Below are 72,089 nucleotides of genomic sequence, written 5' to 3'. Positions count from 1 at the left end.
GAACCATGGTGACACAAGTTGTTCCCCTGCAGCCCATGGAGGACCATGGTGGAGCAGATGTCCGTGCTGCAGTCCGCGGAGAGGAGCCCATGGGGCTCCTCTGGGGGACCCACGCTGGAGCAGTCTGTTCCTGAAGGACTGTACCCCATGGAAAGGACCCACGCTGGAGCAGTCTGTTCCTGAAGGACTGCACCCCACGGAAAGGACCCACACTGGAGCAACTCTTGAAGAACTGCAGCCTGTGGGAAGGACCCACATTGGAGCAGTCTGTGAAGGACTGTATCCCGTGGGAGGGAACCCGCACTGGAGCACGGGAGCGGCATGAGGAAAGACCAGCAGAGACAACATGCGATGAACTGACCGCAACCCCCATTCCCCGTGCCCCTGTGCTGCCCAGGGGGGTGGGAGTGTAGAAGAGTCAGGAGGAAGGAATGAGATTGAGCCTGGGAAGAGGGGGGGGCGGGGGGGTTAGTTTTGTCTTTGTTTTTCACCATTTTACTCTATTTTTAATAGGTTAACCTACCACAGAGGCATTATTTTGGTGTCCTGGCAAAATCAAAATAGAGAAATGTCATTGTTTCTGCCACAGATATTTCCAAAGTTTCAGATAGATATGATCTTCTTTTCCTCCATTTTGTCATTAGGCATGAGGATCTCCATTTCAGCAGTAAATTAAGTGATTCATCATACTTCACGTTTTAATGGTTAGTATATACAAGAATTTCAAACATTGTTTAAACACAGGTGAAGCAAGCCTCACAATACTTCTTTTATACTATGGAAATATAATAATTACCTATAAGAGATTAAAGATAGATCCTACGTGTCACTAAGTAACCTTAATTCACAGTGATGGCAACAAATATTCAGAGTTATTCAGACTGCAGATGGATGCAAGGTCAGGCTTTAAATAGTGCAGTGGAGCAATGGAGAAGGCTGCCTCAGTCACTGAGTCTTTCAAACATATATGCTATACATACGTGTGTGCAGATAAATACATACACACACACATGCTATAACCCGAGTCTTACTACAAGCTTCCTGCTCTGCCATACTGTTGTGTGCCCACCTCAGATGACTGAATCTGTTGGAGCTATATCAATCTTCTCTGAAGCGCTTCACATACATCTGAGCACTAAAACACACTAATAAATAATCACTTTAATAAACAGAGACAGGCTCTTTTCAAACTCTTTCCATTATAGCTATATAAAATACATGTTGTACAGTAAATGTCACATAGTGTGAGGTATGTTCTGTAGGAAACTCAGACTTCAGCAGTTCCTAGCTATTCTGTGCATCTCCAGTCTCAACACCAAGCTGAGTGTCTCGAGCTGGAGCACCAAGCTCACCAAGATGTCAAATGCTTCCTCAGTAACTCTTATTCTGTTGATGACCACCGTCAGGACATAAGAACACTGGAGTAGCAAGATAGCCATTGTGTTAAAGATTATCCTCTTCCAGGGAGTGAATTTTTTCAGTGCATCAAAGGCACCCTGGACTGGAAGACTGTGTTTGTTTGTGTGCATATGTTTATTTGTGTGAAGGCATGACATTGCAAAAAGAGAGTAAGTACAATAAACAGAACACAAGTATCTCAAGTAAGGAAATAGAACAGCTTGAGTAAAAGAATACAGAATTTCTTTGAAGCAAAAGCATTGAGAAGGGAACAAGATGTTTTTAAGAAACACATGGAAAAAATATGCCAAGAGATCAACCTATTAAAATTCTCTCTCACTGTAACTCTCAAAAATGGAAAAGAAAAGATGTCATAAAATGAGGCTGTCACTTTTGTTACAATATATTGTCATGTGTTCAGGCAATGCAATCCCTCTCTAAAACTTAAAATCCACTGAGTGAAAGAACACCACAAGAGTCGTTTGTGGTTTCTACTGTATATAAAACAAACTGAAGTCATCACTCTGGAAATGAATGGAAACACTATCTGAAGGTTTTTTTAACTTTATTTTTATTGTTTTCATTTTCTAGTAATGAATGTCTGTACCACTGAAATACTTGCATTTCACATTACGCCATTCAGAGATGAGGGAACTCATGCTCCTTGGGGTAAAAGTCTGTCATCAGTAGACTAAATAGGGGTTTTGCTGTTGAGTACAATGAGAATAGCAGCAAATTCTCTGTTTGGCTAAGAGCATGTTTATTCTGCAATGACTGCAACTGATACCAAACATAACAACACTTCATTTGACTGCTAATGTCACAAACCCAAAGAAGCTGCGTGAATAATTATGTGGTTAATCTCTGCTGAGAGTCTTGCTGCTGCAGTTCCATTTTCAACAATACAGCCAAGCTAACTAGTGTAAAGCTATCCTGATCATAGGCAATGTTACTTAAAGACTGCTCGGACCTAAATTATGTCCACCTGGCTAAAATACTAAGTCATGTTTTCTGCTACGGCTGCCCCACTCTGTCCATTCAGGGTTCACACTCACGTACACTCATACACAAGCTCTCATCTGGCTTCAGATGAAGCAGAAACAGGCCCTGTGTTCCAGCATGATCAACCAGAAGGGGCATTAATAGTCAATGTGTATAACACCAGCCAACAAATGTGATGACACATGTTAGGCAGCAAAAATGATCAATTACATGCTCACCCTTGGAAGTATTTTATTCGCTAACCGTCAGATGTCCTGCCTTTCATCACAGAGACGTCTCAACCATTGCAACCTTTTTAGTAGTCCAAGGCTTGCTGCCTTCACGCCCAGCTGCTTTATGCAAGGTAAGCATCTGAGGAAGGGATGGGCCATACAGAAGCCAGACATTAGTGGTATTTCTAATAGTATTTTGTAATAGTATTTTAATAGTATTTTTGTGGGGGATTGTCGTGGTTTAACCCCAGTCAGCAACTAAGCACCACACAGCCGCTTCCCCCTCCCCCCTCCCCCCTCCTAGTGGGGTGAGGAGGAAAGGAAAAAAAAGTAAAACTCATGGGTTGAGATAAGAACAGTTTAATAACTAAAGTAAAATATAATACTAACAATAGTAATAATGAAATATAATAATAATAATAGTAATGAAAAGGAATCTAACAAAAAAAGGAAGGGAGAGGGAAGGAAAAAAAAAAAAACAGTGATGCACAATGCAATTGCTCACCACCCGCTGAACGACGCCAGAGCTGCGATCCGCGCCTCCCGGCCAACTCCCCCTGTTTATATACTGGGCATGATGTTCCATGGTATGGAATATCCCTTTGGCTAGTTCGGGTCAGCTGCCCTGGCTGTGCTCCCTCCCAGCTTCTTGCACACCTGCTTGCTGGCAGAGCATGGGAAACTGAAAAGTCCTTGGCTTAAGATAAGCGCTACTTAGCAACAACTAAAACATCAGAGCGTTATCAACATCATTCTCACACTAAATCCAAAACACAGCACTGTACCAGCTACTAAAAAGAAAGTTAACTCTGTCCCAGCCGAAACCAGGACAGGGATGAACAGTTGGGTTGATGTGTGTGAAAAATTCTGACCAACAGAAATGCTTTATATGTATCTCACAAAATGCCTCAAACTCTGCAGTAGCTATGTCCTACCATTTTAGACTGTCTTGCCCATGGATAGGTGCTCCGTTGGTAGTAGACTTTACAATAACATTAGACTTTGACTCATGGCAAGCTTTGACTCAGGATGACCAACTGCATGCTGTAGAATTTGGACATTAGGTGACTTAGACTTTGATTTTTCGTGGCATTCATCAGTTCTCACCAACGTCAGTTTTAGCCTTCACTTCTTTCGCAGTTAGCCTTTAGAAGCTAAATCTTCAAAGATATTGGGATGATACTCCTGAAAGAAAGATACATTCGGGAAAGTGTTAAGAAACATGGCAAAATTAATTTGTATTCTTACAACCACAGAGTTCTCTCCTGTATTTTCTGTTGTGCCCTTCTGACTCGGGAGTCCCAGCCTTCTCTCTCCAATGCACCATTTGTCTTCCCCAGCTCCTCCAGAATAGGTATCTTTCATCATCACCATCTCTTACTTCCTCGAGGACTGCTCCATGGTTTCAACAGCCCTATGGAGGCTGGTTTCTAGGGAACTTGTACTATTATCTGTTGTCAGTCCTGACATAAGATACCTTTAATGTCAGTACCTTTCCTATCTCTAGATCACCTGTTTTATTATTCAGTAGTATTACTGGCAAGACAGAGGTACACAGACAGTGAAAAGGAAAAAATGACAATGGTCTGAATAGTAATTGCCTCTGATGTGCGCAAGTATCAGGGATGAATTGCCCAAATACAGCTGAGAGAAATCTGGTGTTATTTACAGGTCCAGGGGGGAAAAAACGCAAACGAACCCACACCTGCCAGTACATTACTGGTTGATGAACTCTCCTGAAACAAGACAACTAACAAAACAAGTATGATATTTTGTTCTTAGAGAAAATTGCTTTGAGGAAGAAACGCTTGTCTTCCTGACTGCTCTTGCTAAGAAGCATGTAATTTTTGGAGGCTGTTTGGGAAACTGTAGCAGTTGACTGCCTGCCTTAGAAACGGTCAACATGGAGGTAGGCTGTTTGTACCTTTACGAAGGTACAATGGCATCCCACATAAATCATAGCTGTGCAATGCAAGAAACCGTAATTTCCCATTTGTGGGCTCTGCCAGCAAATTTAGATTTTTTTTAAAGACAATGTCCGTCTGCTGTAGCCAGAAGTTTTCACAGAAAGACACAGTGTTTCTAAAACTTCCCTCTTTTCAGGAGGGAACTTCCACTTCAAGCAGTAGGGCCAGCAATGTGCAAAGTTTCCCTGGAACAAGGGACACCCAGGTAAATCAGTGCCCTGGGAGATGGTCTTAATCCCCCCCATCACAGATTAGAACCAGGGTAGATTTCTATCTTCAGGTCAAATATTTGTGTGAAAAGCTTCAAAGCCATCAGTGTTAGGTGGGAAGATGGTCGAAAATGCTAAGAACAGCTGCTCAGCCCTAAAAAGGATTAATTTTGTTCTCCTTTGTGACTAACAGAACTGTCTTAAAAGGATGAGATGGATTGGCACGTCACTTCCACCTGGCAGCTCCCTGTGCTCCACTTGCACATGCAGTGATTCACCAGCAGTGGGTGGTGAATAATGCAGAAGCGGTCGAAAGAAGATGGGACGCAATCTTCCTCACCATCCTGAGCTCATTTGCTGAAGATTAAGGTTAATTGTTCCTTGATCACTTACCCTAAAATGAGTATTTTTTAACCTAAGTTAAATAAGGAACCTAACTGGACTTTCCAAAAGTTATTTTACAATATGGTTGATCCAGCTGTTTTGTCTTTGCGTGGTACAGTCTTTCACAGGCTAATTATACTGACAGCTCTTCTGCAGTGCTGTGTTAATATTAACTGTCGAAGAAGTGCCTTGGCAAATGGAAAAGTCATTACATTTTCATGTCAGATTCTGCCACTTGTGCTCCCAGAGACCTGCACGTCACTCAGTTCTCCAGTAGCCCTGTAATTGGACTATGATCAATGACTCTTCTTGTGCTAGAAGATAGCAGCTGGTGAGAACAGCAGAATTTGTCTTTTCATGCTTTGTGCTATGACATACCCACCAGTTTTCACGCTTTAAAATATTGCTCACTTAAAAAAATGCCCTGCCTTCCCACTGATGGCCCAGATAAAATTAAAACCACCCTTCAGATATTTGCCTCTGTAAGAACTGAGTTACTCAACTCAGCAAGGAAAACTGTTTGGGGGAAATCCATCACCTCACACCTGTTCTAAAATAGTGGTAAAAATTAAAGGCTTTTCGAGCAGCATGGATAAATACCACCACAGCTCCGCTCCAGCCAAAGTGAGGGGAACTAGAGAGCGCTCAGGTCAGTGCTCTGCGATTGCCCGGCCACGCTCACGCTTCCCGATGTCCAGCGGCACGTAGAGCATTGCACCTTTGCAAAACGCCGTGTCTTGAATTCAGGGCGAGAAATTGAGAGCATCCCTTAAATACTGGCGAGCGCGGGGTTTGTTTACACCCTCACTGCATTTCCATGGAAACTCTAATTGTCACACCGTGGAAGGCTGAAATAACGGGCTCCAGATACCGCCCGGAACAGCCTCCCGAAATGCGCCCGCCCGGCGGCTCCAGCCCTGACCGCGCCAGCGGCCGGGCGAGCAGCGGGCACGGCGCCCGGCACCGGCAGCGGCGGCGTCCCGCCCCGGGGCCCGGCCCTCGGCCGCAGGAGAGCCCCGGCGCCTCCGCAGCGCCCGCGTAAGATGCGCCGCCAGGCAGCCTGGGGGATGCGCGCTTCCCCTAGCTCGCGGGGAGCCGCGCTCTCCCCACCGCGGCCCGGGCCGCAGCGATGAGCGCCGCCCGCGGCTGCCCGCCTCGCCCCGCGCTACGCACCCGCGCTACACACCGCGGCCCTCTCCGCCTGCCGCCGCCGCCGCCGCGAAACGCCAAGGCGCCCGCGGGATCCGGGAGAGGCGCGCAGGTAACGCTCCGCGGGGCGCGGAGCCGGCGCGCAGGGAGCTCCGCGGCCGCGGCGGGGCTCAGCTCCCCTCGCGGGGCGGCCGCGCAGGTTTGCGCGGGGCAGCGCCCTGCCAGCAAGTGCGCGGAAATCGTGGGCTTTCGCTTCAGCCGCGGCGGGTTTTGGCTGCCGCGTCCCCGGCGAGGGCCGGCCCCGTCCCGTCCCGTCCCGTCCCGTCCTGTCCCCGCCGCCCTCAGCCCGAGCCGCGGCGGCTGCAAGGGATCCCGGGGCTCCGGGCTAAGGACGGGTGCGCGCTTTCGGACGCAGGGCGGTGCGGGGCGCACAGTGCAAAGTGATTCCCTAGCGAGGTGGAGAAGGGCAAAAATAACAGTCTTGCCCGGTTTGGCTTGGGTTGGGTTGGGTTGGGGTTTTTTGCCTTTGCAAGGCAGGAGCTGCTGGGCTCCCTGGCATAAAATGTGGTCATGCATTTCAAGTTTTCTGTTGTGGCCAACAAATACCCCATTACATTGCATAACATTTCCTTGGAGCTGGAGAAATAATCTTATTGGTTGGCTTTTGCTTATTTTGGGAAGCTGTATTCCTGTTTTCCAGGATAATGTTGCAATTCTTCTTTTAGTTAGGCACATAAAGAGGCGTACCATTAACATGCACGAAAATCCGTTTTTCTGGGCTTCTGAAGTAATCTCAATCTTTTGAATTCTCCCAGGTTCTCAAACTAGTTTTTGCTGTTGCATGTAATGAACAAGAACATTTGAAGCAGCAGGATTTCATCTTCAGCTTGTGTTGTGAATGTGACTCTTCAGTGGTTTAAATTTTTGGCTCGGACATTATCTCAGTCCTTAATGATGTGAGGGCAGCTTTTTTCAAGGAGTAACAACATAGCTCACTGCTTCCCTTAAGCTTAGGTGGTCAGGCAGTTACAGCCTGTCATATTAACTATTTACAACTGTGTAGAAGTTTAATGACTTTCTCTGACTTTATTTTCTGCACAGTCCTGCTACCACTCCAGTATTATGTGGGCGGAAAGGTTGTATTTCTTAGGAAATTTTCACATTTTCCTTCCTGCTTATATGCGTTAATCTTTATTTGTTTTTCAGGTAAAAAAAAGATTTCCTAAGACTGTAAATTGTTCACAGCTGTAAAAATTAATTGTCCTGTTACACAGATTGAACTGACTAGACTGTACAGGAACCAGTCAGTCAGAGTTAACGTAATAGGTCTTAATATTGTAGGATATAAGCTCTTATCCATGAATAAACCTTAATATAAGTATCTCATCTAATAGAAGGAATATTTTCTGAAAGAACAATTGCCTTCAGAGGAGGATGGTTGCCTGCCTAATTTTTGTGTTCTTGAAAATTTCCCTTTAAATATGTAGAGAAAGAGAAATATCTAGCCTATTCACTCTCCTAAATTATGATTTATGGATTTTTCATTTTAAATGATAGCTTTAAGTGAAATAATGAGATTAATTATAAGATTTTAAACATATTAAACTAACATATTTTAGGTTATGTGATACCTCTGACTCCGCTAAACCTAAATAATGGTTTAAGTTCTCCCTGTCACTCTCAGGCCTTAGACCATCTGCAACTGAAAAATCCTCTGAAGCATGATTTTGATGAAAATAACAATCATAGTAATCAGAGAGTCACAGTGACGTGTATCACAAATGAATGTGATTTAAGGAGGTGTTACTTGAAATCTTTCAAGATCATGATACGTCAGCTGTCATAAAATACATTTTACTGTAAAAGGTAACCACAAATACTCCTTCTATTTAATGTTAACTGCATTCGTTTGATTCTTACAGTAAATATTCAAATCCACCCTGGATCCTGCCACGAAACTGCAGTCCCTCCTGCCTTGTGCAGCCTAGCCTCCTGTCTCGAGCATCCCATTGAAACTAAAGAAGACCTAAGCAAACCCACTTAAATCTCACAGGGTGTGAGCTCCTACAGGTGTAGCTGAGCACAGTCTTGGGGAGTGTAGGCAGACCAGGAATACAGAAAGGGGACCTCATTTGCTTGACTGATTGACGTAGGAGATGAAAGTGATCCAACTTCTGGAGCTGACAGCTAGAAAATCTCCATCAGGTACCTTCAGATTGATTAAATTTTATCTTGAAAACAGGCGTGAGAGCACCCTGGCACATTCAGTTTAGAAACACACTTCAGATGTGAGGAGAACAGTTTCAAAAGAGGCTGTATGATTTAATTCTATTTCCCACAGTGGGATTTTCAGGAATCTTCATTTCCCTGAAAGCTACGGCTACGTGCCGCACTGGGATTGACCAACCGACAAGAGGGAGAGTGAGCAAATACCCAAAAATAGAAGCAGCTGTTAAAACAAAACAGGAAGATAGATGCCAATAAGTGCACACAGCCCTGTGAAATCAGTGGTATGCTAATATGAGTTTGGGGACTGAAGATCGATGATACGGGAGGAACACTTTTGTTTGCATCTTTACTGCCAGTGGCACTCAAGCTGAGAGAGCAACTGAGTCCTTTTGAGCAGGAGAGGAAGCTCGGAGAGCAAGAGATCCACTTGGCGATTTTTGAAATTTGGGGGGAAAAGTCTGCTTTCATTTCACACATCCAAAATGAAGACACAATTCTCTTCGGGCATTTTGCAAAGGGAACTTCTGTCAGCACAGCAGTTCTCTGTTGAAAACAGCAGATTATAGTCTTATTCCCTCCATCTCTGTCTTTCTGTCAGTCTGAAACTCTGACTATGGGGAGATGGTGCAGAAGTGGCTGCAGTGCACCGCAGACTCCTGTGGTGTCCCGAGTGTCCAGCCAGGGCCTGACCAGAGCATGTCGTGGCTTCTTCCAGTGCTCCTTCCTCATGGAAATCAGGACATGTGTTAGGGGAGATGGCACCTTCTCAGCTCTCACCCAAGGCAGAAGGCAGCCATAGCACAGGGGGGATGGAGCTGGAGAGCCCATGCTGGACTTCAGAGGCACTCCTGCTAAGCTTCTTCAATATTCATGTGTCTCAACAAAATATGTCTACTTCGGCAGAACCAGGATATTCACTTTTTGTTTTTAAAGAATTTTGTTAAAAACACGATGAACAACTCCACTAAAGCCATACTGCAAGAGCTTTACTTGAAGGTGTAGAAATCTACAGAAGCTGGCAACAAGCTTTCAATTAAATTTTTAAGAAGAACTCAGTAAACATTCATTTAATAAACATGTTCCAGTATAGCAACTCATAAAATTTTGTTCCTTGGCCCTACTTTTAGCATTACCTGTATGGAATATAAATTTCTAGAAGAGAAAATAATTATGGTGCATCTGACTTGAGAGTCTCTTCCTTTTCACTTTTAGTCACCCAAATCTGAAAGTGGCAGTAGGAAATAACAGTGACACCACCAGATTTTTTTCAATTCTCTTCATAGAATCCACTGATTAAAACTAAGCAAAATTGAGTGAAAATATACAGATTTCTCTTTGGACCATAGCACATAATTGAAATGGAATAGACTAACTAGATAGAGAGCCTTTTTTACCAGTAGGGATGCCCACTTTTTCTCCACGCTCTGATGAACCTATGGCCTAAGATCAACCTTTTTAATGACAGCCAACATCACCAAACAGTCTAGGGAGGAAGCTGCAGTTTTGGTACATGGGTCAACAAAACTTTCACGCATGCATAGCTGCTATTATAACTTAGGCATCAGTGTGCATTGTTACTACTCAGTATGACCTTCAGACAGATATGACTATGTGTGGGAGTTTAACTATTACTGAAAATACTTGTAGATACTCTAAAAGCAACCCTAATCTCCAGGTTTCTGAGAGAGAAACAACATCTGCAGTTTGTTTCTCCTTTACAGTTAGTCCTTCAACCTAGTGTCAGTTAAAATAGAAGACTGCACAGAATGATCCCTCTTAGCACACAGTTACTTATGTAGGCACACATAATAAATGAAAAGCTCATTCCTTCAGAGTCATCACCACTTTGAGAGCATTGTAAGAGTTTTTGAGGCTTTTTTAATCTCAAGATGGTACTGGATTTCCTTCTGTCTTTCTTATTAGTCCTCCTATTCTCAGTCAATGGCTGGTTGGTTAGTAACCAAGATTTGGACAGATCTAGCTCTTGAGTAAAGTTTCATTTCCCTTTCTCTAATAACTGCAGATTGGTTTCAAACCTGCTATCAGGCAATGTGATGCTCAACTTGTAACACTCTCTTAATCTGTGCAAGGTATAAACTGGAAAAGGAAGTTGTCCAAGCAAAAAGAAAATTGTCCAGAATTACAATAATGGTTTTTTCATTATTAACTCCTCAGTTATATGCAAGGGTTTTTCCTACACACTTCTCACCCAAGATGAATGTGGTAGTGCAAAGATAATAGAATGTTCACCCTGAAAATATTAGGCAGATAATATTTCATATTGAAACGCAATGTACAGTTGAAATGGCTTTCATGAATCAAAAGAGAGTCTGCAGATAACAGATGCGTGCACACACTGAAATCTGCGAAAGCATCAGTCATGGCAAAACCCATCATTCCTCCATGCTGAACAAAGGGGAAAAATGATACAGGTATGACATAACAGGGACATAATTCCATAAGCTTGCGGTAGGGGAATGTATTTTATCCAGGGCAGAGCCCTGCTGTGGTTTTCTCAGACAAAAATTATGTTGAGTCACATTTAGAGAATAGAAAGAAATTTCAGCTGATTTTGGAAGTCATTGTGGTCTGCAGATCATACTGTTTTCAGATGATTATTAGCAACTCAGAGAAATTAACTCCGAAAAATTAAGTAAAAACCTATTTACTTCTTTAGCTAATAGTTGTATAAAGAGAAGCCCACCAAAAGGAAAACTTCTGATAATATCAATATAGAAATAGAGAGATTGGATCACTTACAGAATCTTTAGTCTGCTCCTTTAAAGTTGGTCTAGAGGCAAGAGTAGTCTCAGACAGATAGTGTTGTTTGTCTATTATATGGTTTTCCACCATTTCACTAGAGACTGGGAAAAACTAAACAGAAATAATTTGCATTAATGCCGCCCTGCTCGTAAGCACACAATTATAATATTTAGATTATCTAAACTCATGTCTCCAATTCTTACTTCTATTTTAGCTATTAAAAAGCACTTTAACTCAACATTGCGAGAAGTTGGCAAGGCTTAGGTCTTTTCACCTCTCCCCAACACATTACTTGCAAGACACAAAAAATTGCAGTATCTTTTTTTTTTTTTAAATAAGTATTTCTAATCTTACATGAGCGACCTTCCCATCACAACACACTGTCAGTGAATATTCTTAGAGTGTTTTATGATTTGAGCTTCTCTTTGGCACCTGACAGTAGGAACGCACATGTTGTAATGTGAAGGAAGGAGCACATCTTCATGTGTAGAGGAAACCAAATAATATTAATTGCACTTTGACGAAGTCAGCACGATACAGCTCACTGAGGATAGCTACATTCTTGAAGAGTCCTGCCTGTTTTAGTTGTCAGGTTTAGCCTTCTGCTCAATTTATGTATGTTTTGGGTTTGTTTAGATCTTTTTGTTTTGACTTGCTTAAGATTTCTAAACATTAAGCAATTTTGTACAAGACATTGGCACTCTGGGGAATTTTGCCTTTGAAACTTTAGTACATGCAGGTGTTTAAGGTAAACTGGAGTTTAAACTGAATTCTCTTGTCTTTCTGTTTCTTCTAAAACTAAGACTAATACATGAAGATTCTGTAGGCAGAACAACTTTGTGCTGAGCTAGGTTTTAATGTTAGATGTTTCTGTGCTGAATAATGAGCAGTTCCCTGAATTTTCAAATGGCTGTGTGGGTTTGCTTCCAGTTAACACTGTCCTCTCTGTATTACATCCAGTTACTTTGGATGTTTTGTAAGCAGTTTTCCCTTCTCCTTGAGCAACAGTTAAAAATGTATTCAACATTTAATAGAAGATGGTTTGTATACGCACCACATTAGGAATTCCATCTTGGATCACTGACAGTGGATCTCCTTATAAACTGATCCTTTTTGAAAGCTCGCACCTATTTTGTGTTAGTTTTCTACTAGCAAGGTAAGAAATACTACTGCAGTTGTTAACATATGTCAAAACATCATATATTTTCAGGTGCTCTCATTATAATTTGCTGTCATGTAATGATTAGGCACATGCCCAGATGGTGATTGTAATTTCCTTACTCATATCAATGAGCTGTTATTCACATGAGTAATCTCGCCGACTCTAAATGGATTGCTTTTGTAGCTAACTGCTCCCTCATGGAAAGGCTGACAATATGGTCTACAGCAAAGCATAGTTAAAAGCCAGCGTCATAATGCAGAACCTTAAATTGTCATCGTCCCATGTGAGCAGCCAGGTAGAAGGCTTAGGTATGCTGAATGCCCCATGATAAAACCTACGAAACTAATTTGTGTTGACCTGAAGTTATACAGGATCTTCCTCACAGTAGAATAACACTACTATTAATTTATTTGCATTAAGGTGGTACAAGGTAAATTTATGTTCCTTTACGTTCTGATTAACACCAGAATCTTCCTTCAGATGCTAATTAATGCCCTTCTTGTTCTAAGCAGGACTGTAAAATGGATTTAGGATTCAAAGACCATAACAACAGGACACCTACCAAGAACACCTCTGCTACTACAAAGAATTTTTCTGCCTGGGAAGATTATAAGAGTAGTGTTGACGACATACAGTACTTTCTTATTGGGCTGTACACACTTATAAGTCTGGCCGGCTTTATGGGAAATCTGCTTATACTAACGGCTCTACTAAAGCGCAAGCAGAAGACAATAATAAACATTCTTATTGGTAACTTGGCCTTTTCTGACATCTTAGTTGTGCTGTTTTGTTCACCTTTCACACTGACGTCCGTCCTGCTTGACCAATGGATGTTTGGCACTATCATGTGCCATGTAATGCCCTTCCTCCAGTGCGCATCAGTTCTAGTTTCAACTTTAATGTTAGTATCTATTGCTGCAGTCAGGTACCGTATGATAAAATATCCCCTTTCTAGCAATTTAACAGCAAAACAAGGCTGTTTCTTAGCGGTGACCATTTGGGCCCTTGGCTTTGCCATTTGCTCCCCTCTGCCAGTTTTCCACAAAATTGTGGACCTCAGCAAAACTCTGAATTTAGAGGCACTGGAGAACAGGCTCTTGTGTATTGAGTCATGGCCTTCCGATTCCTACAGAATTGCCTTTACAATAGCCTTATTGTTCATGCAGTATATATTGCCGCTGGTGTGTTTAACTGCTAGTCACACCAGCGTCTGCAGGAGCATAGGTTCCAGACTGTCAAACAAGGAAAACAAGTTTGAAGAAAAGGAGATGATAAACCTAACACTTCATCCATCTAAGAGTACCGGCACGCAGGTGCAGCCCTCCAGCCATTCCAGATGGAGCTGCGCCTTTGGTAGAAAGCACCACAGAAGATACAGTAAAAAGACTTCAAGTGTGATGCCAGCTATTTCAAGGCATCATCCGGATACTCATTCCAGAGACCTCCCAGAAACCTCTGGCACAGAAAAAAGCCAGCTCTCTTCCTCCAGTAAATTCATCCCTGGGATACCTATCTGTTTTGAGATGAAACCAGAAGAAAATAAAGAGATCCAGGACATGATTACGGTATCCCGATCCATCATCAGAATTAAGACAAGATCTAGGAGAGTTTTTTGCAGACTGACAGTGCTAATCCTAGTTTTTGGTTTCAGTTGGATGCCTCTTCACCTTTTCCACATTGTGACAGATTTTAATGCCACTCTCATTTCTAACAGACATTTTAAATTAGTATATTGCATATGCCATTTACTGGGTATGATGTCCTGCTGCTTGAATCCCATCCTCTACGGGTTCCTTAACAACAGCATAAAAGCCAATTTAATGTCCCTTATTCCATGCTGCCAAATACCATGATTTTATGCGCCCCAAGATAAAATAAAACAAACAAGTTTGGCTTTCAAGCATACTGATGTGTATAGCTGTGAAAGCTAAATTAGTTTAGTTTAGTTTAGTTAGTCTGACTTGGTTGTGATTAGTAGCATTTCGTGCAAACAGATAGTTCTACGGCTGCATGTATTTCTTGCATTGAGCAGAAATATATACATACACTATAATATTCTTCTATCTGTTACACAGAGGAAATCATGTCCAGTGTACGAAACCAGAATACCATTTTCATTACCTGAAATATTGGCAATCTGTACTTTGGAATTATACAGAATATATAATAAGTAATAAATGTAAGACTAAGACATATCAGTATTAACTGTCATAAAACTGTAATAAGATACATACCGTTTACTAAATAACTATTGTTGAGACTATTTCAGTGCCAACTTTGACTGTTTTCTAAGATAATTAAACATCTGTTTCTGGATATGATTAGAAAAATATTTTTCCTTAGCTCTTTGACTCATACTTTGCAGTATCTTTGCAAGATGCTTTGCTGCTGGTTCCCAGATTGCCTTCTTCCCTAGAATGGGTTGTGGGTAGTTGTTCTTGTCTAGATTGTTTCCATCTCACTGTGTTTACCCAGTACAACCTATCTCTGATTTCCTTAGCCAATTTTTACTCTGCCTTGTCATTTTATGTAATTTTCAGCCAGGCCTGAACTTATCTATAGTTATGCCTTTGTTCTTACAGTGATGACTCCCCTGAACATACAACATGCTTCTGATCAGAGTAAGCCTTCATTTCCTAAGTAAGTGATAGTGGAAAGAAAAAGAAAATGGAAAGACAGCAGGATTTTTTCTTTTCCTTTACCAAAAAGCAAAAGCTTCCTGCACTTCATTATAGGTGACCCACTTGCTTTGGAGAGCTGCAACAGCTTTTAAATGAACATGCGCATGTGTGCATGTGCACACACACGCGTGCACACAGACATATGCAGACACACACATGCAGACACACACACACACACACAAACACACTCTTACACTTGCATCTCCTTCCTCTCTCTCCTTTTCTCCTTTTTAACCAGACCAATACTTTTCCTTCCAAATTTAAATCACATGCATCTTCCCTAAGGAGGTCATATTACATTTCACAGCACAAATGCAAAGGGTGTAAATATATATATTCTTTCCCCCCCCCCAGATTACTCTAACTTAATAACCCATCTCTGCCCTCAGGATTCAGTAAATGTACAAAGCCTCTGCCCTGAGTTTTAAGCTGTAAAACCTCTCCCTAGGTCTAGCTGGTGATTATTTCCTTTTCTCCACTAAGATTTCTAATCCAATAGGCTTTTTTACATAGCCTTTCCAGGCTGAGAAATAAAGTTATTATTTTTATAAATGGGTGGATGGGAATGGTCATTGTGCATTTTTTGCCTTGAGACACTTCCCTTCCAGTTAGTCTTTAAAAGTGAAAGCAGTTCTTTTATTGTGAGGAATCGTCGAATTATTTTCATCACTATGTTACAATTCTGAGACCTTTTCTCCCCAAGCCATCATCTGCTAAGGAGCTTATTACATACCAGTGGGTAATCTCCTTGCTTCTATCATTAAGGTATTTCCCTGAAGTCTAGTTCCCAGTAACCCATTGTTCTTTGTTTTTGCTAGTGATATACTTTAGTAGTTTCTTTCTGGATGCTGACTATTGCATTTTGCAGATTATTATCTCCTAAAAACTTATAGTATGTCATTTTATAGAGTACAAATGATACAGAATATTGGAACAACAGATTTTAAAGTAGCTTTTACAAAGTTTTAAATGGTTTAATTTAAAAATATTTATAGCTAATATTGGTATATAAACTTCAGAAAAAATTAACTAGATCCACAGCCAGAACACAATGATGTAGTTCTACAGAAGTTACAGCAGTTTATGCCCTGTTTATGTCTACATATTTTCATGTCATTGTAATATATCATTTAACCTTATTTATACCATGTGATGTAACCAAATAGTATAAGAGAATAAGAGAGCAGTCACATTTTTTCAGGTTGAAGTATTGCTTCTACCTTTATTTTTTTCAGTTTACGGTTATCTTCCTTTCTACTTGCTATTTATTTTCCATTCCTCCCTTTCTTTATATACATTCAGAATTTCAGCCATTTTTAACTCCTACACTTAGGAGTATTATTAAAAGATAAAATAACTGTTTATTCAGTAATTACTCTTTTCAGCTCAAATTCTACTCACTTTTACCGTATATGACACACAGAATCATGCTAGGACTTGAATAAGGCCTTCCTCTAGTTTCTGAGGTGCACAAAGATTAGTCTGTACACTCGTGATTTTATATGAGCCCTATCCATTTTCCTGGATGAAGTCAGTAACTGTGCTCCCTACTCTTTACACTGATCAAACCACAACAAATTGTAATTTGGCAATAGAGAATTAAGTCAAGACAGCTACTGAACTTCTTTAGTCCTGTGCCATCTAAATCTGTCATCATCTCTTTTCTAAGATGATAAATGGTGGGAGAATGTGTATTTTCTTTTTGTTTATAGAGCAATCATCAGCATTATATTTTGACATCTCCAAAATGTCACTGTCTTTCCTCTGAAATGTTAAATAAAAATAAAATAACTTTTCCACCTTCCACCTTCCTTCAACAGCCAGTGTAACTTGGTTGCAGTGTCAGCAAGGAATACATAAGAAGCAGACAGAAGCAGTAGCAAATGAAATCAGGCAGAAGGCAATTCCCAAAAGAGTAACTTCTGTGAGTGGGAGAGGAAACAACTGAACCATCCATTTAACGTTTTCCCAGTCTGGAGCATTAAAAAGATAAAATAAAATAAAAATTCAAAACACAAGGATCCCTCCGGCCCATGCTTGTTGAGTAGGCCTCATCTAGTTTGAGCTGCAGTAGATGCTCCTATGGGCTTCATGCACAACAGTGACTAGCTGTGTGGTGTTGTCTCCATTATGTATGTCAATATGTCTTGGGAAGAAGTGTCTCACCACAATATCCAATGACATTTTATCATTCTCATATGTATATAGGTATACGTACAGGTACAAATATAGATATATACACTTCCTAGAAAACAAAGCACATTAAAATGGGTTTTCAAATAGCACATTTAATCAAGTCCCTAGGCCAGCTAAACTACTATGGGTCAATTCCCTCTGTAATTAAAAATCTAAATAAAGGGGACGGTAGGAGTTTTGTTTTGATAGCATCCGCTAAATGCAATCAGGAAATGCCAGCTGCAGAGCCATCTATCCATTGGAGTTAGAAGAATGAAGGATTGTAATGGTACAGTGATCCCTCTCTATTAATAAAAAAAAAAAGATTGGAAAAAACTCCTCTCAGACAGCTGGTCTTTGTGTATGATGAATGTTAAAACTCTTACAACGACTCACATGAGGAAAATAAATGTTTTTTTCAGTTCTACAAAATAATATCATTGACAAAATTGACTTTTTGTAAATGTCAAAGATTAAGTGTTGTTAATAGCTGGTCTTTGTCCCTCCTCTTTCAGCGGAGAAGAAACAGATGTCCATTAAGAAGTGCTGGCGTGGCCGGGTCACTCCTGAGCCAGCCAGGCCAGTGGGGCCAAGGATGCCAGGAGCTCAGCGTGGGCTAACACTGGAGTGTATTTATTTAGGTTGTGGGGAAGAGGTTGGAGCCTCTGTGGTTCTCCATAGTGCCATGGCAACAGTGGCTGAGACAGATGCATATGGCTCCCATAGGTCTAGAGTAGCTGTAATCAGAGCAGGCAGTGCAGAGTCCCTGCCCATCGTGGGGCAGCCAGGGGCACTGCATCCCAGGCAGATGCCTGGTGGCTGGTGGGGGACAGCCAGCCCTGGGCAGGGCTGTGGGCACAGGAGAGCAGGCAGGGACACAGCAGGATAGGAAAACCACATTGCTGCTGTATTTGCTGGTGGTTGCAGCCTTTCCAGGCACGTAGCCCTGTTCCTGGACCCTGGAAGCTCTTGTCACAAAATGTTTCCTTCTCAGCAGTGTGAACACCTGAGGAAAGGGAAAAAAATAAAACCATCAATCTGAAGATGTGCGAGAACCAAGAAGAGGAGCACAGTCAGGAAGAAAAGTGTCCGCTCTCAATCATGCTGAGATAGGCTCCAGCTCTCCTTTTGAGAAGTATAGGACAGGTGGCATGGAAAAAAACCCTTCTGTAATCCACAGGGGTCTGTCAACTATCATTGCACTTTTGAAAAAAAAATCAATAGTTTTCTCACAGTAGTCCCAATATCTGTCCGTGCAGCATACAAGATAAACAGCATTAAATGTCATAGTCTCCTGAAACACATCCTTCATAAATACTGTTGGGTCCAGGAATTTAGCCTTTGATTTTGATGAAAGCCAAATTATGCCTATACTATTTATAATAAAAAGTCCTAGCCAGAAAATATATTGGTACAGTCTGAAAGTCCAGAATTTTTAAGCCTGAGAACTGTCTTAGGGCAGGGACAGGACTCTGGTCCTAGACAAGTCTCTTCTTTTTCACCCCACATGACTGAAATAATGGTATAAAATCATGATCCTCATGGAGGACCTTTATAAAGACTATTAGGTAAATTTTTGAACACTTTTTGACCATGATATATGGTTTATAATCTCTGAGGACAGGTTTCTTGTTCTTCCATTTCACATCTTTCTATATACTGTTGAATCCAAAAACCCCTTTTTTTCTAAGGCATGTTACATGTAGTATGTAATGAAGACTCCTGAAGCTGCTTGGGTTTGATCCAACAGTATATATTTTTATTGGACGTATATTTAATTAGGTTGAAAGTTGCCTTTCCACTGAAGGGAGGTAGAGCTGCAGTTATTGTTCATATTCAGTTGAAGTGACAGGAAGAGAAAAAAAAGACAGAAAGAGAAATAAAAGCATACTCACACTAACACTAGCTAGCCACATTGTGCCAGTGATAAAGGAACCTGTCAGAGCCAGACCTTTCTCAAGTATCTGCCAGGGACAATGAGCTTGCGACAGTACCATTGAACTTTGCTAATCCCACGTGTGGCCAGGAAGCCTATTGCAAATTTTTGAATCTTAGGAAGTAAGAGCTAATAAATGATCATGGATACACATGCCCTTACCCCTCTCAAAATGTTTCTTTAAAGCAAAAGCATTTTCTTTCCAACCATTTGATAATGACATTTTTGCCTGTGATCACTGTGCTGGTTTTGGCTGAGGTAGAGTTAATTTTCTTCATAGTAGCGAGCATGGGGCTATGTTTTGGATTTGTGCTGAAAACAGTGTTGATAACACAGGGATGTTTTCGTTATTGCTGAGCAGTGCTTACACAGAGTCAAGGCCTTTTCTGCTCCTCACCCCACCCCACCAGCGAGGAGGCTGGGGGTGCACAAGAAGTTGGGAGGGGACACAGCTGGGACAGCTGACCCCAACTGACCAAAGGGGTATTCCATACCATATGACGTCATGCTCAGCATATACAGCTGGGGGAAGAAGAAGGAAGGGGGGGACGTTCGGAGTGATGGCATTTGTCTTCCCAAGTAACCGTTACACGTGATGGAGCCCTGCTTTGCTGGAGATGGCTGAACACCTGCCTGCCGATGGGAAGGGGTGAATGAATTCCTTGGTTTGCTTTGCTTTGCTTGCGTGCGCGGCTTTTGCTTTATGTATTAAACTGTCTTTATCTCAAGCCAGAAGTTTTCTCACTTTTACTCTTGCATGATGCTTAGTTGCAGGCTGGGGTTAAACCACGACAGTCACTCATAATGCATCATTCTGGGGCCATTAAGTCAATCTGTGTCATCATACTATGTATGATGCTATCCACATGCCAGTGAGTCTTACCACAGCACCTGTTTTGAAATCTCTGCAAGCTCAGAGACACTAGTGACATCTGCTCTATGCCAAAGGTTACCATGATCTCCTGGCCTCCTTATTAAACTTTGTCTCATTATATATAGTAAAAAAAAAAGAAGCGTAATACAGCATGTCCTTGGTAAAAATAGTCTTATTGATTCTGACACATACTTTGTCAAAAACCTGATTTCCCCAGAAAGAATATCATTACAGAGAAGAAGATGTGGTCACAGTGTATTTCAAAAAGCTGAGCTGTGCATTAAGGGTACAACTAGCATCATTAAATACAGTATAACTATACAAGTGAGATTTTTATTAATGTTGTTTACTTTTGAAAAGAAAATATTGCAAAATATTTGAAAGTTATGAAAATACTTCATTACATACTAATATTAGGAAATACTGTCACAATCCAAATTCAGTTCTTTTGAACAAATATGAATGCTTCATTTTGCCCTTGTAGTCACATTAAGATGATGCTTTTAATAATAAGGCTTAAAAATACTCCTCTGGGAAATTATCAGAATAGTGATTTGACATTCAAGACTAAAGTATGTTGGCCTTGCTCTTACATCCAGTTAAACAAATGTTTGCTTTGTCTTAGCAGGAGAAGGCTCATGTCTATATCACTTGAATGCCACATTAATTGGACATTTTTGAGCAGGAAACATTTATTACTGTCCCTGTGAACAAAATAATGTACAAAAGGATTTTAAAGGCACTTCTGGTGCAAAATTTCTCCAGAGGAGTAACTTGGTGATAAGCAAACAGTTGTTCATCTCTTCAGACTCAGTAGGAACCACAAAGACACAAAACCCATTTAATGACAGACCACAAGACCATTAATTATAACTATAAATCTGCATTATTTAATTCTTTTTTGGAATGGAGAGAAAAACAGCTAAGCAAAGAGATAAATAAACCCATCCTTACTACAAGTAATCTTCGTGCCTCTTTGTACCTTACATCCAGATTTACTTATGTTGAACAAGATGATAGTCTTACTTTGTTTTAACTCCTAGTAATTCCCTTGGCTTTATGAGGCTGTCCACCAAATTAGGGTTCCTTTAGTATTCATAATGATTTTGGCCTCTTGGCCTAAGGATTAAGGAGCTGCGCAAGAGGTCAGAATACAATCTAAATCTTTACTTTCTGCTGGTTTTGGTTTTGTGGTGTTAGCACAACTGGAAAAAGTGCAAGCTGTTTACTGCAGGAAAATTAAACTCATTTTTATGTAACTACTGGGACCCAGTACAGGCGAAACAATTACATATTTTTTAAGACTCCGTCAGTTCCACACACATCTCATAAAGGTAATTGTCTGAAACCTCAATGATACATTCTCTCAATTAATATCTTAGAGTATGAGAGTACATTTCAGATAGCATAGCCTCATCTGATCCTCACTGCAAATCATGACGGGTGAAATTCAGAACCTCATTCCTACTGCAGAACCAAATTGCAATATGCTCTACTTGAGATTGCTCTTTAAGATCATTCGGGGACTGAAGCTCATTCAGGGCGCAGTTGATCTTTTACTGGTTTTGTGGGAGTCCATTCTTCAGAAAAGCTGCTCCAAGGCCATTTATGTCAGACAAATTACAGTTAGTTCCCAGGAGTTCTCAGGGGCACGTAACACCAATCTCCCCCTTGCACATCATCACACACAGTCAGCAGGGGCCCTCAAGTGCTACTCCTTTCACAGAAGAGAGGAGATGGCTGAAAAAAGCAGTGAATGAGACTGCAAACTCTATGGTACTTGTTTTCCCTCTCAATCTGAAACAGTCTAAAATTGGAGACCTTCCAGAAAGTTGTGGAAGGCACCTGTGCGAGACTTTTTGGAGAGGGAATGAAGAATCATTTCCCAGGATGAAGTGGAATGAAGAAACCTGTCAGTGCAGGACTAGCTGATTAATTCAATACATCCAGGATCCTAGGGCCTTAGTAATAGTATCACAAAAAACTGTAGATAGTTGGATATGCAGTTTTGTTTATTTTCTTTAAGATAAATTTATTTTAAGTCATTGGAAGTAGACTCTGGTATGTGCTCTGACCCAAGCAACTTCACGTTGTAATACAGCTCCAACACCAAACTACCCTTTGCTATTAAGGTATTCCCTCAATCTTTATTGGTCCATTACATGGCACAATAGGTCTGATCCTGATAAAAGATTTTGTTGAATTACTACCATGAAAATGATTAAAGAGAGTAGCACCAGAAAAAAGGAGCACTTCCGTCAAAATGAGACGTTGACTAGATCAAGCTATCCCTAAAAAGCTGTGAGAACACTGCATCATTTCATTGACACTTGTTCAAATACATGAAAGGTAAAGGTTTCTTTTCCACAGTTTGGCAGTTGTTTTTGCTGAAATAGAACTTCCAACCTGTCCGTTTAATTATGAACATCTGTAAAAGACATGACTATACTAAGAATTTTATGACCAACAACAAAAACAGGCTAGAAAAAGCTTTTATTTAAAGAACACACCATAAATTAATAATGGTTTATTTTCTTTACTTATAGTACTGACTGCATGCACTGTAGTAAACTGATTTCTACTTTCCGTGCATGAATTTCATGGGATAATGCTCACAGTAGACTGTAAGCAGAACTAAACCTGTAATTTACAATGATAAACAAGAACTAAAAAGCAGAGCTTATTTAACCATTGTTAGAAACACAAATAACCTTGCTTTCTTTTGTTTAAAGCAGAAATGAAGACAGCATCTGTTACACTATTTATGCAATAGCATTCATATAAAGATCTTACTGCATTTATTTTTAAGAAATAAGAGGTGTAATAAGAGGTGGTACAGCCAGGCTGATTCTGTGTTTGTATCACGATATAAATTTATCCTTCATGATACATAAGGTTATTCGAAGGACCGCAAAAAGTCATAAACAATATGCAAAAAAAATTCCTGTTTCCTATCTGAAACATTAATTTCTAGTCCCCTAATGGTGATTAAACCATATTAAGCACCCCAAAATGAAGGGACTTCATAAGTCTCTGGAATTTCCGTGGCAAAGCCAAGCACAGTAGTGTTAATCTGCACGTTGGTGGTGGTGCTGTTTACAAAGTTGGTTTCTATAATATCATTTAAATGCTGTTTAACAAAATTTAACAAGAGCCTTATAAAGGAAGAAATTGAGCCAAGTTGCAACAGCATCCTTATTTTCACTTTTCTTTAAAAAAAAAGCGTTCAAGTAAAATCAGACTTATTTATTTAAGTTTTACATTTATGGTATCTATGGCACACTGGTGAACATAATCCAATTTGAGCAGTTCTTGTGTGAATTTTTCTGTAGCTACACCTTTGGGTCTTCAAGCTCCCAGGCTCAGTAATATCAGAAGACTGCGGGAGCCCTCTCCTGGTCAACGCAATTTATCTCCCTCCAGCTGCTGCTTCCCGACCAGAGATTACAATACAGACACTCCAGCTGTGAAAGAGGATAGTGTTTCGAGCTTTTAATGTTATTTCCCCCGTGAATGTACTCTTAAGGGGTTTTTTAAAATTTATTAATACTTTTTTTAAGTTAAAAAAGCCCAAAACCAGAGGCTTTATTTTCCAAATACCACCTTACAAAGTGAAGCAGAAAGTCAAGGAAAATAACTTCTCAAAAACCTGATGTCTACCAATAAATACAAGCTTCAAAATACTCTCACACCAGTGCAAGTTTTGCATGGTTAAAATTGACATCCTTCTGGAAATATTGCAGTGTTTGAAATAAAGCTACTTGAAAGATTTGTTCATTTAGTGGTAGGTATTGAGAAGGTTGTATGCACCCAGACATTCACCAGGCGGGGAATGAATGAGCAAGCGCAGTCTGAAAATCCTGTCGCATCTAAAGGATGCCCTGTGATCCTCTAAGAAGGGCAGCGAAGAGGAAGGCTCTTGGCAGGAGCACATTTTTTTCCTCTGTAACCAACAAGAGAAAGCATGTGCTGGGTCCACAGGTTATTCTTTCATGCTAACAAAACTGTATCTTTTTCTACACATTGCCCTTCACTCCTAGTGCATGTACGAGGCAGACTGCCCACATTATTCAGAAAGGGGGGTAAAAGAGAGTATATTAAACACAATTTATTTTCCTGTTATCCACCTTTCCCCATCTATAGTTACTATTATCAAATTTTGCACTTTGCTTAATACCTATACTTGTAATATAAATTTGGCTTATTCTCCTGCTCTGCTCTCCCCTTTCCCTATAGTAAGCACTTAATTTATGTTGAAACACTGAATTGAAAAATCCAGTCTCTTTCACTTGCGTTTGTTGTCCTGCTTACCTTCATATATAAGGTAGCTTGATTTACTGTACTAACTTTAAGGACACTGTGTCTCTCTATTCCATCGCTTTTGAGGCCCTGAAAACATTAAGTTCAAATCAGACTAAGTCAATGAACTACCAAGTGCACTTGAGTCCAGCTTAATATCTAGACAGCATCTCAGTTCAGAGGCAAAGGAAGTTTAAATAATGTCAACACGATAAGAATACATACATGCCGAAAGCTAAGTTCCTACTTTGAGAGCTTCAGGATATATAGAGGCAACCAACACCCTTCAATTTCAGTGGGAACTAAGCATTAGGGTAGTGGTCATACCCCAACGTGTTGGGGAGCTGGAGACTCCTCACAGCACAGTTTCCCGAGTGTTTATCTAGGAAGCGATGCTGGCTCAGGCAGTCTAAAATGAAATCACTGTTCATTTGCATCAAATTCATCTCAGCTGAAAGGTGAGCTTTATCCAGGTTAAAAGCACCATGACTTTTAAGATGGTTCTTTTTAATCCAGAGAGGTTTATGGGTCTGTTTTTCTGTGCAGTAGCTTAAATTGTGTTGGCTTATCTGAAGGGTCTGTGTGGAGATGGCAGAGGCTGGCTGTGTAGCAACTGCCAGGGGAAAAAATGTTCAGAGAACAAGGAGTTTAGTATATGTACTTTGCTCTTAATGTTGATGCATAGTTGGTTAAGGTGTGGTGTGTAGTCACTTTAGCGAGTCAGAAAAGCTATATACAACTGAAACTATTATACAGTGGATAACTTTTATGATACGCAATTTGCAATCAGTTAGAAAAACAAGTGTTTCACTATGTAATTTTTTCTGCCTGAAAAGGGAAGGTCTAATTTGCAGCTAGAATACAATTGTTTTCCTCAGCAAGAAGGAAAACATGAGCAGAGAATTAACACGTTGAAGAACTTTTCATGAGTTCAGAGACAAGCATTCCCAGTTCAGCTTGCACTAGCACTGCTATCTCCTGAAGAGCTCAAAAAAGCTGAAATACAATAACGCCTCCTTGTTAAAAAAAGGAAATGTTTTTATATAAGTATGTAGCTTAGGTCCCATCTCAGATGATCTAATACAAGATCTTACCTCCTCTGCTTCTTTTATAGCAGCAAACAACATCAACAATGCTATTTCTAGCTTCAGTTATACCAGCTAGAATCCAATATAACAAGGAGACATAGGGGCCAACTGGGAGAAGTAATATTTGGAGGCAGAGCAGTGCTAGCCAAGTTGATCCCTAGGCTGCTATGGCTGAAATGTGCTGTAAAGATTCAAAGTGACAGCTAGGAAAACACTTCCATATGAAACAGACTTCAAGATTGCATTTTTTTGTTTCATTCCTCACTGCCTTTTTTTTACCCTAGTCTTTTGCTTAAATAAAGTAAACAAATATATTTTTCTCTTTGAAGTCAGGTGGTATTAAAGGTAAGTTCAAATGACACCAGGAGGTAGAGGGCTCATTGCTTGTCTGGAAACAACTAATTGCAGTGGAATCATATACAAAGCAAACCCCATCAGAGCATTTGTACTCTAAGATGAGTTTGGAAACTGGGACGTGTATCCTGCAAAGCTAAAAGGATCAGTCTGAGGACTTGTATCACTAGGTGAGTGAATTTGAGAACTTTCTGGCAGCAATTGGTCAGCATTGCTACACGAAAAAAGTAACAGACAGACCATTGATAATATTGAATAATTGATTAATTATCACAGGAGCCCTAAGGATCCTAAATTAACACACCTAAATTAGGGCAAGTTTTCAGAAGTGGTGAACACTCTGCAGACACCAGTGGAATCAGGGGCAAAACAAAACATAGAAAAGCCTCAAAAGCAGAACGTGTTTCTTGCTCGCTTCCATTCAGTTGTGAAGAAAGCGGCTGGATCTCATCCTGAGGAGGGGTCTGCTGGCTGCCACTTGCTTTTTGGAGCTATGCTTCCAGTCTTGACTCACACACTTCAGAGGCAGGTAAAGCAGGGTGCACATGTTAACTTCCACTTTTACCTTGAGGACCTGAAGAAAAGAAATATAGCTGTAGAAGCTTTCTCTTCTCCCTGTTTCTCTCTGTTGCTATACTACATCTAAGCTGAAATACCTGGGAGCGCTTCCCAGGTCTGTGCACACCTTCTTGTCACGTCCCCATGCCAGACTGGAGCAAGACTGGAGGCACACAAGGTGATCCAGAATAACAGGAGAACAAGACACAAGGTATGATTCCTCAGATACCTGCTGTACCATTTCTAAGTACAGCCAAGAAAGCTAGTTCCAATCCAGTTTATTTTACCTAGTAAAAGACTTATTCTTTTGGGTAGATCAGTGGAAGCACCAGCTTACCTAGGCAGCACGTTTAAAAAAAAAAATTAAAAAAAAATCTGACTCAGTTGCTCCTCTAATTCAGTAAACTAACGACTGCTGAGGTGTGTCATTTTAGAAGGGATTATACAAGATGATTGTTTTTAATCAGTTAAGGTGTGGCAAATAATTTAAGTGTCATGCAGTCCTTTAAATCAATGGTATGCTTTCATCTACAATTGCATGTATCATGCTGATCATCTGTATTTATATAGAGCAGAACAGATGATGATCAAAGAATCAGATGATCTCCAGCTCATAGATACATTACTAGCAAAAAGATAAGTTGGTGAACTTCATAAAAAGACAGCTTTAATGAAAAGGTAATAGAAACCCCTATTAATCCCTCTGAATGATACCTGCAGAAATGGGCTCTCAGATGAACTGAAACTGCAGATTGTAAAAGGACATCATTAACACAATGTACAATTAATCTGTAAATTTGTTGTCAAAGGTATTGGAAAGGTCAAAGTCTTGGCAAACTGTATTGACTGATGACAACATAACCAGCACTTTTACAGAAACACCTTTTTACACCTGCTAAGTGATAAAAGAACTTAATCATGAGGCCACAGACTCATCTGTAAACTAGTTCTAAAAAAATAGATGTATGAATAAAATATTCTCTGACTGCCACTTGCGAGGCTCAGCCAGTCCCTGGTCTGATCCATCTAGAAATGGCTACAAAATTCCATCCCAAAGGTTGAAGTTTTAAGTCAACACATGTTAAAAAAAACCCCACCATCTCTAATTCTTTCTGATATAATGCTTACAGAAAGCTAACAACAAATGATCAAAACTGTAATGATGATAATGAATGATTTCCACATGCATTTAACAGTTCAGTTTCTCTGAACCAATTCACTTAAGATAACAATTATGCAGATACTGCCATAAACAAACAGCTATGCTGCTCATAACACCTGTTTAACAAGACCTGCTAGTTTAGCCAGAGATTTAAAATCTAACACACTAGAACTAAAATAATTCTAGTTCTGGAGTAAAACAGTGCACAAAGATACATCATTAACAGTTTCTTTGTCTTGTAGAAACCAGTATGACTGGATGCCAGTGCAACAACTGGCTAAAAGAAATTTAGTAAAAGATTCTCATATTTATCATCAAGGCAGTTCTGAATTAGATTGAGGTATTGTCCTGCTAATATAAAACATTTGAATTTTGATGTCCAGTAATTCTATTCTAGTAAGAATTAGGCACTGTAATCCAGACTTTCAAATAGGGATAACATGAATAGATCCCTTGGATATTTTTTGAAGAAGTTCTATATCTGTCACTAGCACTAAAAATCTAAAATAGCTTAAAGCTACATGATAGTGGAGAGTAAAAAAAAAACCTTATCAAAGATCCAGCTAAAAACATATTTGTGAAAGTTCACACAACAGCGATCAAGTGTGTATAAGAAAAGACAGCTCAATTTTCCTACAAAAATTGCTTCATTACAGAAGAACAATAGCACAAAAAGAAGTTTCCCAAAGAGTGAGCCTCACACATTTGATAATATTTTTCTTCGTATCAAGACTTTCTCCTCTTAGTTGACAGACATTTCAGATCGCTTCTTCCAATTATAGTACCACAGTGCGAAGCATCAAGTAATTTCAGAGAGAGCTTCAGCTTGTCTTCCCATTCCCCGCACTGAAACGTATCCACCTGGTTAGCAATACGTCTGTGTAACTGAATTGCTCAACAGAACGTCAAGGACCAAGCTGAGGCAAGTAATAGTGGGCATGGAAATGCCTTTTACTTTAAAAAGTTATTGTGACAGTTATTCCTTGGTGATGCAAGGAAGCCATAAAGCTCTCCCACCTCCTTGCACTCATCAGCGTGCTGTGACACTAACCTTGGCCCAGCTGCCCAGCCTGCTCTCTCCTTCTTTCACCTCCATGAGCATTCAGGTTGCATATGGCAATGCTACCTCCCTCTCATGTTCCTAGTTATGCTAGCACCCATTTTAAAAATCCATTTTATTTTGGAGTTGTAGGCTTCCCCTCTACCAACTCTGAAAAGAATTTTTGCCAAATTCTAAAGTTGCTTAAAATCTGTTAGCTATTAGTTCATAAAAATTACAACCCTAAAAGTAATATGCTGCTTATAGCATTCATTAAAGCTTTTCTTCTGAAGTGCCTGCTTTTGCCGTGTTCTTAGGTAGCACTTCTTAAATTCTTCTGTTGCAATAGTGGATGGTATTAGCTGTTGATAAATGGGTTATTATTTGAAGTGTCAGATGAACTGAAAGGACAATTTTATAGTGAAAGCAGCAAATGCCCACCAAGTATAAAACTGCTTTTCAAGACATTAGACTTTTATAAAGTAAACCAATTCCTCTTGATAGGAATTGTCACATTGAGGAATAGAATTCCTCTGGAAAGTCTGAAAAGGAAAACATTGTGATCCGTCAAGGATGGTAAAACCAAAACCTTCCCAAATATTCCTATTTTTACGCTACAAAATTTAAAAAGAAGGCAAAAGATGCAAAACCAATAAATTACTAGGCAATTATAAAACCTGCATGACATTGTGTGAAACATTATGGAAAATATGCTCTAAGAAGATAATTTTATGTTTTCTCTCTATTTGGAGTAAAACACCTGCAATGCCTTTATGCTGATTTTACTATCAGCAGGAACTCCTGAAATAACGCTGATAAGTTGTCTCAACAGGATTTTATTTAACAGACACAACAAAATCTGATCAACCTCCCCCTCCAAATAGCGCAAAACTCTTCTCTTTCTAGTTAGCCTGGGGTTTTTAAAGGGTATTCCTCTGTTATAAAAAAAAGCTTTTGTCCATCTCCTTCTGACAGCCCGCCTGCAGAGAGAGATGTCACCACCCTGTTTCCTAAGAAAGTCCTCGTGACCATCCTCTAGAGAATATTCCCCTCAGTGTATGTATACATACTTCTTTCTGTAATACATGCAAAATCTGACGATCGCTACGACCATGGGAGCAAAACGCAAAGAGAAGGACTCTCTGCACACTTTCTGCGTGCTGTTGTGACTTTTGAAAAGCCAGGAGCCGCAGCAAAGCCACAAAGTCCACAAGTCATTCTGTATACATGTGTACAAAAAACAGTAATAATCCATGCACTTAATCATATGTCTTCTATATCGATTAGTTATGGGATAAACACAATGACCATGATTATGTCTACTTAGCAAGTGCTAAGTTGGGAGTAGCTGACTGAAGATGAAAATAGGATCAAGTTGAATGCCTGACAAATAAAACTAGTTGTATGAAATCTGTGATTAATTAATAGTTCTCCACTATTGTCCAGAATTTCCTGGTAGCAGTGAAATAAATTCAGATACCTCTTCTCTGCACTTTCTTTTCACATAAGAAGCATCTCCAGCCCAACGCTAACGAACAATTGCACTGATTCTTTCCAGTAGCGACCCATGGTGAACCTGCACATCAGCTGACTGACGACATAATAAATGTACCTAAACTGAAGTACCAAGAACGGTTCTGTGTTAATATACATCCTGACCGGGAGACCACTGTACATCAAGGTGGTCCACCTGACAGCCTGAGTAGGCACAGGCCGGTGTGGCACAAGTCCCTTGGCCATAGGATGAACCCAGCTCATTGCAACAGAGGAGTCTGCAGGCAGTTGTCGCTCCATACTGGTGGTTATGCCACCTGCATGGCCTTGCCTTTATGTAAAATTGCAGCAAAAAGTTCTCATGTGAACATCCTTTAGGAATAGAGTTGTTTTCTTGTAAGTAAGTTATATATTAGCTCGAATAACCAAAAGGGAGAGTTTCTCTCCATGGACAGGATCTGCTCTGCGCAGCGTGCCATGAGAAAATCCATCTGGGCTCTGTCCGATGCTGCACGAACATGGGGTGCCCAGCATCTGAAGGGACATAAGATTTACTCACTATCTATATTCCTCTTCTTATTTTGTCTTATTAAGGCAGTTATCTTATTAAGCCATTTGTTGTAACTGGAAAGGAAAGGACATTAAATTCTAAATGTATGCAGCAGGACGTAACACTGAAGCATAAGCAAGCAAAGGAACATTCCTTTTGAACACACTCAAACTCTATTGTGTGTTAATTTTTTTTTAAAAGATCATTAGAGATGAGAATGGCAGGTTAATTTAGCTCCTAGATCCCACGTGATGCCATGCAGTATAGCTGTATCTCCCTGCTCTGACACTGTTTCACAATAAACTAATTGAGACTGCAGTATGGCACATGTCATCTTGAAATCCTTCCAATTTCCTCTGGGAAATTAAAGAAAAATAAATTTAAAAGAAAATCAGAAGGAGATGAACTGCTTTTTCTTCTCATTTTTGCAGTACCAAACTTACAGTCTGACTAACTGATCTGTTTTGCTTCTCTGCTCATACAAATGAAATTGTTTCCAGAAGCTCATTAGGAGGAGTAGCTGTCTGTAAACCAAAGGAGGGAAGAGTCAGCCAAGGTGACTGGCCTTACCTATCAGAGAAAAAAAAGTCTGAAATTCAAATTCATCTACGTACGTCTACACTTGCCCACACAATTCATTATTTAATAACAACACTTAATAATTAGTGTGAATTGAGTAGGTTGTACACTTCCTGTGCCTAAGTAGACACGGAATGCTGATTGTACTGTCAAACTACTAGATCTGGTTGTTTTCATGAAAAAACACCAAGAGTTGTACAATTAATACATTTCATGACAAACTTCATGTTTGGGAGACATTCAGACACACAAGGCAGATTTCACAATAAATGCTTCTCTTTCTCAGAAGCTCTGAATTTTATTCCGAATATAGTATAAACTGATTGCGTGAATACTTCATCGAAGACTTCTGTGTCTGTTCAATTCTCAGTAAAGCAAAGAAAATGATGCCCAACATCATGAAGTACTTCAGGATGTCTGGAGGACAACAGGAGAGCTAAGTGACTATACAACTCAGCCGCTGAATGGTGGACCCTCCAAAATGGGTATGTTGTTCACAACGTCGTGCCGAATTTTAAAGCTGACAAAGTTTCAAGCCAAACTTGTACTGTAGCTTGAACTTAGGTAATTGTGATGCATAATAGTTCAGCTAGATTTATGGGAGCCAAGGTTGTATTTCCTCTTGATACAGGAAAAATATGCTACCAATTTTTTTATTATTTAATAAAGCTGATACGAAATTAAGTATGGTTTGGAGATACGCAGTTTTCAGCGCTCTTGACACACCAGGAACCATATAGACAAAGTGGTTTCAAATAAGTGCTTACTGTAAACAAATAACAAATTTCAGTTACAAGTTTCTAGGCATGCGTGTAATTGCAAGGCTCAAATATTATTTGCAGGGAATTACTAGTCTATGTCTTTGCAAATCTCATGGCAAACTTACCATAGGGCTTTTCTGTGGATTGTTTGTATTTGCTAGCAGCAGACCCTTGAAACTTCGGGTAAACTGCTGGCACCTCCGGATATAGTAGAGTCCACCCATAGTTTCCAGATGTAAGCAGGCCTACAGAGAACAAAGGATGGTGCCTATAGATCCTTTCTTGTAGGCTACATTTCAACTTCATGAGACATGTGGTCATATTTAAAACAGATTACAGGTTATCACTGCATGGGGTGTTAAGATTTCCTAATGGGATGAACTTAACCCTTTCAGTTCTCTGTAGCCCTCTATTTCCACATACGTTGCTACTGGACAGCATTTTGTTAGCCATACTAAACAATTCTCTGTGATCCAATCACTGAGAAGCTACTATGTGTGAACAGGTCTGAAATCATAGGAGGTCAATATGGAGGGGAGTGGGATGCTTGTATGGGAAGGTGTAAGAGTTTTGCTGAATGGTGGCTCAAGATTCAGTGCTACATAATGGCTTGTAACTTCCAGTTGTAACACACCTTGATAGAATTGTTAGTAACATTTTACACAGCCCCAAAAGACACCATTTAATTCTACAAATTCACATTTACAGCTGGAAACAATGACATGTAAAAATGGGTTTGTATTTCTAGACATGTAAGAGTCTATTGTGCTATTTCAGTTAATGTCACTGCCATTCTAGTTGTTTCTTCTCTTTGGTTCTAATTATCTTTCCCTCTCCTGCCATCCAAGAACAAAAGACAAGGTAGAGGAACTAGCAACATGAAACTGTAATTATATTCCCTCAAGAAATACTGTCGCTAGTAGCTGTCTTTTAGTTTGTTTAGATCCCAAGCCATTTTGAACTACTCGAAAATGCAGACACTATTTGGTTATTTCTGTACAGTTTTATGTAGAGGTACTTAATTTTAAAAATAATGGGGCTTTTCACTTTGCTTTAGCCAAAGCAGTAGGATTATATTTCCTATGCATGTCATATTACAAGATAAGTAATAAATATCTGAATCCTCAGGAGCTGTAACTTGAAATATTGGCTTCAATGACTGTTGTCCCTAAAGAAAGAAAAGTAATGTTAAATCATATTCCAGCTTCACAGCAGTGCCAGCTTATAAAAGCTGAAGGTCTGGCTGGAGAGCTTTTAGGAACAGAGACTTTCTGTTGCAATGTTTTGCCTTTCTCTCACCAATGTCAAACCAAGAACTTCTGGGTTCCTGGCTTAGTCATGCAGATTACAATCGTTATAATGCAGAAGCCAATACTGATGTGAAGGCTTTTGCCCGAGCTTGCAACCTTGAGGGCCATTTAGCCAGAAAAAAAATACATTATGCAACCTTTTCCTTAGCATGGCAGAAAATGAATGCTGGGGGCAAGATTGCTCATGGATGCTATAACAGAGAGTCTGGGGCAGGGGACACGGTTTTCCAGAGTCCCTCCAAAATAGCTTCCAAGTCTCTGCAGCAGTGAGCAAGGGGATTCAGAGTCCTGATCTCAGCGATAAGCATCAGAGCCTGATTTTCTAGAATGTAATATTATTTAATGTAAAGATCTTCTATCGAAAGGAGTTAAAATGATTTTAAAATTATTTTTACAAATAATTTCCTTTATTTGGGAAAGAAACATTTTTTCTACTTCTAATTCCAGAACATTTTTGTTTTGGTTTGAAATTCAGAATTTCACAGGGGAGGGAACTAATGATAAATAACAACATCAGGGATCAGAGCCATAGCCTATCAATCAGGCATATCAGTCAGTACAGCTGTCTTGTAATACTGTGGAAGTGTTTATACTTTAAATATAATTTCTTTTTATCCTGTTTTAAATACCAGCAGCTACACAACAAGTTTAACTCCAGTGAGTTTTCTTCTCCAAAGTCATTCTTAACATACAAAGAGTATGGTAGCCACAGCACAGAGAATGTCATCCAATTTGCTGTAAGTGTCAGGTCATAGCTAGTGGGAAAATTGCCTTTGGTTGATGGGTGCAGTTATACCACTGCAGAGCTACATAGGAACAGCTCTGAATATGGAGGCAGAGTTTTCCAGGATTTCATTACCTTCATTCAGTGCCGTTAACCTACACAGAGCTCACTGAAGATCTTTGCCTTTAGACAATTTTAGTTTCATACAACAGAAGCACATTACACAGCAGTCACTATTTTACACAATGATCGCTCTTACACTAATTGCATTCAGTAATGATTTAGATCACAGTAACTGTTAAGTCTGTGCTCCCAGTGTTTCTTACAATAGGTGGAGAAGTGCATTAATTCATAGACTGATATATCTATATATCTGTTTATCCAGGGTAAAAATAGAAAATTTTTGTTGATGATCGATCCAGTTACTATAATCTTAAATGAAACATAACTTGCCTCCTCCAATACCTCAATTTCTTAATTTATCTTATGTAGTTCAGCAAATGACATTCTATCCATTGGAAACCCTGCCTGTGTTTTCTTCTGTACAGCGTTACGCACAATCCATGTTCCTGATGCTGAACATATGCACAAAAATGAGTCCAACAAAATTATGTTTGATGAACCATGTCACATTTTAATTACTTTTTCTAGATTTATATTATTAATAAGGACCTATAAAACTAATCACTCATTTTCTTGACTGAAGATCCTGTCAAAACAAGTATTACCATTAAGTAGGGTAATATTTGTTTTTAAGGAATAAACACACTGTTGAATATGGGTCGTGGTACTTCTCAGTCTAAGTAAGAGACTATTTTTTTTACACTTTGCAGAGGATGAAATGATCCAGTCTCTAGAAATTACACACTCCAAAAGCTGAAAACAGTCCAAGCTCATCATATCTTCCTCTTCTTCTAAAAGGTTAATTCCTTTAAACTAATGAAGTCATGGAAAAAATAGAAAACATTAAAGGAACTACAGAGATAACCAGAATAATTCCTAGGATGGTGGAAGGTTTACAAGGAGAAGTTATATCTAATGAGGAAAGCTAGTCAATCAGCTAAATCAGTCAAACAAAATTTAAAAGGATGTAGTTTGTGATATAGGTATACAGCAATGAGCCTGAACATGTTTATCTAGACTATCCCCAGTTCCCTCTTGCAGACTCAGTTTGAAACTCAAAAGTATGCGGATTATCTAATGAAAAATAAATGTTGTAGGAGAGGTGCTCGCTTACTGTAACATGGTGTAATACTACACAGGTTATGTGGGTTACATTATTTTAAACTGAAAATATCAGAGGGTTGTATATATGTATATTTTAGCTGTGCATAACACTATGACATCCTTTGACTGCAGTAATGAGAAAGTCTATTCCAAGTTTAAAAAAAAGAGGAAAAAGATCAGTATGAACAACAAAATCAGAAATGATTTGTAGCCTCACCGTCACCTGACACCCCAATAGGCGTGCTAGAGGAGCTGAAGAAAACCTCCTGAGACCTGATGGATGACACTTGTTTCCATGAATCTCAGATAAGATTGAATTTCCAGAGTCACCTCATCTGAAATATTATACAATATGTTCATATAATAGCCTCAACTGCTGCAGCTACAGGGCCTGAAGTGAAAGAGATTGAAAAGGACAAGAAGGAAAGACACTACTCAAACCAGACAACAGATAGGACTAAGAAATTATCTACTGTCACTCAGACTTTAATGGTACACAGAACACTGAGACTTCAATCATTTCACGTTTTTCTGTGTCACACAGAAATATAAATTTTTTAGGCTAACTCGGTAACCATCTTCTATATTGTCATATGTTTCCATTCCTAGTGTATGTATAGTGAAAATATCCTGATATATATATGACAGGTTGGATAAATTTATTAGGCAGTAGATTCAACCACGACAGTCTCACAAGAATAAAATTAAGTCATTATATTGTGAATTTCAGTTGCAACTTCACAAATAAGTACATTTTAATGGTTATAAGGAGGAATTCTTCAGATGAGTGCCCAGGCAGGCTGGACAGAAGTTTAAGCAGAGGCAGGAGTTCATTCTCTAAGCCACAGGCATGTTGCCCAGATGTATCTGCCCACATACTGAACTGTCGATCATTTTAGCTGAGCAGTAAGCTACTGGGCACACCAAGGGCCCAAAGGAAACTGCGGGTTCCACAGAGTTGAATCTGTGCGTATTTACACACTCACTTGCACCCTGACTGGAATTTGGTCCAGAAGGGAGCCTGCAAAACAGAGTATCTAAAGGATCTAATATATGAGATTTAATTTTCTTTGCTGAAGATGCCACGCTATACAGTGGCAGCCTGTAATACTACTACTCTGTAGTCTCATTTCAGGTTCTTTCCTCTAGAAAGTTTTAAACTTAGATACTTCTACACTCAGTATCTTGAAACTGGAAACTTGCAGAGCATGCTACAAAACTGCTGTATTACCAAGGACTTTCAAAATATGTAGAAGAATTGGTCTGTTTGAAACGTTTCTATTTTATCATGCATGATTTTTTTTTTTTTTGATTGTGGCGGAAGTACAGGGGATGGGAAAAGAAAAGAGGAAACAGATGGGATAGAAGAGGGTGATTTTACAAAACACTTCAGGTTATTTGTGTGGAGGATGATTTCTGCTATTTAATTTTTAGTATTTTTAATATGCTAAATCCTATTTATAATTTAAAAATATCTGTAAGCATATAGCGCACCAGAGAGCCTCTTAAAAATCTAAACAAATAAAGTGGCAAGAGCACTAATTTTAAAAGGTTAAAGGGATTGATAATGCCAGGTAATTGCATTAGCCTAGGAGGCTCTGTCAAAAGGAATCAGTGGTCTTCTGCTATTCTGATTAGTGACAGGAATCCATGAGGAAGAGCTTGAGTGTAACTAGAAAGGAGAGATTAAAAGAAAATTTCAGACAAATGCTGGAAAATCTGCTATAAGCCATGTGAAGAATGCAAGTTTCAAAACAAGGCCCTCTTGCCTTCATTTAGAGCTCTGTTGAGTCATTAAAGTCAAATTTGTAGAAATACTGCCTCAGCTACGCAGATAAACGTTCACAATCTGTAAACTGTAGACTTAAACAATGGCATTGAATTGATAGGAATGTAATTTCAAAGCATAAACCTAGCTAAATTAAAAGCAAATGGCATTGTATTTATGAAATCAGGATACAGCAAATATTAGGGTATGTCTTTAAACCAGTGAATGCATCCTCAGATTTGCTGAAGCTCAGTCAGTGACCTAACTGTGACAACGCTGAGCTCAGTGTCAGCTGGTTTATTCTCCTAAGGGTTGATTTAAAGATAACCCAGATTATGTATCAGTTTCAGTGACTTATCATTCGTACCCAATTTATTTATATTTAAACAATCCCTGGAACGATACCATACCAGTTTCATTCATACCCTCACTGCTGTGAGCAGATCGGAACTCTGCATATGTAGAAAGAAACTGGCATTCCTAAGAGCATATCATTCATCAGGAACTTTGCAATAAATATTCATTAAGTGAAATAGAAAAAAAAAACCCCAACCCAAAACCAAACTCCAACACAATTTAAAGTTAGCGGTGTATTTTCTATTGTGTTTACCATCATGTGGCTATATCTTTCATTCATTAAGGTAACAGCACATATGAAAATCACAAATGTAAAACAGATTAGCTTAAAAAACTCCACAAAATAACTGTAAGCATAACTGCATTTTTCTATTTCTATTGTATTGCTTGGTCTTATTGATAACACGGAATATAGTCAAGAAACTCTACATATGTCTTTCCACTAAAGCTCTACTACAGATGCATTTCAGACTAAGGCAGATCCTGCCAAAGCTATGTCTGACTGCTTACTGTTCCCTCACTGTTCCCCTGCTCATTACTTTTTTTCCTCACTTCTAGACCCAGCTGTTAATTGCTTTAACCTTTAGTTGATTCACTTGAACTCAGGAAATTTGCATTTTATTAAAACTAATCTAACCACAATTTTAACCTCCATTCTAATTAATGCAGTTATAACACTGTAAATGAGATTTTCAAGAATATTCAGAAATCAGTCTAACTCTTACATGTCAATTGGTCTAATTCTTACATGTCAGGATTTCTGAAAATCTGATACATGCTGTTGTCATTATAATGGGGTCTCCTTCTCAGAATTGTATGGCTACTGTCTCCTAAGTACCATACTGTAGTCACTGCTTTATAATATTTAACATGATATTCCATAGTAACTAGAATTTAATAGCAAATCTGTTCATGGATGTAAGAATATTTAATCTATACTTAGTAAAGCTATTTTATTTTGCCTCATTGATACAGAACATGTTAGGAAAGAATATCACAGCCAGGTATCCCTTTATTTTAATTTATGCATTTGCAATGGTATTGGTAAAATTAATGCAAAAAAATGCAAATTAAGATCCAGATATCAACATGCCAAATTTGGATTCTTGTGTTTCCCCCCACCCAGGATAAATACATGACTTAGGAGAACTTATATAGCAATTACTCTACACAGCTGTCAAGACATTTTACAAAAGATCCTTTGTAGATGGGGAGAGTGAAGTATTAAAAAGCAACATTTTTTTTTCCAGATTACAAACTATTTAAACAACAAGATTGGACTAGAAATCAGTGCACATTTACACTGAATAGATTTTCGTTTGTAACTAGGTCATCAAATTAGATGCATCATCACCCAAGGGTCTCATTATAGTCAATGGCGAAAGACCAGCTGAATAGCCCCTTGGAGCTGCCCATTAAGTATAAGTATCTACAGAGCCTACGTTTCTTTCCTAATGTCCCAATTAAAAATTTAAGGTTAGGTAGAATGAGTGTCGGTAATCCTGCACTGTGGGTACCTTTCAGCTCCAACTTGTGTCCCAACCACATCCTCCAGCTCAGAAGTAAAGCCATTTACACACCTCCCCCTGCTTCCCGCCCAGCATCTCCCTGTGAAATGAAAACTGGATGGAGACCACAGTATTTTTTCTGTGGTATTCTGCTGGGAATAGCATAGCTATTGACATTTCCAGGCATGCATGCTCTAAAGTCTCCAAGCTAAGGACATTAATCTGCGTGAGGCTGTAACGGCTGTGAGCAGAGCCACCAGGCCAACAGGAAAGCGGGTGCTCACGCTTGTGTTTGCATTTGGGACCCTGAGGGAAGGAAGGACTGCAATCACAACATGGTCATGATGCAAGTTTGGAAATTGTTCGTCTAAAAGCAAAGGCTTAAGTCAATGCTGTTTCTTCATCAGTGTTTTTAATTAGTTTCTTAGCAGACAAAAACATAGCCACATTTTTGTTCATCCAAATGAATAAAGAATCTAAAAATTATTTTTTTCATTGTTGGTTTGTATTCATGAGTGGGACCCCATACTCAAAATGTTTTCACTGTCATTTTACCATATTGTCTGACTTCCTTCGGCATCCCTCAGTTACATATAAGTTGCTGGTCCCATGTAGATTTGAACAGTAGTAAAACAGAGCTATTCCCTAGTTTGCTACTATGATGCCTGTGCTGTTTGACAGCATAACTCTAAATCTATTTACTTGGATGGACTATTTAAAATTCAATGCTCAGTTTCGCATCTATGACTGCTGCATCCTAAATCATTAGATGAAAAAAAAAATTGCTAGTCACTGCCTTCTGTAGCAGTTCTGTAAATCTATGAAACAGTTTTACTGCAAGTGCACAAGTAGGTAGTGTTCCAATACAAGCTGAATGAAGACTTTGCTCGAGCTAATCACACTTTCCTTATTTTTTTTTTTAGTAAAAAACTTGGGGAAATACTGTTTAGGGACAATCTTTACAATAAATATATTTCTTTAAATATTTGGTCCCCAACTTGAACAAACCAAATTTTCATCTAGCATTAGTAAAAGATAGCAAAGTATTGCCTTCCCACTTTTAGACAAGTGAAAGAGAACTGATCATATATAGTAAGAAGAACTACTAGCAGAATGATGTTAGTAGGAGCCACATCTGTTTGGGACCCTTTCTCCTGAAAGTAGACATATTCCACCAAAAAGCATGTCTGCTCCTGTAAGACACTTTCTCTATCAGTGAGTTACCATTCCACTATTTTTTCTGCCAAGACAGTTAAGAAGCTGGAAGAACTTGGAGTCCTAGTTTTTAAAACAAAATAACTGTCCTTTCCACTTTCTTTCACAGACAAGGATGAAAGAAGTACCATTTAAGCTAGAAGGACGATGCTGGCGCAAGAACGCACAATGCACGGGGGCATAAATCAGTGACGGATACATTTGTGATGAACGTTACAAAGTGTTTAAGCATAAGACAAATGATTTCCTGGAAAAGGTCTATGGAGAAGGACATTCAAAAAACCTACTTCTAGTACAGGAACGGGCCTTCCAATATTAATAGCACACCATGCTATGAGACCAGACTGCAGATTTTAGCAATTGCTGCAAGAGAAGAAAATAAGTAATGAGAATGTTTTGCCTGACACCTCAACTTTTAGATTTTTTAGGTTTCTAATACTGAAGCTCTTACACATTTTCATATTACAAACACGTTTGACTGCTTCTGGTAGTTTGAAGAATAGCAAGTCTCCAATGGTGGCACATTATCTGGAAATACTCAGAGCTGTAAACTACGTTCCCTGACCTGTCATACTATCAAAGATCAAAGTAAATCATCATTAAGCTGAACAATTCACTGATAATTCAAAAAATGAAAATATTTTAACATAATAGCAGTGATCTTAGCCAACTGAAAGTCTTTGACAAGTGCCATTGAGATGTCAGAGAAATTATGAATTACATCTCCAGAAAGTTCTATCTTAGTAAGAAACATCAGAATCTTGAGGCACTACTATATTGTAAAAACGACTGTTATTCTGCACTTCTGCATTCACCGATCTTCACAGGGAACGTGAAATAAAGAAGCAGTATGAAATTACTACTTAATACCTCAGTATTAAGCATTACTATGTGAAAATAATGGCACATGCAGGTGCCAGTGAGTTTTTAATTATCATTTAGAAGCAGATCTTTCATACTGTAGGTAGAGGTTTGGTAGGTCACCACAATAAAAGAAAACTTCCTGTCTTAATATAAACCTTCAGTCCGGAAAACAATTTTTATCGTCCCGTTGCAGGTGTAAGGAAGGTCCCTACAGAAGCGGGGCTGGACCAAACGCAGCCTGCTGACGGGTGTCAGGACCTCCTCACCGCGGGCAGCTGCCCCTGCCTGCATGTTCCTACCTTCAATAAAATCTTCATCTTGTACTTCTACTGTATCCCAGAGAGGTAAGGTTTATGGGGAGGGATAAAGTCTGTCAGCCTACGTGATGAAGTTGGCAAGAACAGGGAAGTTTTGGGGCACAAAGTCCTTTCTAAAACCTGGTGAGAAGCCACACAGTCCAAACCAAAGGAGGACTGATCTCCAGCGCTTCTCATTCAATATTATAGAAATGAATTAAAATGCTTGGCAGAAAAGAGTCATCGGTGCCTGAAAAGCAAAGTGTAATAAGGCCTAAAGACAGCGTCTCTGTTGAGTCTGTGATGCTGGGAGCTGAACAGTCACAAATTATTTTCCATAAGCCCGTGGTCTGGGTGGTGACTTCTTAACACAAGCCTGCTTTAAGACGACACTGGAGCAGCTCTGCAGCCCGGGCCAGCCCGCACCTTTGTGCCCTTGCTCTGCTTGTTTTCGGGGGAAAAAGCAGCCGCGCTCATAAGAAGTAGCGCTGGCGGTGTCAGTGGAGCTGGTGGCAACTGGCACCGCCCCGCCGCGGAACGTCCGGCGCGCCGGCCGCGCCGCCCGCCCGGATCGCTCTGGCTGGTGCACCGCGGCAGCGGAAGCAGGGTCGGTCGCCATGGTGCGTACGGCGGGATGGGGATGGGGATAGCGGTGCCGGTGCCGGTGCGGCTGCCGCAGCCTCTGCCTCTGCTTCTGGGGGCGGCGGGGGGCTCCTCTCGCGGCGCTCCCGGCCCTTTCCTTCCCGCCGGGAGCGGCCCCAGCGCCGTTCCTGGAGAGGCCTTGGGAGTCTGCGGCGCGTCCCCTGGAACGCGGCAGGCGGCCGTGTGGGCCGTTAACGGCGGTGAACCGACCTTGCATGTAATAAAAGCTGCCCTCCCTGCCCCCCGCCGCTCGGCGGCCCCGGGGGAAGGGGGTAGCCCCGCGTGAGCCTGCCCGTGGCGTGGGCGCGTTTCCTCCCGGAGAGGTTTGCGTCGTTTGAGGCCTTCCCGGCAGGGTGGCCGGTGGGTGAGGGCAGCGGGGCTGGTTTTGTGCCTGTACCCGCCAGCGAGCAGCCCCGGATTGGCGGGAGGAGGAAGTGAGGAGCGGGGTTAACCTGTGAAACTGGTGCAAGGGGCCCCTTGAGACTTCTTTAGGTGTTCAGGATAATTTATCTTTGACTTTAGCTTTTCTTTTTTTCGCAATCCTAAACACTGATGCTAACACAGATAACATGATGTACTAAAGTCTCCGTTTATTGATTGCTGTTTCCTGTGTCACGTTTGCACATTTAGCCTCCTTGCTTTCAGGTGTTTCTTTTGTCCACAGTTGAAGACTTTAAAGAATTTAAATTGCATATTGTTTGATAAAGCCTTTCAGTTTTGCTCAAATACTTTTTGACCAAAAAGTAACAAAGCTTAAACTAGTGTTACAGTATTTTTTAAATTTGTGAGTGGTATTCACTCTCTGTGCTGCATGAAGGGCTACAGAAGAAAAGCCTCTGGCTGCTCCCTGGTGTGAGCCATTCTCGTGATCTGTGGGGAGGGACAAGAAAATCCTTTCTGTTATGTTGTACAAATAACATATGGCCTTTGTCAGAAACCCAGATGCAACAAGCAGATAGAAGCTTGAATGGGGACATTTACTGCAAAGGTACAGAGAGATAATCTTAGTTTCCTAGCTGCAGGGTTCTACAAAATAGCTATTTTGAGAGTAGTCAGATTTTTTTTACAGCATTTTCTGCGCTCCGTTAGTTTTGTTACAGCATGTACCATGTTTAAGTAATTTTGTTTGTTAGTGAGGAGGGTAGGATCTGACTGGTGGAACTGATAAGATGCTACTATAAGTTAAGGGCTTTCTGAGATACTGATGCATGACCTTTAAGTCTGTACCATGATGTGTGTGTGCTCCTATCTTCCCTTTAATGTTTTAATTAATTTTAGTAGTGTATAGCATCTTTGATTTTTTTTCAGCCAAAGTTACGAAAAACCCAAGGAGGGAAGCAAGAAAAAAAAGTTATCCATCCTTACAGCAGGAAAGCCGCACAGCTTGCAAGGGAAGTACACAAACAGGAAAAGAAAGAAAAGTAAGTTGACTGTGCGAAATCTGTGTAAAGACCAAAGGACAGCATCACAGTAGATATTTTTTGTTTGGGGGGGGGGGCGTGTGTGTGGAAGGGGACTGTTATGCTGATAGAAACTTAAGATAAAAGAAATAGCTACATAGCTTAGTACTGCTGGGCCATGTGAACTGACAGATTTACGTTCATGAAATCGGCTTATACAAGGTATATAGTTGTGCTACTTGATTTTTGGTATTGTCCTTACAAGTTGGGTTTCTTCTTATCACAGTATTTTGCTTTTTATAATCTGAATGGCATGTTGCTGGTGATTTCACATGAACCTTAGTCACCTAGTTTGACTTTACTCCAAGATTTAATAAGAAACCTGTTTAGGGTCTAGCTTCTTGTGCTGAAGTGCAGAGTTCATAGAAAAGAAAACCCAGAAACCTTCCTGCAGAAGAGAGACTTCTGAGTAAAACTGAATAGTTAACTCCTCTTCCGTGATTTCCTGCTGTTTCCTGTCCTTCCCTTCCACAGAGGGAAAAGATAGCTGGAGAAGACTGGCCTTTAGTTTCCATTCTGTCTCAGCTTGCTAGTTGATATGCTATGATTGTTTGTTTAGAAAGTTATTAAAGCAAACTTAAAGCATTTTCTGTCAAAGTACACTAGTATTTGAATGGACCGTGTGAGCTGAGCCCAAATACTCATATGTCTGAAGGTGTTAAATTGGGAACTCGTGGTACAGTTGAAATGTTCCTCAGAGACTGTGCAATTTTATGGTTGGGGATGGATGTACAACCTTATCCACAGCAAAGTTGTAAGGTTGCTCTAACTAGAAAGGGGCCCTTTACTAGCATAGCTGTGTCATGTAGCCTCAAAGCAGAGCTGTTGCAAGAATTTACAAGTAGCATGTGTTGAGGATTGGGCAGTTTCCTAATGTGCAAGAAGTTCTCCCTGCTGCTTCATGTGCTCTCTGACTACTGATTGTAAGTAAGTTTTTATTGTAGGTTATTTTCCTAGTGCTAAATTGACTACTTCGTTAACTCTCTCATCTTGCCTCATAACTGCCACTTCGAGCGCTTAATCACAAAAGATAACTGAATCATACTTGGTTCTTAGTGCTTACATCTGTGACTGCCATAAAGGAAAAACATGCACAAGAAAACTTACTGAGTGAAGGAGTGATGTACTGATTATTCATTATGACATGGCACACTCCGTCAAATCTTTTCGTGATTGTCTCTGTGGGTAGAGTTATACTAATATAGACATCTGTGCTGACATTTCTTGTTAGAGTGCTACTTTTGGTTCCTCTTGCAACAGCAAGAAGTTAAGCAAAGAACTCCCACTGGAATAGTATTCTCCCATTTAATTTGCTCTTTAATTACTTTTCTTCATGGAGAATGTTTTAAGGTATATGTTAGAGATTGCACAGGGCAATCTATTTTGTTACAGGTTAAGAGAGTACCAAATGCATCATTCATTTCTCTGCTTAATGCATTAATATTGCAGTAATTAGGTCATCCTTTCCATGAAAAGGAAAGAAAAGATGCTGGCTTTGTACTGACTAGGCTTTGTTACTGAGGCAGCTAGATTTGGCAAGTCATAGTATGTAAGTAATGTTGCTTAATTCTAACACAGGTGTTTTTTCTGCTGAACAGCTAAGTTTACTGCTTTAAGGATATTCAGAGCAGTGTCGGGGTGTCTTGGGCTACCAGAGCCACTTTTGCGGCAGTGGACTCTTAGTCCACTGCTAACACTGCCAAGTGAAGTCTACAGAGCAAAGTATGGAATCAAACTTGTTTTAGGAGCCAAAGGCCACTTAGTAGTTTTGAGCATACAGGGTTCAGTAAAGTGAAAATCTTGCTGTCTTTCTAACTGATTCTCTAGACAGAGACACTTGTAGTAAGCAATTGTAACACACCTTGTCCTTTCTGGTATGGTGATCTAGATGATCTTAACCCCTAAGTTTGGTTAAAAAAGAGTTCTAGGTCGCCCAATGACAGACAAAAAATGAAATTCTTTAATCTCTTGGAAGTTTCCTTTCTTTCAGCAGTTGTCACCAAATGTATTAATTTTAAGACTTGCTCATCTGAGAGCTGGTTCTAGTGTTTAGTCTTTACTATGTAGATTTCTGTCTGTGCTTGCCAGAGTAGATTAAGTGTCATAGCTCAACACATGACAATATCAGCCTTTTATCTGCACTAGTTGTAGTTTTACAGAAGATGCTCCAGTTAATACATCGTGGAGTGCAGCTCTCAGTTCAACCACGTTAATTTTTGTTTTTTTTTTTTTAAACTGCACCAATAATTGCAATACTAAAAAAAAAGGATTTGTTGGATTGAACGGCAGTTAACTTCTCGGTGCTGGAGAACCAGGTTACGCAAGGATGAATTGAGAGTATATGTTTAGGGAGTTTACTTCCTATGCCTTGCAAGTAATACCTTATCTTGACTAGCAGTACATGTGGAACAATTGCTACAGTGTCTTCTTTCTATCTCCTAGCACCTGTTGCCACTGGCTGTTAAAGACAGCTAAATGCTCCATGCCCTTTATTTGAACTATAGTAGTTTCCCATGTGCACAATGACGGATTAATCCTCTATGAAAGCTTTTTTTGGAGGATTTGAGTTTAATTCAAATGCTTTTGCCTAACACATGTAAGTCTACCATGTTACTTCAGCCTTTCTTTATAAAGTTATTTGCTTTTTAAACAGGAATTTTACATAAAAGAGACAAACTTATTTATAAATGAGTTTTTTCACCAGTTTAAGAGACAGTGTTCTTTATAGCAGTATGGTTAGCCTTCCTGTTCCTTTCCTCTGAAGTGTAGCAAAAGGAGCTAGTCATGGCAACAGAATCCTTCCAAGTGAAAGAAGCAGACCACCTTTTGGTATGTGTCACGGGTTACCTGAGGAAAAAGCGCCATTTTATGAAAAACGATTAAATATTGGCAGCCAAGCAAGCTAATAAAAGGTGAGCTTCAAGCAGCCCGATGAAAGAGCAGATGGTTTATCCTGAATTCTTGTGAGGATCAGTGAAGCCTAATGCCTTTGCAGAACAGAAGTGCTTGATAGAGAGAAACTCAGTTTAAGATTAGAGGATGTAGATAGCTATCCTTCCCCTTAGGCTCCCTTTAGGATGTTGATAGTTATCCTTTTTAGGCTCACAGAGCAGTGATGCTCCATAGAGAGAAACTCAGTTTAAGATTAGAGGATGTAGATTGCTATCCGTTTCTCTAGGCTCTGTTTCTTGATTTCTGCCTTTTCTTTTCCAAGCTCCCTTACTGTTTCAAGTGTGAGGCCTCTAGGCTGATGGTAAAAGATGTAACCATTCATTTTGCATAGGGAAACTGTTCCACCAAAAGTAGTGTGTCAGTCTGGACCATCCAAAACGTATTGTGATAGCAAAATGATCTATCTGTAAATAAGATTTCTACATCTTGCAGTTCTGGGTCCTAAACAATTAACTAGCGTTGTTCACAGATCTGTACTTTGCAGATCTCTTCTGTTGTGGTGTTCTAAAAATAAGTGGCATTAAAAACATTCGCCGATTGTCTATATTCTATTTTCTGTACTGTCTTGGCTTGAAGAGCAATTTAACTTGAAAGACATGAATAATGTTGATTTCTTTTCTTCTCTAGAGTCTTTAAAATACTTGTTAAGGGTTTCGGTTTCTTTTGGATCTGTATTATCTTAATGATCAGCTTGTTAAATCTTAAGATTTTTTTTTTTTTTTTTAAATATTGGGAGTCAAGCATGTGTTTAAAAACAGTCAGTTTAGCCACTCTCCAGTCTTTTTAGTGTAATTACTTAGCTCTCAGTTTCTTTAATATAATGATGGGGTTTGGGCTAATTTTGCAGAGCTCTGAAAAAGACAAGATAAATTTCTGATGCTGTGGATGGAGGAAAGCTTTCCACTCCTACACTCAGGAAAAAGAAGTAGCCCACACCAATTTTGTTCTTCCTCATTGCTTTTGCAGGTCTATTGAATGTCTTCTTTTAGTGGCAGCTGATAATACTAAATAAATGCTCTGGCATTGTTGCTTCCAAATTTGTGCATTAACTGCAATAAGTTTACTGAAGACTTTTTCACTGGAAAATTACTTATTGAAGTTGAAGTATTTGCAGAAACAATTTTCCGAATTACTTGTATTTAATGACAACCCTGTTCTCTGGTTGGAAGGTTAATACATCCTTTGGTGGTAAATAGGAGAAGCTATCGTAATCTCTACAGTATTTTCTTTCTTAATCCCATCTACAGATCTGGTATGTTTTTGACCATGCTTCTTATCGTATAGAAATAAGTCGTCTTAAATGTGGGGAAGACCCAAAACTGGAGGCAGTATTCTCAATATGATTTCGCCAGCCCTGAGTAAAGGGGATAATTTCTCTGTACAGGCTAGTGCACTTCTGCAGCATGGAAAAACTGGATCAGAGACAGTCATTTAATCTAGGAAGTTCATATAGTTCATCTGTATTATTTTAATTAAGCTGTGGATTTACTTGCCAGAAGATGCTGTAATTGTGGTTGGCTAAATTTATGCAATAATAGTTTTTGAACATACTTACATTTAATCTGTTGATTATTATTCAATACAAAGGTATTACCTTGGGTGTAGGAAGCCCTTGAATGGCGTGTTACTGGAAGGTGAGAATGTCTTTTGTAGAAGTATCAGTAAATGTTTGCTTTGGTTCTGTGTGGTTTGTTTCTTTTAGTTTTGGTTTTGTTTTGTTTTTTTTTCTTTTGGTACTTGGCTGGAGACAGGATTCCGGACTAGAGACAGTTTAGGCTTCTAGTTACTTTTTAACTTTTCTATATGATGGAGGAAGAGAAATAACTGCTGTGAACATTCCTGTTTATGTTAAAGGAAATTGCATTTAGTTATGAGATGCGTATTCAAGTATCTTTTGCCCAAGCAAGATGATAAAAAAGGGAAGACGTTACCAACAAGGAATTTCAATACTTAATGCAGCACTGGGAAAAAGGAGGGAGAAATTCTGCTCTAAGTTGCAGAAGTCTTTTACAGCCTCCATTGTCCAGATACTCTTCAATGCAAGCATTCTCAATGAAATATGACAGTAATAATAAGCTTATTGTCCAGAAACTGTGGCTGCACTACAAAAGACCAATCTTGACCATAATAAGAGGAGACAGACTAGATGGTTTTAGAAAATTGACTACAATCTTAAATCATCTTGTTCACTTGAATCGCACCTTCTTCTTGCCTGCATCCCTCTTCTCAGTTCTCCTCAAGGTCTAATGAGCAGCAACAAATTCCAGTGTATTACTGTTGTCCCCAAAATCAGGATTCTTTCACCCGGTGTGCAAAAAAGCCAATTAACACACAGAGTCAAGATATTTGTTTATTTCATGTCTGCGCAGAGATGGGTGCTAAGTGGTAACTCCACAAAGCTGGCACACCTGGTTAACACCCGGTAAAGCATTTTATATATTTTGAGCAACAGTTATCAGTATTTTTACAGTTTCGCTTAGTTACCCTCATCCCTATTGGTTCTCGCAAGCCTCATCTCCACTGAACGTCACAGCATCCTCCTTTTTTACTGCGCATGTTCTGTGAGGAAGGGGTTTCTGTTGGTAGGTGGCTCTCCCTACCGAGGGTAGGTTTTCTAGTATGGTAATTAGGATAGTACGCTCACAGTTCAAGTAGCTCTTTGGTTGCCCTCGTGCTTGTCTTGGTATTTCTTTACCTGCTGACTTATGGTGTCATCTTGTTTCTCTTCTGAAGGTCACGCCTCGTTAACTAGGTAGCATCCTTTGTTTCTCGCATATCTCCAACATTACTACCAATTTATTCTCTCTTAGTCTACATGTGAATCCTTATTCCTATAGGCAACTTGTTTGCTCTGTTGAATAATTAAAAAGATGTTTTTATGAGACAGCAATAGCTGGTTCACTGGCACCAGTAGAACACTGCTACACTTCAGGAAACCAGACCATAATGGGATATTCCTGGAACTTCTCTTAGAAGTGATGTACCAACACCAATCACATTTTGTTTGCAACCGCTGAAATCTCTGTCTGGTTTTGGTAGCTAAAGGTGATCAAGCACTGGATTTTTTTTTTTTTCCCCCCGTCATTTTCCCTCCTGACTCAGAATATAACCTTTCTATTGTGCATATATTGTAAATTTTTTAGGAGTCTGTGCATTTTCATTACATATATACCAGTCTAATACTGTCATGCTTTGAGACAGGAGAGCTAAGGAGTTTTTACAGTATTTCTTGATCTGGCATGAAGCGACCTCTTAGGAGTAAGCAGTAACCTTAAAATATCTCCTTGTGGAGCTCTTTGTTTGTGTGTTTCTCCTTGGCTTTTCTGTTGTCTAACCTCTTAGTCTCCCTTGAGCCACTATGCTTCCACTTGCGCTGTTTGCAGCAGTGACGCTTTGAGATGTACTCTTGCAGATTCTTTATGTGGAACTGAAAAAATGTTAGCTCTTAAAATTAATTGTTTTGCTTACAGAAATAAAAAATGAACTGCAAAGAAATCAGAATTTTTAATTCTTATAGAGGGATTTTCATATGGAAGTATCCTAAAATGCTTAACCAAGCCCCTAATTGGTGCGTAAGCTAACGAAAACGGACGTGTAGGGAGAAATATGGAAGGTATTTAGCAACCTGAAACAAGAAACAAGGAAATATGTCCTGTCAACCATGAATTTTTTTTTTCCTTAATGAAAGAGCCTATCTTAGTTCTCAGAGCCATAGATGGCATTTGTATGTGTGGATATTATGGGGAAAAATACTGAATTGGTAAACTGATTTGGCAAATGTTTATTCATTGTTAGTATTTGGAGTAGAACAGTTGACTACAATATCTGAGATAAAGAGGTGCTGATGGTGCATGAAGGCTTTAACCTTTTAAGTACCTAGTAAACATCAAGAAAACCACTAAGCATCCTTATCAATAATCAGTGCCTAAGCAGATGGTTTTTGGGAGGCGGGTGGAGGAGAAAATCATTAAGAAGCAACAGCCTGCCACAAGATTGTATCCCTATCCTCATGCTCTCTTTCCCTTGAGCAAAAGATGTTACTCATTGTGTGGAAGGACATGAGAGGAACTTTCTTTGACTTACCTTGTTTGATTAGCCTCCCTGCTAATACTGTTGTCTTCTAGCGGTCATTGAGGTGAGGTTTTTATGAAAAGTACAATAAGGCAACGTCTGATCCTATCATTCATTATTTCTCATACTGAAATAAGTTGCGTACACCTAGAGACTGAAGGTTTTTCTTACAGAAGAAAACCCTGGTTGTGTACTTCATTGCCTTGATAAACAAACAATCTAGTGACCCTTGCAGGTGCAAATGGTAATTTGTAGTGTTTTAAAGCATATCTATGGCATGATTTAGGATTCTAATCAGGCAGCTTTTCTAGATGGCATTGTAGTTTTCTCCATGGCAACGCTTTGCAGACGTGCTCAGCTGGCTGTGTTGCCATGCAAGGTTCACAGCAGGGACTGCTGGTGTGGAGTTCCACTGCGTGGAATATGTGTCCTTTGCTTGGTTGCCGTTACCGTTCAAAACTCCCTGCTGTAAGCCCCCTGTAGGCTACCTACCACAATTTTTATTGAAGGCATCTTCTACAGCTGAGTTTTAAAGCTGACTTCTAATCTAACTCCTTTTTCTGTTCTTTTTTACATAGTCTCATCCAGGTCTGTCATTTAACCCACAGGAATGAGAGTCATTTTTGTTTTAACACTAAAATCTTTTTATTAATTAACCAGCTTGGGTTTTTTTTGGCAGATGTGATAAAACTCAAACCCCATGCTTTGACCTTTATAGACTTTTGCATTAAAAATGCTTATCTCAGATGCTGGGGTATCTATAGAAATAAAAAGGCTTTTCTTGAATGTGTTAGTGGAGTTCTTAGCAGCTCACACATGCCATGCATTTGCTTTTATGTGGCTTTTAGGCGGTCTTCAGAGGATGAAATACTTCTTGAAAAAGCTAATCTTTGTTTTAATAATGTAGGTTTGTGGCCAAGTGATACAAGTATGTTTGTCTCCGGGAAGTAGGGCTTTCTCTTTTGATCCGAATTTTTGTGACAGGTGACAGACTTCTGTGCTCTGAGTTACTTCAGTTAACTCTAAAATGCTCATTAAATTATGTAGAGTACAAGGAATTTAATGAAGGAGCACATTAGCTTTGAACTTTGAATTTTGGCATTTTTTGTTCTTTGTCAATGATATCCTTTATCAGTTTTCTTTATCCTTTATCAGTTTTCTTTATCCTTTATCAGTTTTCTTTATCCTTTATCAGTTTTCTTTATCCTTTATCAGTTTTCTTTATCCTTTATCAGTTTTCTTTATCCTTTATCAGTTTTCTTTATCCTTTATCAGTTTTCTTTATCCTTTATCAGTTTTCTTTATCCTTTATCAGTTTTCTTTATCCTTTATCAGTTTTCTTTATCCTTTATCAGTTTTCTTTATCCTTTATCAGTTTTCTTTATCCTTTATCAGTTTTCTTTATCCTTTATCAGTTTTCTTATTAAATAATAATAATTTTAAAAAAGTCAATTTTATCAGAGGTCCTTGGATATATACACTGAACATGTGTGGCTAAGATATTTTTTCCAATGACAAATTTCATACTTATCCCAACAATGTATTATTTTCCGTTCTGGAAATAAAGTGACATTCAGCAATATTCATTGCTGCAGACTGAATCTGAGAGCTTCAGGGCAAAAACGCATGAGGCACTGTATTACCTGTTACAAAACTTGTGTTCTCTGGCAACTGCTCAACAGGACAGGCTTTAATCCCAAGCTGAATTGTGTACACACATCCCATAGAGTACAGAAGGCTTCAAGTATCCCGCCAGAGGTTGAAGTGGAGTTAAAAATACTTCGAGATAGATTTTTTTTCTTTATCTTTATAAAAAAAAGTTGATAATTTTCGTTGCTTAACACATTAACTTCTACTGTTCACTAAGCACAAACTTTAATTATTACACGTTTATTAGATACTAGAATGGTATTTTTCACATTGTATGCTTGATTTGCAAGGATACAGTGCGGTGAAATCTTTTGTTCTTAGTCTTTAAACTCATTAAACATATCAGCAGAATATTAGAAATACTTAATGAAATTATTACAATGCAGGTCTTCCATGAAATTCCTTTTGCTGTGCTCTAAGTGTTGCGTCCTAATTTCTTCCAAGAAACTGTTTAAGTTAATAGGTAGACTGGACAAATTTCAGATAGTAGTTTTACCAAAAAGTAGAATATTTAGATGAAACAGAATAAGTTTTACATTGTTCTGAATTTGGCAAATACTTCTATTTGAAATTCTAGCTTGACTTTCATTGTAACTCCAAAAAAAAGATTTTTGGAGAAAGAAAATGAAGATAATTATTTGTATGGTACTCATTCCTGGCTAACGTATCTGTTTTCTCTCTGCTAGGTTGAAGACTGATAAAGCTTTGCGTTTGAGTATCATTGGTGAGCAGAAACTTCTGTTACTGAATACAGTATTCAACTTTTTGGCATAGATTTCAAGTTTTACCAACTTTATAGATACCCCAATTAGAGTTTCTTTCTCTATAATCCGATTCTGTAATCTTAAAATAGACTTTGTTGAAATGCTAAAATACCTGACATGTTCACTCAAGTAGTATATACAGGACTGAAGTTGGGGCTGAGTATAGCCTAATCTTTAGTCAGTGTACATGACAACAGGGCAATATAGACCAAACATCTGTTTTGTACATCTGTGCATGTATTTATTGTACTTGTCTCCATGCTTTTTTTAATTGCTTGTAAAAGAGGATGATATATGCAGGTTAACAGACACATTGTGCTAGCAAGTAAATTCAAAACTTTGAGACACAACCTGGAATATTTTTCTTTTTCGTATGATTGACACTGCACCTTTTCAGTTTAATCTGTTTAAAAATTGTTATGATCAGAACTCTTGCTCAGCCATTGTGTTGTTTTTTCCCCCTTGGGGCCTTCCTAGGTTTCCATCTTGAAGCAATTGATACAGTGATATTTTAAACACTAATTTCCGGTAAAGCAAAGCATAACATCTTTTTTCTGTAAGCAAGATATAAAATACATCTAAAATTATGTGAGAATGTTTCTATTACAGCTACCTTCATACCTGGTACACACAATACCAGTGAGTCGGTGATGCCATTCAAAATCTTGAGAAATGTGGGGTTATTTCAAAAACTTTGAAGAACTGTAATCTGTGTTGGTGCTACAGTGATGATGTAATCATTAATGTTAAGTTTATTCTTGTAGGAGAAAAATTGCAATGGTTTCAAAGTCACCTTGACCCCAATAAAATTGAGTACACAAAGAAGGAAGCTGGCGAACTAATTGAAAAGTAAGACTGGTGTTAAAAATAGGATTAAAAAGCTTGATTTGTTTTTTAAAATAATGTTCTTAAGATCTGTAAAGTGATGATGACTCAGAGGAGGACTTTTTATATATTACTGTTAATAACATCAAGTAGTTGATTTTGTTGCAACTGAGGTTAATGATATATTGAAAGATGTATATATTCACACTAAAATTAAGTAAGTCGTATTGTTGTTTGGTTTTTTTATTTAAGTGTATCTCTGCTTTTGTAGTGTGTGGATGACTCTAAATGATTTGGACAGTAGTAATTGCATGAATTTGTTAGTTGGGTTATTCAGTGACACTTAAATGCACAGATTTCATTCTACTTACTCCTTTATACTTTAATTTTCTTTGCTGGGATGATTAAACAGTACTCAGGTGGGTCAATTTTTAGGGCAGAAAATACCAGAATTCAGTCTGCTAAGAAGAAACTCAGTTATTTCTGTGCTGCTGGATGTATGTACCTGTGGCTTGTCACCGTTTTTCACCTGCTAGCTAAATAAGATAATATATATGTATTCTTACGCAGATGTACTATATCGGTTTCCTTACAGAAGCTCTGACATATTTCCTACGCTGTTCATGAAACCTGTAAACTGCTAATCAAAGCTAATGATACTGCAAAGGCAATAAAAGCTTACTTTTTGGATTTGGGTTGGATGTTTGCGAGATGATGTACAACACATGCCAAAGAAGAACTTTACTTTAAAAATTATTATTGAGGTGGTGAAATTCAGCAATTAAAAGTTAGGAATACTTAGATTTAACACTGGTCTTCCAGAGCAGGTAAATTATAATAATGTGGGAGTTTTGTTTTATGCAAACATAGTTTTAAAAAAAAAAACCAAAACAAATAAAACCCCCTAATCCTTTTGGGAGCCACAGATGATTCAAATGAAGTTCTAAATGGAGCTTCCACTTTGAAGATTAAAGTAATAGTTCAAATCTAAGAAACATCTCTGACTAATTTAGAAAATAAATACAATTGGTAAAATAACTTCTTAGATTATCAAAGTAATTCTGTTTTGCAAAAGTTTTGCATGACTGCATCTAGCATAAATGCATTTTATTTCTTTCAGTTATATGTGTCGATTCAATGCTGAATTGGAGCAGATTGAATTGCAAAACAGTATTAAAGGTAGACAAGGAAGACAGCATGGTTCACGGGAAACTGTCATCAAGCAGACCATAGAACGTGAAAGACAACTCTATGAAGGCTATGGAATAGGTATGTAAAAGCATTAGAAATAATCCTGTGGTCACACCTCCTCATGCTCACAAGGCTAGAATCTAAGTGAAATTTCTAGGCATTATCTTTATTTTTCTCTTTAAAGGAATTAACTAACTGCTAGGTATTTATGCCTTGCAGAGGAGTTTGGGAAGAGGGGCAGGGTGAAGAAGAGGAGAAAAAAGATGGTGGAGATCTGACTCCATATATTTGTGCTTTACTGCTTTGCCTTTGTGCATCTTTGCTAGTACCGCCTCTTTAGTGCAGGCATATATAATATATTTTTGAAACTAAAGTGAGATTTAATGCACCTGTCTCAAATACAAATTCTGTTCGGCAGCTTGCTTGGACCTTCATTATATACAAAGTATTTTTTACCTTAAAAGTGCTTTTCAGTGGGTATGCATGTTTTAACATTCATTAGCATGAAGACTTTATTTGCTCCTGTGGGGAATAACCAGCATCACTTTCTCTACAAATTAATTACTTTTTTTAGGTGGGCTTTGTTATCTGGACTTGTGCCAGTGAAGTCTTTATACACAGCTTTCTCTAGCATTCTTCCGATTAATACACAAGCTTACTGTTAGGGATAAACCTGTGGCCTGACTTGCCCCTTTCCACTGAGGTGGACCAGTGGCATGAGGAACTTCAAGTTCATGAACTCTCTCATGATAGGTGAAGAGGACCAAAGCCTCTGAACTCATGGGCCTAAAACATCTTCAGAAAGAGACCTTTCATTCCACTAAGGTTGAGTTGTGTTTCATGTGAGAGAATGATTGCAGCAGAAATTGTAGTACTGATGTATTTCCAAAATGTGAATATTTCTGGAGTTTTCCTTTAAAATGTAGGTATTCCAGGAAAAAATCCTGGGCTATTGTGATACATCTAGTCTACAGGCTCTATTCTACAGGCATAAATGATAACCCACAAGTAGAAAAACACACTTTTCCTCTTGCTCTTCTCAGGCAGAGGTGTTATGCTCCTTTCTTTGACTTACTGGAGATGGTGGTGAAGGGAGTGTAAGTGCTCTGTGTGTGTGAAGGCCCTAACGCGTAACCTCTTAATAATCAAAAACTCTGAAGATTTGAAATTAAAAATCTTGTAGATAAGAAACTAGTTGAAAGCACTTTGAGTTTTCAAACGTTCACGTTGGCCATTATCACAAGTTTGAATAAAATCATCATGCCAGATATTCCCGTTGACTTTTTTTATTACCTTTATTATCTTCCTTTTGGGTAGCCATCTATGCCAGCAGATTATCTAATTAAATCTTCTGAGGAGTAGTTATGTGTGAAAACCACAACATAAGCATTAGAGCTGAAAATTTCCTCTTAAGGTGCATAGTCTTCTTTAAGAATCATAGAATGGTTTGGGTTGGAAGGGACCTTAAAGATCATCTAGTTCCAACCCCCCTGCCATGGACAGGGGTACCTTCTGCTAGACCAGGTTGCTCAAAGCCCCATCCAACCTGGCCTTGAACACTTCCAGGGAGGGGGCATCCACAACTTCTCTGGGCAACCTGTTCCAGTGCCTCACCACCCTCACAGTAAAGAATTTCTTCCTGATATCTCATCTAAATCTACCCTCTTCCAGTCCCTGCCTTTGCCTTCTGCGACTCGGGTGGTGTGGCTGGAGCACTTGCCAGTGAAGACAGGCAAAAAAGGTGTTGAGTACCTCAGCCTTCTCCATATCCCGGGTAACCAGGTCTCCCATTTCCTTCCGGAGAGGGCCTACATTTTCCCTAGTCTTCCTTTTATCACCGACGTACCTATAGAAGCTTTTCTTCTTGCCCTTGACATCCCTGGCCAGATTTAATTTTGTCAGGGCTTTGGCTTTCCTAACCTGATCCCTGGCTGCTCAGACGATTTGTGTTCCTCCCAGGCTACTTGTCCTTGCTTCCACCCTCTGTAGGCTTCCTTTTTGTGTTTGAGTTTGTCCAGGAGCTCCTTATTCATACACACAGGAAGAAGAAACACTTAAACTGTTTTTGAAAGTATTTTCTGTTTTTGGAGGTAGTACACAGATGCAAGCTACATGTGAGAAAGAGAAATAAAAGACTGAAAATTTGATAGCTGGAACTGGGCTGAAGGGAAGCAGCAGTAATCTGGTGAAATAAGGGAGAAACACAAAGGGATAATGAAAGTGCAAAAAGAAGAGTAGTTTTGAGGAGAGTCAAATACAAAATAGTAGTGAAATTTATGTATTTTGCTTTAACAAATAAGCACGTTGGAGTTGAGTGATGAACTTGGCTTTAATGCTAAAGTATTTTTCAGATGCAATCAGTCCTTCTAACAGTGAAAGTATGTCATGGAAGACATGAAAAATCTACATTGTTCTGTGGTTAGGATACAAAGCGCAGCAAGGTTTGGGTTGTGTGTCATATTCCCCTTTCCCCTGATTTATATTGTACCAATAAAGAAAATGAATGGCTTTAAAATTTTGCCAGTGTTACTTAATACTTTCACAGCCTGCAGTGGCGGAGGAATTCAGGAATACCTGTATGACTTCATGCATAATCTTTGATTTCTTAGGAGGGGGGAAAAAAGTCATAGGAAACTATGAATGTCATCAAATAGCTTAGTTGTAGAAAATCTCCTTTTTGCTTTTGCTTTTAATTTTAGTTTTTTCTTTTTTCCTTACTGCTTTGTGGAAAGCTGACAGAAAAAAACAATAGGACTAGATAGAAAGATGTCAAATGCACAAGCACAACATAAAAATAAAGAAGAATCCAGAAATATTGTAAGCAAAATTTGAGGTTATTATAGTATTAGTAAGTAAAGCATTCAGAGAGCATGGTGCAACTTCACATATTAAATACACTCTCAAATCATTCATTATTTGTTATCACAGCTGCTGCAGGTTTTGCTCTCTGTCTAGGACAGTATTCATTCAGAGAAAATAGTTGCTGCTAAATACTGTAATTAGAGATTGGGGATAAATGGAAATCAGCTGGAAACTGCTTTTATGCTCTAGCTCATTATTATCCCTGGAAGCTGTAGTGAGTGGAGCTTTTATAACTGGCTTAGTATTTGTTGTTTTTTTTTCTCCCTATTCTTGAACTCAGTTATTTCTTGTATGCATGTGCATTTGCTATGAAGAGACTACATGATATGAATTGTTTACATTTAGGAAAGTCTCCTAAAATTTGATGCCATATATATATCTCTCTCAGATATGTAAATGAAAAATTAATTCTTCTTTACTGGCTGTTTACAAAAGTGGTAGATATCCAAAAGCATAGGAAGTTTTAGTCTTTTTTTCAAAAAATAGTACCTATACAAGGAGCATTCAGTCTGTCTGTGAGGTTGTTGAGTTTTGTTAGCAGCTTCTTGTCACTTCCTTACTCCTTAGATATATCTACATTAATTTTACTGCAGTTTTCTTCCTGATGATGTCATTTGTGTGTGTTTGGGTTTTTTAATCTGGTCTTACGTGTTTATAGCAAAGCTATTGAAAGGGAATCCTAGATATTTACAGGATATGCCCTTGGAACTCAGAGTTAGCATGCTTTCAGTTGAAAAGCATCATAATTATTTCATCTGAACATCATACATTTTTGATAATTTGCTTCTAATTACCTTTCATGTTCTTTCAGAAGCATAATGTTAATCTTGGGGAACAGCCTTTAAAGCTAAACGCACCAGTTTTATTATTTAATTCTTGAAACTTCAGGTTATAAGGAAATTAATTTAGTTCAGATGAAAGTTGTATCATTTACATGTATCTGCTAGCGTAAGTACTGTGCTGTTTGTTAGCTGCTGTTTTCTGTAACGATCATGATTGTGTAACTGAATGGTTCTTTGTCTAAAGAGCATCTACAGTTTCTAACATCCTTTTCCTTTTTTAACTTCAGGCTGCAATATCATCCTTTGACCTGACTTGGGGTGTTTCTCTGTATGACAGTTGTAATGGATGTGATATATATGCAGCCTATATTCTGTGCAGAGCACTGACAGAACAGTGACATTTCAGTCCTTGTGAGATTTAGGTAAATCTCTTGTGCAAATCTTTGCTTTGGGAGAGAGAAACGGTTACTGCTATGAAGAACGATGTTTTTATTAACAGCATACTTCTGGAAGGAAATAAAACATCTCAGCAAAATGTCACAGAGCACTTGGTTAAAAAATAGTGCTGTGGGATGCAGCTGTAGAAGGACGCTCTTGATACCAGGATTGGCTCCTCTATCTTCTTTTTCTCTAGTTATGCTTTAGAAGCCCTCCAGTTCAAGCCTGTGCACGGAGGCAGGATCAGTTAGACGTACAGCTGACAGAAGCTTTTTACTTCTGATGCCCCTAAGAACTTTGAAGTAATCTGGTCCAGTACTTCTCCATGTGAACAGTTGGAAAGGTGCTGACTTTACACTATTTTACGCAAGTTCTGTGTTGTAAATTGAGCTCGGTCACTTTGTCTTTTTCCTTGTTATGAAATGGTGTTAAGCACTAACATCTTCATGACAAAGTTTGAGAGCTAACATGCTGTTTTGTTCTTCCTCAGAAGAAAGATAGGGAAATAAAACTCTCTGAAAGGGTCAGAAACATGAAAAAAATGCTTACTTAAATTTTTCACTGCTGTTCCATTATAACACATAGGTTGCTGAATACTTCATCTTAGAAATGCCAGACAATATCTGCTCCCCAAAATACTGTCTACATTTCTTTTCCACTAACTCCTGTGCCATATGTCTCTGTCTTCCATTTTTTCCTTCTGTAGTTCAGAAAAACATGCTCCTGTGTTTAACATTTTTAAAGCAGACTATGAAGTTCACAAGTAGTGGCAAAAACCATGACACTGGTACATGCTAAGGAGATACATCTGAGTAAGACAAGTGTTACTAATCTGAAAATACAGTGCTACTGCAGCTTTCCACCATAATTTAGAAAATCAGTTACTGTGCAGTATATAGTTACTTTATTTCTACACACATGGGGTTAGAGTTTCTAGTTCTGTTCCTAATCTGGCAACTGTGGTTTTTATTGTATAACTTATTGCAAACACACATGTAAGCATAACTTGAAAATTTTGGCACTGCCAAAGCAATAAAGATCAATTCAGTGCCAAATCTTGGTTTGTCACACAGGCTCTCTCCTTCAGAATGCCTGCTTTCTCATGACGTTGGTGAGCCCTGGATAACAGGCTAGATAAAACTGGTAGAATATTGGACTCTTTGGAAAAAGTCCTACGTAAGTTAATAAAAGCCATTAAATGCTTTCCAAGGTGGGTTTTTCAACCAAAAAAGGCAGTTGAAAGGGCTTCATTTGAAAGTCTTGTCATTTAGTCCTGATTTGTCTGCGATAACACTGAACTGTATGTTGGATCAGTGCTTTGATAGAAGGAACAAATACAAATCTCAGCATATTTCTGGGGCAGTTGGCCCAAATTAACGTGGTGCCACTTCTGTCAAACTCACTGTTTACATCACTAAGCTCTGTCCTAGAAACAAACTGACTAGGCATTGCTCCTTGTAAAATACTTGAGAGAAGGGAAGAACTTCTTTCTCTCGTGGAGGCTGGGATGTTTCAGCATTTGGCATTGTGCTGCCAAGAGTGCAGTTCAAGGGACTGCAAAGAAAGCAAGAGGGACCATTGCTTTGTTTCAGTGCTTAGTTGGGAAGGATGAACCTAATGTGGCATTGATGTTTATCAGAACCAAGGAATCAGCAGACAAAAAAACCCATCAGGTAAATGGTTTTTTGCCTTGCTCAGCTGTGAGCAGTATTACCATATCTATTTATCAAGAAGCAGGCTGCAGAAGTCAGTGTAATTGTTATCAAAACATTTTGCATATATTATTGTTCTCCAATTGGTAACTTTATAACTCAGTGTGAAAGGAAGGAATATTTTTCTGAATAGTAAAGACTATCTGACCACAAAGATAAGTGACAAGTATCATCATCCTACATTCTGTAGTAGCAAAATAATCTATAATCCTGCATTGATAGCATGATCTGATTTATTACTGTAAGACTTGAGAAAATTGATAGATGAACAAAGGCAGAACTGTATGTTCAGGGTTCGCTCAAGGACAGTATAAGAAGTTGCTGAAATGTCGCATTTTTAAGAGCTAAAATAATAAAGTGGATTTAACATTACAGAGGTAGCAAGCATCTTCCTTGTTGAGAAACCTGCTGGGTGTGAAATCTGTAGAGTTCATAGACAGTAATGAAGTATTTTATACTGTGCAAAAATTTCAAGGCTCCTAAGGCATAAATCTCTATAAATTAGTGAAGATGTTAAACACAGGTTACTTGCAATACTTTAGGACTGACCAAGAAAAGAATGACACTGAATCAAGGCAAAGCAGCTTAGGCATCCTAGGTAAAATTCTGCATGAGTTTATAAACTACACATCTAGTAGGAACGTTTTGGCTGCTCCAGGAGGGGAAAAAAAAAAAAAAAAAAGGTCTGTCGCATAGGTCTCTGTACAAGACGTTTGCCTTTCTTTATACTACCAAAGGTAATAAAGACTTGTTGTGAGTATATGTCAATTATTTCTGTTAGTGGGGAAGACTGAAAATTTTCAGTCATTAAAACTATTGACGTTTGTTTCTGTTCAACCAAGAGGAACATCAGCTCATGAGAGGAGACAGGTGCCAACAGTCTATATAAATATTATGTTGCATTTACTGCAGTATTTAACAGGCATTTCAGCAACCGCGGAATGCTAGTTTCACTTGGTATTGAGTGGTTTATAGAACAGGTGTTTAACAATGGAAACTATAATTGCACTGGAGTGAGACTAATTGTTATCAAATAGCCATTCTTTGCTCTCAGACTGTCTCATTGCACGTGGAAGGAAGTAGTATTATATTCCAAAATCCAAGACTGTGTTCTATTTAAACACCTGACATGTTGCTGTACTCTTCCCAGTGTTTATATTTTAAAAACATGCACACACACATATATATTCTTGTACTGCATGGTAAATTTTATGAAGTGTATTTAACTGTTTTTTACATTTTCTTACCTGAATTATCAGAGTTACTTTCCTAACTCTACTGCTGATCTGTCTGGCTTGCAGTGGTGACTTAAGTGCTTTGAAATTTTTTTCCAAAAACATTTCAAAATACTTATGGACCACTTAGTACTCATTAACTTAGAGTGAGGCTTGTATATTTAAGTCAGCTTTGAAACTAAGCTTTCTTATTTTACCTTTTATCTGTTGTGCATATTTATAGTAAGTTCTGCAGGGCAGAATTGTCATTTTATTACATGGATGAGTGAATGTCTGTTAAAAAGTAGCATAACCAGACCTTGATCTTGGTTGAGGATGTTAGTTATGCTTTTAAAACAAATAATAAATTAATTATTTTCCTAGTTTCTTGACTGGACTTTTTTTAAAGGGAAACTTTAAGTGCTTAAAATTTTGCTATTTCTTGGATGTGTCAATTTAGAGAAAATGAAGCACCCTCTTTTTATTATTTGTCAGGATTGGATTTTCAGTAACTGGTACATTTGAATGCTGGAACAGTTCATAGGTATAAGTTCATTTCCTTTTCTTGAGCAGTGAGAGGTCTTCCTGTTTATATATTGCTCTAGAAACTTTCTAATATGAATCCTCATTCTCATTTTCTTGTCTTTTAATCTCTGAAATAATATGTTCAGCCCTTTAGCTCACATTTCTTTCTTTGAAATGAGACTCACTTGAATAATGTAGCACATCTAATAGAATTTAATTTCATTCCCATTAGAAATCCCAGACATTATGAACAGAAAGCATCTTAAATTTTTTAGGTAAGTTCTTTTTATTATCACTACTAATCTGTTTCTGCAAAACAGTGTTTCTGAATTTGACATGTGGTATGTCTTTTTTCTTAAAAAAAGAATTTATGCAAAACTGTCAAAGAGTTAGTCATTTGAAAAAGCAGATGAGGTATGGTGTTGCTATTTCGGCATTTCTTAGCTGTTACAAGCTAAACGCTGGTGACAGTCATTAAAACATTGGAAGGGTTAGAAAGCTTCAACAGTTAGAATTCCATTTCTGTAACTTAAGTATCTTTTTTTTTCAATATTCTTAGAGAATATTTTCTCTTTACCTAAAATTCTCATCTCAGCCGTTCACTGATTTACACAAAAATGATTAGCATTTACTGTTAGTGTTTAAGGATCAAGACATAGATTTATTGCTAAATGGAATTACACTGTTTTCTTACCTGAAATGAGATTTCAGACGGTAATTGTAGTCATATAACGTAGTGACCTAAGTTATTGATAGTCAGAACTTACCATTAAGTAACTAAAACAGCATTAATTTCTAAGATCCAACTCTAGGTGTAGTACAGTAGTGTTTGTGTGTATATACTAGTTGAAAATCTTAAGCAAGTTGACGACTTGCATCCAGTTAAAAGATCTGGGAGCTGTGAAACTTGCTGCTAGCTCATCTGGGAGAGGAAGCCAATATGCCTTGGTAATGGATTGAATGAACGCTCTTGCAGACAGCTCTATCAAATGAGATACTTTAAAGGAAAAAAAAAATTTATGAATGCTTATGTTGGAAGGAGTGATATACCGCTAACTCCTAGGGGTGGTATGTAGCCAGAAGTCATACTTACAGGATGTTGGAATAAAGCCAGAAACCTCAAAGAAGAGACAGGCCTCTGGCTGCTGTGTTTATAAATACACAATTGACTTCTTGTACTGAGACATCTGATGGAAGTGTTGTTGTTTTATTACCTCGGTAGAGCAAAAACATGTCTGTCTTATAATTGGCAAATACCATCCTTGCCCTTGAGAAAAATGATCCATGAAGTACACTTACTGTAATTAAGAATGCATTCTATTAATTGAATACTGGATTTGACTTGTGATATTTAAATGAACCCTTCCTCCTTCATGCAGCCTTTTGAAATAATATACTTATGTGAATTAATGTTTACTAACATTTTGTGTCCCCTTGAAGCCAGTCATACAAGACATTGACAGTTGCCATAAATCATAATGAAGGACTCTATGTACATGTGATGTTAGCTCTGCAAATTGAGCATCCAGATGAAGAAACTCTTCCAAGCTGCTTTTCCAGTGCTTACAAGACTGGGAGTTTAGTGTGTCACACCTAAAAGCAGGTGGCCTAAAGTAACTGAAGATACAAATAGTCTGTGGGAATAAAATGCATCATATTTTTTGGTCAGAATTTCCAATCTGGAAGTACTTAATTCTTCACAGAGAAATTACAGCTGCTGTAGTGTACAAGATGAGCTGAAAAAGTTGGTGCTTATTGATACTGCAGTGGGACTGATAGTATAATTTAGAAAAGCAGCCTCACTTGAGTTAGCGTCTTCTGAGGAAAGGTGAATTAACTCTGCCATTCCTTCTTGGTATTTCTGTTGGTAATTGTTTTTCATTACTTTTTTTTTTTTCTTTAAGAGAATGGGATGGTGATCTGAGGAAACTGCCAAACATCAAAATGAAAAAGCTCTCAGCTGGGGATGCTGCTTGTAGTCACCCTGAGGTGGCAGATGTGGAAGCTAAAGAAGAATTGAATAAAGCAGAAGAGGTGGCCTTATGAGCACCAGCTGATTCAAGAGCTGAAACAGCTGAAAGGAATTGTAAGAAACCTATTTTAATTATCACTGGAAACAAGAATAAATTCTAACTATATTTGCAAAGGCTTTGCTAGTTGTATTTTTTTAAGAACTCGCCGTGTACCTATGGTAAAGAGTAAACAGTGTATTATTGGGTAAAGCTGTGTATTATTGGATAAAAAATTTTGAATATAAATAAATACTTAAAATCTTAATTGTGTCCTTACTTCTCATACTGTACCTTCTCTTTAGGATGCAGGCTCCTGAGTTGACAAAGCAATTGTAGTTTATATCTTGAAATCCTGATGAGTTGGGTACCTCTTCCTTGGTCATAGAGCAGTCAGGATTCAGACACCTGTTAGAAATACTTTGTGGTGGGAAATCCTTACCTTTTCCTGGTAATGGCAAGAATGTATGTCATTTAGTATATAAATAGTAGGTACCCTGGTAAACAGTGGGGCCAGCTAGTGGCAACTTTTATCCATCTCTTATGGTGGTGGCTGGGATGTCTCTAGGTGTACGCGGTTTTGTGGAGAGCAGTGATAGGCTTCATCTCACAAAATCCTGTGCTGCATGGTACAGAACACTCACCTTGGCTGTAAGAAATGCTCTCCCATTTGGTGGAAATGTGTATGCAGAGGATGAGATACATGGAGCATCAGTTAATCATGAAGAACTCTTCTCTTGTAACTTCTCTTGTCTGAGAATCTGTGTCAGGAACATAGAAAGCTGGAAAGACTTCAATAAAATATGGAGTATTTTATGTTTTGTCAAGAGAATTTGAGAGAATTACACTGTCTTCACCGCTCTGTATTGAAGAATTCAGATCAGAAGCCAATTAAAGTCCGTGCAGTCTGGTTTTAAATATATTTTTTGTCCATATTTTTTTTTTGCTGACCCCTCTGTTGAGAACACCGTGCATTTTAAAATTAAGTCGCTTAGGACTTTTAAATAGCAGGCTTGCTTTACGAAGCAACTCCTTAGATGCCTTAAATGTGTCATTCAGGAAGGTTCTTAGCAGATTCTCACTTTTAATACTGTAAAGGAGAAAAAAAAAAAAAAAAAAAGGGAAAAAAAAGGGCAAGGGCAAAGCCAGGGATAATTTCACAGCGGGCATTAAGTAGGACATCTCTGTTAGTGCGGATTAGATTGGGCATGGAAGTCACAGTTCAGATGTACTGTCTGTACACATTGTAGCAGTCACAGTTCAGATGCCTGTTAATTATGTGGAAATAATTATTCCTGATTGATGATCTTTCTAGTACTTGATCCTCAATACAGTTCTGTGTGTTAAACAACAAGGCTTTGTCATGGTAAATAGTTAATGTGGGTTTCCCGGATTTCTTTTACAGATATCCAGGTGTGTATTTTCTTAGCTGTGCAGTGTTACTGATGAGCGCTATTCTGTTAACATCTGTATTAAGTTTTTCCCTCTTTACAAAATAGACTTGTGCTATCCTTTCATGTTTTAGGAAACCAATCTGTTTAGGTAAAATAGAATTAACCATTGTCCTCCTTAAATTAATCTAAAGAAGAAGCCTGAACAAATTTGGCAGACTTGAAGCATGTGTGAGTGATCTAATGCATCTTCAAATGGACTGCAAGTCTTAAACCTGGCTAGAGGTCTTGTTCTCTGACACCAGCCATATCTCTAGGCCATCACAGTACTGCTTTGTGTTTGTGTTTTAGAAATAAGTGTGCTGAAGTTCAGGGCAGGCCTTTGATATTTTTTTAACTTTGTTAAATTGAGCTGTGTTGTTGAATTCAGCTTGCTTTGATTTATAAAACTTGAGGTGTTAAACTGGTGGAAGCTGAGCCAGGGTACTTGGTCTGAACTAAAGCCGTGTTATGTGTTTGTTCAGTGCTTTGACAGATTTTTGCCTTTCAGAAGATTCATCTTAAATTTTTGCTTGTATACAAGGTCTGATGTGCTTTGAAATTGTAAGTAGAAATATTGCAGAAAAAGTCACTTTTCCATCACATTGGATAAAATACAGAAGGAAAATGCGCGGTAACTAGAAGGTGTCACAGTAATGACAGTATATTAGGCTGACATCCTGGTGAATGCTTTAAAAAAAGTTTGTCACGCAAAATTATGAAGAATGAGATGTTCTATATTCCTTGAAACAATTCAGTAATAAGGCATTATAAAAAAGTAATAATTACTTGTGTGGTTGATGTGATGGTCAAATATTTGAAGTGATTTCTTTTTTAACATTTGTTATTCACACTTCAAGAACATGTTTACAATTTGGACTTTGTTGAGTTTGTGGATTTTCTCCCTTGAAGTCCATGTATTCACTGGTTGTTTAGCTGGCCTTTTAAACTGTCTTGTTGACCTACTGCATAAGTAATGAAAAAAGAACAGTTTCTGTGTGTGAACTTTTTACATTGAATTAGCAGAAGAAATCATATGTAGCTGTCAAGTATTCATATTTGAATTGAAAAGTAATCTAGGCTTAAGTTGATGATGTGCAAGACCAATTTATCAGATGAGTTTTGTTGCAGAATACTAATGTGGCAATGGGAAAGAACAAAAAAAACCCCAACAAAGCTATGTATTTATTTATTTATTTTTAATTTCTGTGCTCAGAGTTTTTGTGCTGAGAGGCCTGGAGTGGGGGGATGTAGAGAGTGTCTTTTGCCTCACGTGTTGCTGAGACAAGATAGTGGAATCGCTTCTATCAGTTTCATAATCCAGTCATGCTTGTGCTTTAAAGCCAGCTATTACGGGTTTTGTATGTTGATGAGTTTCTTCCCTATGGTGGAAAAAAAGGATGAATGCTCTCAGGAGTTCTGAATTGTTATTGTGTTTCTTTAAAATTAAAATCTAGAAAGCAGCTGCTGTTAACAGTGGGAATGGGAAATATTTATGTGATGTTCTCTGTTCTTACAAACTTGCTGTAGGGAATACCTTGAAATTCCGTTAATTTGTAACTAAGGATTACAGACTAATGTTAAATTCTCTATTATAATTCTCTGTAATTGACAGGGTTTTTTTCTGGTTAAAGATTAATTTTATGGAAGATTTCTTTCATTCTTAACTTGTCAGATATTGCTTCACAATGTCCCTGTGTTTTTTAGTTTTTAACTGCAAAGTTGTCATAGTTAAAGCTCAAGTTTCTTTAATTATCAGGGCTCATATTAAACATACAAAACTTCAAACGAAGTAACACTTTAACATGGAAAGCCACTTATATAAAAGAACTTTGGGGTTTTTTTAATGTACTTTCTAATGTGTTACACTGTACTTTGCAGTGTACTTACTAAGGTATACTTTTACTCCAGCCAGCCTTGAAGAGCTAAGACTTCTCTAAGGAACTGGCTGAATTACACTCAAGCTTTCAATAGCAGCTGAGTTGTTAGTTGTGCTCTGATTCTGGAACTTACTCTGTTGATGGTCTCAGCTGGAAAGAACCAGCTGACTTTAATTCCAGTAGCAGTATGATTTTTTTTTTTCATGTAAACAAAGCAAATGTTGATTTTAAAAAAAAACAAACCCACCAACAGAAAACACTATCCTTCTCAAGGCTGGCTGTATGCAGTGGATTAATTAATTTACAGTTCTTTAGTGTTGTAAACAAATGTGACAATTAAGGAACTGTTCACCATGGCTTTCCAATCTGCTCCACAAAGTTGGTTCTAAAAGGATGAGACTTTGTCATGGTTTAACCCCAGCCAGCAACTAAGCACCACGCAGGCGCTTCCCCCTCCCCCCTCCCAGTGGGATGGGGTGGGGGGGTGGGGAGTGGGGGGAAAAGTAAAACTCGTGGGTTGAGATGAGAACAGTTTAAAGTAAAATAAAATACAACACTAACTAATAATACAATAATAATAGTAATGAAAAGGAATATAACAAAAAAAAAAAGAGAAATAACACCCAACAAAAGACAAGTGATGCACAACGCAGTTGCTCACCACCCGCTGACCGATGCCCGAGCAGCGATCCACCGCTCCCGGCCAACTCCCCCCTGTTTGTATACTGGGCATGACGTTCCATGGTATGGAATACCCCTTTGGCTAGTTCGGGTCAGCTGCCCCGGCTATGCTCCCTCCCAGCTTCTTGCACACCTGCTTGCTGGCAAAGCATGGGAGACTGAACAATCCTTGGCTTAAGATAAGCGCTACTTAGCAACAACTAAAACATCAGAGTGTTATCAACATTATTCTCACACTAAATCCAAAATCCAGCACTGCACCAGCTACTAAGAAGAAAATGAACTCTATCCCAGCCAAAATCAGGACAGACTTCCAACATTTGTGATGTGGAGAAACAAGCATACAGTGAAGCACTTAGCCTTAATATTGCATTTTTCCTTTTTTCCTCTACCAAAGTATGTGTCAATCCTTATGGAACTCCAGTATGTGCAGTGGGATGCAACAAGTCAAAAAGGCAACATATATGAAACATTTTCTGAGCCATTCCTAAGTAGTTCAATGATTTTTTTTTTTTTTTTGTCTTTGATTGCAATAGCATATTTACTCATCTCTGTAATGACACTGCCATACGTGAGGACAGAGTCTGGGATCCAAAAAAGTGTATGTTGGAATCCAGCTTTTAAAAACTTTTTTTTGCTAGACACCTGGCAGATAGGAAAGAGTAGTAAAAAAGGACATTATTGTTTTTTCTCAGCAGAAAAAGCTCTCCGCTTAAGGAATCTTCCAGGCTTAGTTTTCTACTAAAGGGCAAAGAAATGCCTGCACTACAGAAGTATGTCAAATTGGCTTGTTTGGTCAGTCTCAGCATGATACAATGCATACATCATATTTCTATCTTCTAGCTCTTTCAAGAGTAAAAATTCATTATAATTGACTTTCAGCCTTTCTTCCCAAAAAGAAGTAAAAGTTTTACAAAGGAAAGAAACTTTGCTAATGAGGTGTTGTGATTTATGCACTGCAGTTCAAGCTGTTGCCTTAAATACAGCTAGCAAGATCCTGTGCAGAGTTCCCATAATGAAACTCTAAAAATAAGCTGACGGTGGGAGCCTTACTGTAGTGGTCCTGTAATCAAGTTCCCTAAGCCTTAACTGCTTGTATTGCAAATACTGCCCAATTTTCTTAAAAGGAAGAGTTTAATATGTAACTCATTACCTGTTACAAATGAAAAATAAAACTATTTAAGTTATTAGACCAGAATGCTAGCATTACTCTAAAACCAGAAGCATTTTCTAAAGAAATACAGAAAGGTGGCAGCATTGTACTAATGTCAGCTCATATTCAAGTTCACGCATAGTCAACCAAGACAGTAATATTCTGATTTGAAAATTTATAAAGTGACAATGCCCGTTGCTAGGACATGAACTGGCCAAAAATTCTTACCCATACCTTTTAAATGAAATATTATTCTTTTTCCCCAGCTCTCAAAATGTACTGGCAAACCTAGAGGTAAAGTGGCATTTGAAGAAGATTCACTAAAGCCTTTGCCTGAGCTTTCTTCTAGACTGCTTTGTTCTTTTGACTGCATTCTTCAGGGCTCCTGTAAGTAGCAGTCTTGCTTCTAAGAGCCATTAAGATTTTGTTGGTTGGTTTGTTGTTCTTTTCTGAGTTTATTTTAATGTAATCCATCTAAATCTTGCTACTTTACTTTTCACTTCTATGCTGTTTGTGAACCGTTATTAAATTTTGTAGAACATCTTGTTTACCATGTTCTCAGACATATGCATACACAGATGTAATGATCCATGCTTCATTGTAGCCTTATTTCTTCAAATTATAAATTGCATACGGTCTAAAGGCATTGTAACTGTATGGTAGTTCTGAAGAAAAAAAAAATAATGTGCCATTTTTTTGAACTAGATGACCCTAAAAGTTATCCTTTGTGTCATACAGGCTGGACAGTTGTGACTTTCAAGAGAAGTTATCCATTGCTAAACTAAGACCTAATTTAGTTAACACACTTAAAAATTACTGTGACCTGTCATCTTTGGTTTTTATTTGGAATAGTGCTGATTATTGTATTTTCATATGTATTACCTTTGAGCTGTTTAAAAAAAAAAAAAAAAAAGGAAGTTCTATGATTCAGTTAGTATCAGTCATAAGTACTTGCAAGTAATAGAAGGGCAGGTTTGTCCCAGGGCTCACACTGTCCAGCAGACTGGAATCATTCAGTTCTCAACCATGGTGTAAAATTTACCCAAGGTTATTTTCTGAGCTCCATGTCATAGGCAGTAGAAATGTGGTACACCATTCAAAGCACTTATGGTGAGTTCTTTGTTAACTGACAATTTTTTTGACTTTTAGATAAAGCTCATGCAGAACAGCCTCAATATTTTATTGGGGGGGCAGGTGTGAGTAAATACCATATAGCATGTTTCCTTGTTTATGTGTATACAGAGAGCAAACTGAACAGAAATGTGTTTTGTGTTCTAATGGTACCCTTCATCAAGAGATTCGAACTCTTGTGTGCAAAGCAAAAAGGCATAGTGACCTATACCTCTATTCTCTTAATTCTAAAGCCAAATTTGGCTCTGTTTTTCCATACACTAATAAATGGAAATGAATATATCTTTATTACTAGAATTTCCTTGGTTATGCTGTTTCTTCTGTATTATATCTTGTGGGGATTTGTGAATCCATCTTTGATTTACACGGTGAGCTACTTAGGGCAGCTTTAACAAAATGAACAGTCTGTTGGCCTTGGAAGTAGGGAATGTAATTTGTTAGAACACTTCTCCTGTGTTTTGAATGTATATTCTTAGCAGTCACCAGCCATATGATGGCTTATTCCAGCTAGAACTGTGAGATTTCGAAACTTAGCCCACTCTCTCCCCAGCTGACAATCTAGGAGAAAGATAAGGGGTAGGTGGATACAACCCTCTCTAGAAAACTAAATTTGTTGGTTTGGTTGGAACACTGTGTATTTATCAAGATAGGATACTTTCTTTGGTTTTACACCTGACAAAGTACACAGATTCTTTTATAATGCAAACATGTAATATTTCTTTTCACTAAAAAAGCATTTATCTTTAGGGTTTTTGGAAAAGAAGACAATCTCACCAAGTAGAAGTCTAAAATAATAAAAAAGGGAACATGATCCATTCTGACAATCTAAGGTGGGATTAGCTTTAAACCATTTAACTGTTTGTCCAACCCATCTTCAAAGCTTTCTAGTGTTGGACATTCCATAACCACATATAACAAACAGTTCATTCCAAAGCACTGCTCTCCTTAGGAAGTTTTCTTCCTCTTACCCTCCTGCAGTTGAAACCCAGTACTAGTTGTCCATTTTGCTATGGATGTAAAACCAGTTGCTTTCTGGGCGTTCTTTATGGAGTTGAAGCCTGTTCACAGTCTTCCTTTCTGCAAGTTAAACCACCATAGTTCTTTTCAAGTGTTTTTGTACTGTGAGGTATTTTCCTGAGCATTCTGCTGAGGTATGGTACCCAAAACCAGCCACTCTGAGCTAGCAGGTTTATCACTCTTAAGTATGCAGAGGAGTATATTGTTCACCTCTCTTGCAAGAGTGCGGTCTTGCCAATTCATGTTCAGCATGTGATGCTCTATATAACAAAGTGACAAATGTAGAATACTACAGTAATTTGGGTCATTCGTTTAATACAAATACATTTTTTTCACAACAATAAGCAGATATATTACTTTTGTTTCCCTTACCTTCTGTCTTTCAGTACACATTCACCCACAAAAA

General features: G+C 38.7%; 2 protein-coding genes across 2 annotated transcripts; both read left to right on the top strand.

Annotated features, from left to right (window-relative positions):
• The first annotated feature begins 12,996 nt into the window (after nt 1–12,996).
• Nucleotides 12,997–14,703, top strand: NPY5R (neuropeptide Y receptor Y5). Its single transcript, XM_050896466.1, has one exon. The coding sequence runs from the start codon at nt 12,997–12,999 to the stop codon at nt 14,326–14,328; it is 1,332 nt and encodes a 443-aa protein (XP_050752423.1). The 3' UTR covers nt 14,329–14,703.
• Nucleotides 14,704–41,865: 27,162 nt separating this feature from the next.
• On the top strand, nt 41,866–64,494 carry TMA16 (translation machinery associated 16 homolog). Its single transcript, XM_050895910.1, has 7 exons — nt 41,866–41,914; nt 43,245–43,357; nt 52,756–52,793; nt 53,598–53,682; nt 54,779–54,927; nt 62,615–62,657; nt 64,287–64,494. Exons 1-7 carry the CDS (start codon nt 41,912–41,914, stop codon nt 64,426–64,428), a joined length of 573 nt encoding a protein of 190 aa, XP_050751867.1. The 5' UTR covers nt 41,866–41,911; the 3' UTR covers nt 64,429–64,494.
• Nucleotides 64,495–72,089: the final 7,595 nt, after the last annotated feature.

The sequence above is a fragment of the Gymnogyps californianus genome, chromosome 4, assembly GCF_018139145.2.
Source record: "Gymnogyps californianus isolate 813 chromosome 4, ASM1813914v2, whole genome shotgun sequence".
NCBI lineage: Eukaryota > Metazoa > Chordata > Aves > Accipitriformes > Cathartidae > Gymnogyps > Gymnogyps californianus.
The sequence above is the reverse complement of the archived record's forward strand: the minus strand, read 5'-3'. Positions and strand labels throughout refer to the sequence as shown.

Coding starts and splice junctions, on each gene's coding strand:
- NPY5R (XM_050896466.1), top strand. CDS start 12,997: ATGGATTTAGGATTCAAAGACCATAACAACAGGACACCTACCAAGAAC.
- TMA16 (XM_050895910.1), top strand. Junction 52,794..53,597: donor TTTGCGTTTGAGTATCATTG/GTGAGCAGAAAC, acceptor TTATTCTTGTAG/GAGAAAAATTGCAATGGTTT. Junction 54,928..62,614: donor CTATGAAGGCTATGGAATAG/GTATGTAAAAGC, acceptor CATTCCCATTAG/AAATCCCAGACATTATGAAC.